The sequence below is a fragment of the Solea solea genome, chromosome 17, assembly GCF_958295425.1.
Source record: "Solea solea chromosome 17, fSolSol10.1, whole genome shotgun sequence".
In the NCBI taxonomy this organism is placed as follows: domain Eukaryota; kingdom Metazoa; phylum Chordata; class Actinopteri; order Pleuronectiformes; family Soleidae; genus Solea; species Solea solea.
In genome coordinates, this window is record NC_081150.1 from 24,555,168 (window position 1) to 24,627,256 (window position 72,089).

The 72,089-nt window shown below is 41.1% G+C and overlaps 5 protein-coding genes across 5 annotated transcripts in view; 4 read left to right on the forward strand and 1 right to left on the reverse strand.

Annotated features, from left to right (window-relative positions):
* The window catches only part of lrfn2b (leucine rich repeat and fibronectin type III domain containing 2b), a 15,854-nt gene extending 8,663 nt beyond the window's left edge, over positions 1-7,191 (forward strand). The window contains exons 3-4 of the mRNA XM_058612641.1: positions 485-1,881; positions 6,233-7,191. Of these exons, the coding sequence (XP_058468624.1) occupies positions 506-1,881; positions 6,233-7,148 (2,292 nt within the window). The 5' untranslated portion in view covers positions 485-505 and the 3' untranslated portion in view covers positions 7,149-7,191. The remainder of the gene's footprint in view (positions 1-484; positions 1,882-6,232) is intronic.
* Positions 7,192-17,871: 10,680 nt separating this feature from the next.
* On the forward strand, positions 17,872-19,609 carry zgc:112001 (uncharacterized protein LOC550384 homolog). The gene has a single exon (XM_058614034.1). It carries the CDS (start codon positions 17,960-17,962, stop codon positions 18,977-18,979), a length of 1,020 nt encoding a protein of 339 aa, XP_058470017.1. The 5' UTR covers positions 17,872-17,959; the 3' UTR covers positions 18,980-19,609.
* A 281-nt stretch (positions 19,610-19,890) lies between these two features.
* Positions 19,891-28,589, reverse strand: gstt2 (glutathione S-transferase theta 2). Its single transcript, XM_058614035.1, has 6 exons — positions 28,350-28,589; positions 25,441-25,528; positions 23,879-24,029; positions 21,988-22,164; positions 21,728-21,903; positions 19,891-20,102 (listed from the first exon to the last, which is right to left on the reverse strand). The coding sequence occupies exons 1-5, from the start codon at positions 28,480-28,482 to the stop codon at positions 21,757-21,759; spliced, it is 696 nt and encodes a 231-aa protein (XP_058470018.1). The 5' UTR covers positions 28,483-28,589; the 3' UTR covers positions 19,891-20,102; positions 21,728-21,756.
* Positions 28,590-29,991: 1,402 nt separating this feature from the next.
* On the forward strand, positions 29,992-44,286 carry LOC131444173 (G-protein coupled receptor family C group 6 member A). Its single transcript, XM_058614366.1, has 6 exons — positions 29,992-30,251; positions 30,472-30,763; positions 39,329-40,171; positions 40,246-40,461; positions 42,115-42,232; positions 42,307-44,286. The coding sequence occupies exons 1-6, from the start codon at positions 30,049-30,051 to the stop codon at positions 43,218-43,220; spliced, it is 2,586 nt and encodes an 861-aa protein (XP_058470349.1). The 5' UTR covers positions 29,992-30,048; the 3' UTR covers positions 43,221-44,286.
* A 10,854-nt stretch (positions 44,287-55,140) lies between these two features.
* znf292b (zinc finger protein 292b) lies at positions 55,141-70,562 on the forward strand. The gene is made up of 8 exons (XM_058613326.1): positions 55,141-55,339; positions 57,107-57,261; positions 58,198-58,273; positions 58,486-58,621; positions 59,415-59,617; positions 60,277-60,413; positions 61,762-61,903; positions 63,632-70,562. Exons 1-8 carry the CDS (start codon positions 55,175-55,177, stop codon positions 70,220-70,222), a joined length of 7,605 nt encoding a protein of 2,534 aa, XP_058469309.1. The 5' UTR covers positions 55,141-55,174; the 3' UTR covers positions 70,223-70,562.
* The last annotated feature ends 1,527 nt before the right edge of the window (positions 70,563-72,089 follow it).

Below are 72,089 nucleotides of genomic sequence, written 5' to 3' on the forward strand. Positions count from 1 at the left end.
ATGGTAACACTGTTGAACGATTTGTTATCATATTCAGCACGCATCATCTACCATGTGTTTTGAGTGTTTTCACTAATTTTGAGTTTGATACGATGAACTTTGTAAAAGTTATAAGGGAAATTGTGAATTTGTTTTATTTTCTGTTACCACCAGGAGGCGCTGTTTTCAAAATGTACAGTTTTTGCATAGGCATCTTCAGCAAGGGCCCCCACTTTCATTTTTTAACGCACATTCCCCGAAACACTAATAAACTCAATTTTACACCAGGTCTGATGCCGTTGCGAAAATTGGTGAGTTTTGGGGCATGTTCAGGGCCTCAAAAACGTGATTTACTTTGTGGAAGAAGAATAATAATCTATCTGATTACAATAGGGTTCTTGCAACAGAGTTGCTTGAACCCTAATAATAATAATAATAATAATAAAACCTATAATTATGATGCTAATTTGACCTGTTTTGTGTTTTTTGTTTGTTTCTAAAACAGGTTCTACTGTGTGACTCTACCATGGAACACATAGTATACTGCCTGCTGGTCCTAGGAGCCACAATAATGATCACCCACGCCTGCCCCAAGTACTGTGTTTGCCAGAATCTGTCCGAGTCCTTGGGGACACTGTGTCCCTCCAAAGGCCTCCTTTTTGTGCCTCCAGATATTGACCGCAGCACGGTGGAGCTCCGGCTCGGAGGCAACTACCTCTTCCGCATTACACAGCAGGACTTTGCCAATATGACTGACCTGGTGGACCTGACGCTCTCCAGGAATACTATTAGCTACATTCAGCCATTCTCATTTGGTGACCTGGAAACTCTGCGTTCACTTCATTTGGACAATAACCGCTTAATAGAACTGGGCCCCGATGATTTGCGAGGCTTGGTCAACTTACAGCACCTCATCATGAACAACAACCAGTTGGTTCGCATCCGTGACAAAGCCTTTGAGGACCTAGCCCCTGTTGTGGAGGATCTCGATCTCTCCTACAATAACCTTATGTCGCTGCCATGGGACTCAGTTAATCAGATGATTAATCTGCACCAGCTCAGTCTAGACCATAACCTATTGGACTTTATTCCAGAGGGCACATTCACGCACTTGGAAAGGCTGGTGAGACTTGACTTGACGTCAAACTGCTTACAGAAGATACCCCCAGACCCCATCTTCATCCGCGCCCAAGAATCCATGCTAATGGTTGAACCCTATGATCCTGAAATCTCCTTAAATCTGGGCGGGAATCCTCTTCACTGCAACTGTGAGATGCTGTGGTTGCGGAGGCTTGAGCGAGACGATGACCTGGAGACCTGTGCCTCCCCTCCTTCTCTAAAGGGTCGTTATTTTTGGAATGTGAAGGAGGAGGAGTTTGTTTGTCAGCCACCTCTCATTACCAAGCACACCCACAGGATGTTGGTACTGGAGGGCCAGGCGGCCAGCCTAGAGTGTGAGGCTGCTGGAGACCCTTCTCCTACCATCCACTGGATCTCTCCTGGTGGTCTGCTACTTGGCAACTCGTCCCGAACTGCAGTGTTCAGCAACGGAACTCTGAAGATCACCATCACCACCTCGAAGGATTATGGCACCTTCACCTGTGTTGCTGCCAATGTAGCAGGGGAGTCCACTGCATCTGTCGAGGTGTCCATCGTCCAGCTTCCCCACCATAACAATGGAACTGAGCACCCAGCACTAGCCAAGTCACGGCTCTCTGACATCACAGGAAACAGCAGGATCAGCCAGGGGGCCCCTCAGAGCCCAGCAGAGAGTGCCGTGTTAGTCTCAGAGGTGACTTCTGTTTCAGTACTGGTCAAGTGGATGGTGAGCCAATCAGCTCCTAAGGTTAAGATGTACCAGCTCCAGTACAACTGCTCTGATGATGAAGTTCTCTTTTACAGGTAAACACTCCAATATGATGATACTAGTGAATGCACAGTTAATGCTATTTATATTATTTTTTAACCTTTAAATGATCATTTGATGCAACAACACAGATTACAGTAGCTACAGATTAACTGTGTTGTTGCACTCTGACTCTGTTTCTGACTCTGATTCTGACTCTGATTCTGATTCTGTTTCTGACTTTGACTTTGACTCTGACTCTGACTCTGACTCTGACTCTGACTCTGTTTCTGACTCTGATTCTGACTCTGACTCTGACTCTGTTTCTGATTCTGATTCTGATTCTGATTCTGGTTCTGACTCTGGCTCTGACTCTGACTCTGTTTCTGACTCTGACTCTGACTCTGTTTCTGACTCTGACTCTGACTCTGACTCTGACTCTGACTCTGTTTCTGACTCTGACTCTGACTCTGACTCTGACTCTGTTTCTGACTCTGACTCTGTTTCTAACTCTGTTTCTGACTGACTCTGACTTTGACTCTGTTTCTGACTGTGACTGTGACTGTGACTCTGACTCTGACTCTGTTTCTGACTCTGACTCTGACTGTGACTGTGACTATGACTCTGACTCTGACTCTGACTCTGATTCTGACTCTGTTTCTGACTCTGTCTCTGACTCTGACTCTGACTCTGACTCTGACTCTGACTCTGATTCTGATTCTGAAAGCCAATGGCCTAACCTTGCCCAATGGTAGGTCGCAGAATAAAAGGCGGAGGTGACGTAAAGGCGGAGTGACCAGAAAGCGATGGGATCTTGATGTGGACACCAGAGACTCATGTTGATAGCAGCTGTAAATGCATGTGGTGAAGCACTATCTGATCACTATCTAATCTAATTCTAATAATGCCAGGTGTAAAGGGGCTCAGATTCAGTGCTTGACATTGATGTTGTGATAATGATTTGAAGAAGGGTCACAGTTTCAGACAAAACCTCTTCAGGTTGTAATGACTCAGTCCATAGGGAAGTGTGGTCTTACCTTTGCTGGCAGAGGTAAACCCTTCCACCCGACCTATCACAGTGTCTCAGGCCTCGTCCTCCTCTTGTTTTTTGAGACAAATACCACAATCAAAGTACCATGCATTGCTTGCAGTGCATATCATAATAACACAAAAACACCACTGACGAAGAACAACGCAGCAGTTGCTGTGGTCAACCTCCAGGACCCTTGCTCTCTTAATATTAAATATAAGCTATTGAAATAATATTCATATTAAAGTGTAAGAGAGCAGTGTCAGGGATGTGCTGTGACAATGAGCCTGATTTATAAATGTGTGTGGTGTGTGGACTGTTGCAGTCGTGTGTTTGTGCTGTACTCACATCTTCTCATAAACCCTGCACACAAAACATATATCCTATAATATTCTTGAAATTCTTTGATATTCAGAGCCAGGAGTGTAGAACCTGATAATGTAATAATTCCCCAATATTGTAATAATTTAACAGCAGACCACCCGTTACTTGGGTTCAAGTGGTGATACTGTGTAAGCAACGCAAGCTCGAGACCAACAGGAAAAAGTTGGACATGCATGTATGTACAATAACTTTTGACTTGTTCATCTGTTCTTCACAAACAATGTATCACAGGAATCCTTGGGCCAAGCCGAGTTCAACGCATCCTTAATGTTTTTTTCGGCCATATTTGATTTGATCCATAACCTTTCAAAGGCTTCTCTTGTCACACATTTTGTATAATCTTCTCAAAACATCGTTCAGATGATCTTCAGACCATGGCACACAAATGCATTCAACATCTTGAAATTCAAAGGCACTTGGCCGTGGCAGCCAATCAAACATGACGTTGAGGTCACCAAACAGGAAGTAAGCCAATTTCTCTGCAACCCTTTAACATATTTTAACCACACTTGGTACATAGATCCATGACATCATCATTTGGTGACCTTTGACCTCTGGGGGGACGTTAAACAGGAAGTTAGCTCATAGCTCTGCAAGGTTTTTATTTATCCAAACCAAACTTGGCACATCGTCTTATGACCCCCATCCTGATGATGCATGAATAACTTGGTGACCTTTGACCTCTATAAGAGCATTATAATCACAGTGAGTGTGATCATATCACAGTCGATCTATTACTTATTAATTATGAAACTGATGTTAGCATGTTCCATCCAGTTCAAATGCTTGTTCTTGGAGACCACAAGGAGTGGTGGAGGCCTGGATGTCGAAAGAAAGTTCAAATCCATGTTAAAAATAGTCATGATGAAGACATCAACCATAGAGTTCTAAGTTCTAAAATGATGGCTTTAAAATGAGGTTGCTATTCTGGATATAAGTTACTTGTGTGTTGTGTGTGTACTGTTGTGTGTTGAAATTAAAGGGGACATATTATACAAAATCAACTTTTTAATCATTTTAATACTTATATTTGGGACTCTGGAGGCCCTACCAGTCGCCAAAGTGTGGAAAAAGAATACTCAGTCATGTTTTCGTGGTCCCCCTTAGTGTAAGTATAGGCGATAAAACACTCGATGTTGAATTCCCTGGGCTTATGACGGCAGCAATCGCATTTCACCGCCAATGTTACCGCCCCACCAGTAAGTTTACTTGGAGTGCTCCACCTTAGCTCCACCTTAGCTCCACCTTAGCTCCACCTTAGCTCCACCTTAGCTCCACCTTGTCCCTATAAAATGCGAGAGTGCAGGCGAGGGAGGAAGAGCGGTATTATGTCAACGTGGAGGGACAAGTGTGCTGTTGGTGGCTGCACAGTGGAGCACAGTGTTTTACACAAACTTCCAGCCTCAGAGGATTTTATATATGAAGCTAATGTGCCGGATAAAGTCAGCAAACGTGTGTTCGTGTGTTCGCACCACTTCACATCAGACTGCGGCCAGCGGTCGCCGTATTTAGTCAGCGAACGTATTTCACCGACGTACAAACACACACATTTTTAAGAGAAGGTCAAATAGAGGTCATAACTGACCATTCTGACACGTCCTAATTAAAGATATTTGTTCCGTACGTCCTCCATGACCGGAGCACAGACTCAGTCTGATACAGTCACATACAGCGGCAGTTTATGCAGCGATCAGCGGTGCTGTCCCTAAGTGTTTTTAACTGATTTACAGTTGGTCAGTGTTTGGCTTGATCCTTGTCTCGTGCGTCTCTTCCTGTGACGACACTCTCGCTGTTTTCCGCTCACGCTGCCATGATGATATTGTCAGAGAACTAGTGGAGGGAGGGGGAGAGGAATGGAGCGTAGGGAACAGGAGCTGAGCAAGTGAGCGCTGTAACGAGGACAAATCAGAAACCCCCTGGAAGAAGTGGGCGTGTGTTTGCCTGTGTCTCATTTGCATGTAAAGGGACCATGCACAAAACGGAGCGTTCTGAAAGGGGCGGGTTTAGCAGAGTTATTGAACTGCTATGGTGCTTCATCCTTATGGTATTTTGACCAAAGCATGTCACAGACATGTTCATTAGGACACCAGGGAACTATTTTAACTTGGAGAAATAGGGTATAATATGTCTTCTTTAAGTAAACAGTTTAAACACAGCGCCCCCAGAGGTCAAAGGTCAACATTTTTTGTGGTATCCCCAGGATGATGTCATGAATCTATGGTTAAAATATGTTAAAGGCTTGCAGAGAAATTGGCTTACTTCCTGTTTGGTGACCTCAGCGTCATGTTTGATTGGCTGCCACGGCCAAGTGCCTTTGAATTTCAAGATGTTGAATGCATTTGTGTGGCATGGTCTGAAGATCATCTGAATGATGTTTTGAGAAGATTACACAAAATGTGTGACAAGAGAAGCCTTTAAAAGGTTATGGATCAAATCAAAGATGGCAGAAAATCCAATATGGCCGAAAAAAACATTAAGGATGCGTTGAACTCGGCTTGGCCCAAGGGTTCCACTGATACATCGTTTGTGAAAAACGGATGAACAAGTCAAAAGTTAATGTACATACTTGCATGTCCAACTTTGTCCTGTTGGTGGCGCTAGAGCTCTGGAGCTTGCGTTGCTTACACAGTATCACCACTTGAACCCAAGTAACGGGTGGTCTGCTGTTAAATTATTACAATATTGGGGAATTATTATATTATCAGGACCTGCGAAATGAAGGCTTACCTGATAATGTAATAACCTCCTGTTAATGTAATACTTTATTACATTATTGGTCAAAAGTGTATTGCATTATTGGGAAATGCACTTTATTACATTATCGGGAAGTTATTAGATTATCAGGTTTTATTACATTTTCAATGGACTCAAGTGCAAATTTTTATTACATTATCAGGTTCTACAAGGAGGTTTGTGGCAAAGGTACATTTAACCTTTATAACATGAAAACTGTGCGACGTATTGATCTGAATAATGCTTCTCTCTGTGTTCAGGATGATCCCTGCCTCCAGTCAGGCTTTTGTGGTGACTAATCTGGTGTCGAGGACTCGCTATGATGTGTGTGTGCTTGCTGCCTGGGACGACACGGCCACCACGCTCACAGCCACCAGTGTTGTTGGCTGCACACACTTCTTCACGCAGGACGACTACGCTCAGTGTCAGTCTCTGCCCAGGTCGCTGCTCGGAGGCACCATGATCCTGGTGGTCGGTGGCATCATCGTGGCCACCTTACTGGTGTTCATTATCATTCTGATGGTGCACTACAGAGCTGCAGATACTGCACTCCCCAAAATGCGGCTGACCAGTGTCACTGAGCCATATTCTCAGACCAATGGGGGACGACTTGGGCAAAATGGACTCCTCATGTCTCAGTCTGAGCCAATAGTCAAGCCCAAAGTGACTCTGCAAGAGAAGGTGGTGGAGTTCAAGTGTGGTTCCCTCCAGAGCAGCCTTACCTCATCATCCTCTTCCTCCACGTCATACAGCCCCAAACACACACTGACCAATGTTTGGAGGTCAGCTCCCTCTAAGCAGCAGCCCAGCCTGGACAACCCTCTCAGGGCCTTCACTTCCCTGGAGCTGCAGGTAGCACAGGAACATAAGCCAGAATCCTCCAGTAGCACATCAATGATAACAGACAAAGAGCCTCTGCTGGGCTGGAAACTAGACTCAAGCCTCAGTCAACTACTGCTGCTCCCTCTGGACTCACAGTTTAAAAGGAGCCAGTCCTTTGACAGTGGAGATGTGTCAGGTAGCAGCACCACTCAGTTATACAGCATCAGCAGTGTCTGGACACGGCGGAGTCTCTCTGTGAACAGTATGCTGCTGCAGAGTGAGGACGACACACAGGGAGACACACAAGGAAGCAAGGAGACGACAGACAGTGCTGTGATGGAAAGTACTGTGTAGTCAGACTGTCAGTCAACAACGATGCCAAACAGACACTAAAGTTAGCCACTGAAGTTAGCCACTAAAGTTAGCCACTACCTCTGGATTGATCTGCTTCACTCTTTGTACAGAGACGGATCTAAGGCTGATCACACATGACAGAGCAACACTGTCACACTGTGTATATATTCTATGTTTCCTTTTTTATACATATAAATGAGCCACGTGTGTGTGTGTGTGTGCGTGTGTGTGTGTGTGTGTGTGTGTGTGTGTGTACAGGTCTGGAAAATAATTAAAGACAATTAAAAGATTTTGTCTCATATCAGTTACTCTCTTTATTCTCTCTCTCTCCCTCTCTCTCTGACTCTTGAGCTGACTCTGGAGCTGACTCTGGGGCTGACTCTGGACCTGACTCTGGAGCTGACTCTGGAGCTTACTCTTGAGCTGACTCTGGACCTGACTCTGGAGCTGACTCTGGAGCTGACTCTGGAGCTTACTCTTGAGCTGACTCTGGACCTGACTCTGGAGCTGACTCTGGAGCTGACTCTGTACCTGACTCTGGAGCTGACTCTGGACCTGACTCTGGAGCTGACTCTGGACCTGACTCTGGAGCTTACTCTTGAGCTGACTCTGTACCTGACTCTGGACTTGACTCTTGAGCTGACTCTGGACCTGACTCTGGAGCTGACTCTGGAGCTGACTCTGGAGCTTACTCTTGAGCTGACTCTGGAGCTTACTCTTGAGCTGACTCTGGACCTGACTCTGGACGTGACTCTGGAGCTTACTCTCTAGCTGACTCTGGACCTGACTCTGGAGCTTACTCTTGAGCTGACTCTGGACCTGACTCTGGAGCTTACTCTTCAGCTGACTCTGGACCTGACTCTGGAGCTGACTCTGGGGCTGACTCTGGACCTGACTCTGGAGCTTACTCTTCAGCTGACTCTGGACCTGACTCTGGAGCTGACTCTGGGGCTGACTCTGGACCTGACTCTGGAGCTTACTCTTCAGCTGACTCTGGACCTGACTCTGGAGCTGACTCTGGAGCTTACTCTTGAGCTGACTCTGGACCTGACTCTGGAGCTTACTCTTCAGCTGACTCTGGACCTGACTCTGGAGCTGACTCTGGAGCTGACTCTGGGGCTGACTCTGGAGCTGACTCTGGACCTGACTCTGGAGCTTACTCTTGAGCTGACTCTGGACCTGACTCTGGAGCTAACTCTGGGGCTGACTCTGGACCTGACTCTGGAGCTTACTCTTGAGCTGACTCTGGACCTGACTCTGGAGCTGACTCTGGACCTGTCTCTTGACCTGACTCTGGACCTGACTCGGGAGGATGATCTCCTTGCGGCCTCCCATTTCTTGTGGAGAAGGATGAAGAAGAGGTGGGAACCAACACCTTTGGAGAAGAAGGAGAGGAGGAGGAGAAGGGGAAGGCTTCTTGCCTTCATACTCTGTCCCAAATGTAACTGTTTTCTAAATGTGTGGACTGTACTTTCACTGTATTTTCAACTGTTCTCATTATTTGAAAACAGGGTTATTGCACCACGCAGAGTTAACTTTATTAAAGTTAATTAAGAACAGGGTGTCATCCTTTATCCTGTTGTTGACTTGAGAGAGGAACTGATGGGGAACATCAACATCAACATCTTTAAGGATGTACTTTGCACTGATCTCAATTATCTTTTGCTCAAAATCGTTATCATTTGTAATGATTTGTAATTTAGATCTATACTTATATTATGTATAATTCTAAGAGAATGTGGTTGTTTAGTCATCACTGATGCTCATTTCAGCTTTTGTTTACTGGGAAAACTCAAGAGCCTTTTTCAGACACATTAAGTAAAACCCAGGTGAGCAAACTTTAATAAATAATGCCAGGGTCCGCTTAGCTTCTTGAGTTTTTATGGTGTTTGCTGACTCAGATTTTATTAAAGACAGTTCAGATTCAAGGAGAACTGAAACAATGAGATCTGAACAGTAAGACAGCATCGCAGCATGCCAGCTCTGGTTATAAGAATATATGAGTGTCACGCTGTCTCACTGTTCTCATGTACATCACCTGTGACTTTACCTGCTGGAACGTGTCAAAATGAAAAAAATCTATCTCAAACTCGCCACGCCGTGGAGCAGTGGCTTGCACTGTTGCCTCATAGCAAGAATGTCACTGGATCAAACACAGTTGGACAGAAAGCCCTTCTGTTTACTGTGGCTACTCTGGCTTCCAAGTGTCAAGTTAGTGAGTGAAGAGCCCGTTTATGGTGCTTTCACATTATACAGTTGTAGCTCAGCTCGACCTCCTCAGACTGCAGGCCACAGAGTGTCGTCACTGTTGAATTAACATGGAACGACCCCAGTGGTTCTGAAACATGTGACAGCTTGACTTTGTAGAATATGTGGCTCTAACATGCTTTATGAGGTTAACATGAAACTTTGTGAACTGAGTGTAACTGATGCATATCACCTACAGACAAATGGTCTCCATGAAAAGACCAGGATTTCATGTTTTCTGTTGTTTGATAAGACAGAGAGTTTGTGTCCTGAAATACACTCATCTCCAGTGAAAGCAGAACTCTGTGCTTTCCTGAATTCTGAGAATGAATGTATTGTTTACCATAGTTGTTTATGTAATGTTATTCATTTAGTAATAATATTCTATCTAGAGCACTTGGAAAGTTTGTGAATCAGCAGCAGGATGATTGGGACCTTAATGCGACGCTATTTTAACTCACAACAGAAAATGACAAAGAAAAGAATTTTAAAGTTTAAAGAAGGAGATGACACTTTTGCTTAATGTGTGAAAGAGAAGTAGGAAAGGAGGAAGAATGGAAGCTGATTATAGTGGTACTCAGCTGTTTAGCTGCCATCTTTGGCAATATTGTATTGCAGTGTAAGTGAGGTGTCAACAGGAGAAAGCAAATAGCCCATATTATGGTACTGAACGCTGATGCATTTGCTTTGGGCATAAAATGACTTGTGCTGCCAAACTGTTTAAATTGTAGAATTTTAAAGCTGTAAAATAAACATGCATAAATGAACTGGATGATCTAATGCGGGGGTCATTTGAACACAAAATAGTAAGTCATAGGGCCACACGGTGGTCTAGCGGTTAGCGCTCTTTGCAGCTAGAAGACTTGGGTTCGAGCCACGGATAGAACAAGGGTCTTCCTGCTGGAGGTCACATGATCGCCCCGGGTTCTCCGGCTTCCTCCCACAGTCCAAGAACATGCAATATGGAATGTTATGGAAATTGTGTGAGAGTGAATGGTTGTTTGTCTCTATGTGTCCCTGTGATGGACTGTGACTCTGCCTATCACCCTATGTCCATTCATCGATAGAGGGATGGATGGATGGGTAGAGTGATGGATGGATGGATGGATGGACAGAGTGATGGAGGGATAGAGTGATGGATGGATGGATAGAGTGAGTGATGGAATGGATGGATAGAGTGATGGATAGATAGAATGATGGATGGATGGATAGATAGAGTGATGGATGGATGGATAGAGTGATGGATGATGGATGGATAGAGTGATGGAGGGATAGAGTGATGGATGGATGGATAGAGTGAGTGATGGTGAAATGGATGATAGAGTGATGGATGGATAGAATGATGGATGGATGGATGGATGGAAAGAGTGATGGATGGATAGAGTGATGGATGAATGGATGGATAGAGTGATGGATGGATGGATAAAGTGATGGATGAATGGATGATAGAGTGAGTGATGGATGGATGGATAGAGTGATGGATGATGGATAGACTGATGATGGATGGATAGAGTGATGGATGGATGGAGTAAGTGAGTGATGGATGGATGGATAGAGTGATGGATGGATGGAGTGATGGATGGATGGATAGAGTGAGTGATGGATGGATAGAGTGAGTGATGGATGAATGGATGAATGATGGATGGATGAATGGATAGGTAGATGAATGGATAGATGGATAGAGTGTTGGATGAATGGATGGATGGATAGTGATGGATGGATAGAGTGATGATGAATGGATGGATAGAGTGATGGATGGATGGATAGAGTGATGGATGGATAGTGATGGATGGATGGATGAATGAATGGATAAAGCAGCCATACCCCCCGCCCACATTGAGGAGTAATGTGTATGTAATGTGTATGTTATGTGTAATGTGTGTGTTATGTGTAATGTGTGTGTAATGTGTATGTTATGTGTAATGTGTATGTTATGTGTAATGTGTGTGTAATGTGTATGTTATGTGTAATGTGTATGTAATGTGTAATGTGTAATGTGTATGTTATGTGTATGTTATGTGTAATGTGTATGTTATGTGTAATGTGTATGTTATGTGTAATGTGTATGTTATGTGTAATGTGTGTGTAATGTGTATGTTATGTGTAATGTGTATGTTATGTGTAATGTGTATGTAATGTGCATGTTATGTGTAATGTGTATGTTATGTGTAATGTGTGTGTAATGTGTATGTTATGTGTAATGTGTATGTTATGTGTATGTTATGTGTAATGTGTGTGTAATGTGTATGTTATGTGTAATGTGTATGTAATGTGTAATGTGTATGTTATGTGTACGTAATGTTTAATGTGTATGTTATGTGTAATGTGTATGTTATGTGTAATGTGTGTGTAATGTGTATGTTATGTGTATGTAATGTTTAATGTGTATGTTATGTGTAATGTGTATGTTATGTGTAATGTGTGTTTAATGTGTATGTTATGTGTAATGTGTGTTTAATGTGTAATGTGTATGTTATGTGTAATGTGTGTGTAATGTGTAATGTGTAATGTGTATGTTATGTGTAATGTGTATGTAATGTGTAATGTGTGTGTAATGTGTAATGTGTGTGTAATGTGTAATGTGTGTGTAATGTGTATGTTATGTGTAATGTGTGTGTAATGTGTATGTTATGTGTAATGTGTATGTTATGTGTAATGTGTGTGTAATGTGTATGTTATGTGTAATGTGTATGTAATGTGTGTGTAATGTGTAATGTGTATGTTATGTGTAATGTGTGTGTAATGTGTATGTTATGTGTAATGTGTGTGTAATGTGTAATGTGTATGTTATGTGTATGTTATGTGTAATGTGTGTGTAATGTGTATGTTATGTGTAATGTGTGTGTAATGTGTATGTTATGTGTAATGTGTGTGTAATGTGTATGTTATGTGTATGTTATGTGTAATGTGTGTGTAATGTGTATGTTATGTGTAATGTGTATGTTATGTGTAATGTGTGTGTAATGTGTATGTTATGTGTATGTAATGTTTAATGTGTATGTTATGTGTAATGTGTATGTTATGTGTAATGTGTGTGTAATGTGTATGTTATGTGTATGTAATGTTTAATGTGTATGTTATGTGTAATGTGTATGTTATGTGTAATGTGTATGTTATGTGTAATGTGTGTGTAATGTGTATGTTATGTGTATGTAATGTTTAATGTGTATGTTATGTGTAATGTGTATGTTATGTGTAATGTGTGTGTAATGTGTATGTTATGTGTAATGTGTGTGTAATGTGTAATGTGTAATGTGTAATGTGTATGTTATGTGTAATGTGTAATGTGTAATGTGTAATGTGTATGTTATGTGTAATGTGTATGTAATGTGTAATGTGTGTGTAATGTGTAATGTGTGTGTAATGTGTAATGTGTATGTTATGTGTAATGTGTATGTAATGTGTAATGTGTAATGTGTATGTTATGTGTAATGTGTAATGTGTATGTTATGTGTAATGTGTATGTTATGTGTAATGTGTGTGTAATGTGTATGTTATGTGTAATGTGTATGTAATGTGTAATGTGTATGTTATGTGTAATGTGTATGTTATGTGTAATGTGTAATGTGTGTGTAATGTGTAATGTGTGTGTAATGTGTAATGTGTATGGTATGTGTAATGTGTATGTAATGTGTAATGTGTATGTTATGTGTAATGTGTATGTAATGTGTAATGTGTATGTTATGTGTAATGTGTATGTAATGTGTAATGTGTATGTTATGTGTAATGTGTATGTTATGTGTAATGTGTGTGTAATGTGTAATGTGTATGTTATGTGTAATGTGTATGTAATGTGTAATGTGTGTGTAATGTGTAATGTGTGTGTAATGTGTATGTTATGTGTAATGTGTGTGTAATGTGTAATGTGTATGTAATGTGTATGTTATGTGTAATGTGTATGTTATGTGTAATGTGTGTGTAATGTGTAATGTGTATGTTATGTGTAATGTGTATGCAATGTGTAATGTGTGTGTAATGTGTAATGTGTGTGTAATGTGTATGTTATGTGTAATGTGTGTGTAATGTGTAATGTGTATGTTATGTGTAATGTGTATGTAATGTGTAATGTGTGTGTAATGTGTAATGTGTGTGTAATGTGTATGTAATGTGTATGTTATGTGTAATGTGTATGTTATGTGTAATGTGTGTGTAATGTGTAACGTGTATGTTATGTGTAATGTGTATGTAATGTGTAATGTGTGTGTAATGTGTGTGTAATGTGTAATGTGTGTGTAATGTGTATGTTATGTGTAATGTGTGTGTAATGTGTAATGTGTATGTAATGTGTATGTTATGTGTAATGTGTATGCAGGGCCGGCTCTACCTAATTTGGTGCCCTAGGCGAGATTGCTCTCCGGTGCCCCCCCCCGTGTGTGTTGGGGCGCTCCCGAGGGCTTGGACGGCCTTTTCATGTCGTTAATAACAAAAGCTTCACCTGTCTGTGACCTGACCTCTGATCCCTGCTCTGACCCTGAGGTCACCCGTCATGTGATTCAGCAGCACCACATTTTAGGAACATTATTGTTTATTCATTTGTTAATATTTATTATTTTCAAGAGAGAACACACAAATGAGGGCGACTGGGAATAGAAAATCATTTTTATTTTCATTGTTTAAAAAATTTAAAACAATGAAAATTTGTTTTCATTGAAAAAAAAAAAATTTTTTTTTTTTTTTTTTTTTTTGCTGGAGGGGCGCCCCTCCAGCAGATGGCGCTCTAGGCGACCGCCTATATCGCCTATGCCAAGAGCCGGCCCTGTGTGTATGTTATGTGTAATGTGTGTGTAATGTGTAATGTGTATGTTATGTGTAATGTGTATGCAATGTGTAATGTGTGTGTAATGTGTAATGTGTGTGTAATGTGTATGTTATGTGTAATGTGTGTGTAATGTGTAATGTGTATGTAATGTGTATGTAATGTGTAATGTGTGTGTAATGTGTAATGTGTGTGTAATGTGTATGTAATGTGTATGTTATGTGTAATGTGTATGTTATGTGTAATGTGTGTGTAATGTGTAACGTGTATGTTATGTGTAATGTGTATGTAATGTGTAATGTGTGTGTAATGTGTAACGTGTGTGTAATGTGTAATGTGTATGTTATGTGTAATGTGTGTGTAATGTGTATGTAATGTGTAATGTGTATGTTATGTGTAATGTGTATGTAATGTGTAATGTGTATGTTATGTGTAATGTGTATGTAATGTGTAATGTGTATGTTATGTGTAATGTGTATGTAATGTGTAATGTGTATGTTATGTGTAATGTGTATGTAATGTGTAATGTGTATGTTATGTGTAATGTGTATGTTATGTGTAATGTGTATGTAATGTTTAATGTGTATGTTATGTGTAATGTGTATGTAATGTGTAATGTGTATGTTATGTGTAATGTGTATGTAATGTGTAATGTGTATGTTATGTGTAATGTGTATGTAATGTGTAATGTGTATGTTATGTGTAATGTGTATGTAATGTGTAATGTGTATGTTATGTGTAATGTGTATGTAATGTGTAATGTGTATGTTATGTGTAATGTGTATGTAATGTGTAATGTGTATGTTATGTGTAATGTGTATGTAATGTGTAATGTGTATGTAATGTGTAATGTGTGTGTAATGTGTAATGTGTATGTTATGTGTAATGTGTATGTAATGTGTAATGTGTATGTTATGTGTAATGTGTATGTTATGTGTAATGTGTATGTAATGTGTAATGTGTATGTTATGTGTAATGTGTATGTTATGTGTAATGTGTATGTAATGTGTAATGTGTATGTTATGTGTAATGTGTATGTAATGTGTAATGTGTATGTAATGTGTAATGTGTATGTTATGTGTAATGTGTATGTAATGTGTAATGTGTATGTTATGTGTAATGTGTATGTAATGTGTAATGTGTATGTTATGTGTAATGTGTATGTAATGTGTAATGTGTATGTTATGTGTAATGTGTATGTTATGTGTAATGTGTATGTTATGTGTAATGTGTATGTTATGTGTAATGTGTATGTAATGTGTAATGTGTATGTTATGTGTAATGTGTATGTAATGTGTAATGTGTATGTTATGTGTAATGTGTATGTAATGTGTAATGTGTATGTTATGTGTAATGTGTATGTAATGTGTAATGTGTATGTTATGTGTAATGTGTATGTAATGTGTAATGTGTATGTTATGTGTAATGTGTATGTAATGTGTAATGTGTATGTTATGTGTAATGTGTATGTAATGTGTAATGTGTATGTAATGTGTAATGTGTGTGTAATGTGTAATGTGTATGTTATGTGTAATGTGTATATTATGTGTAATGTGTATGTAATGTGTAATGTGTATGTAATGTGTAATGTGTATGTTATGTGTAATGTGTATGTTATGTGTAATGTGTATGTAATGTTTAATGTGTATGTTATGTGTAATGTGTATGTAATGTGTAATGTGTATGTTATGTGTAATGTGTATGTAATGTGTAATGTGTATGTTATGTGTAATGTGTATGTAATGTGTAATGTGTATGTTATGTGTAATGTGTATGTAATGTGTAATGTGTATGTTATGTGTAATGTGTATGTAATGTGTAATGTGTATGTTATGTGTAATGTGTATGTAATGTGTAATGTGTATGTTATGTGTAATGTGTATGTAATGTGTAATGTGTATGTAATGTGTAATGTGTGTGTAATGTGTAATGTGTATGTTATGTGTAATGTGTATGTAATGTGTAATGTGTATGTTATGTGTAATGTGTATGTTATGTGTAATGTGTATGTAATGTGTAATGTGTATGTTATGTGTAATGTGTATGTTATGTGTAATGTGTATGTAATGTGTAATGTGTATGTTATGTGTAATGTGTATGTAATGTGTAATGTGTATGTAATGTGTAATGTGTATGTTATGTGTAATGTGTATGTAATGTGTAATGTGTATGTTATGTGTAATGTGTATGTAATGTGTAATGTGTATGTTATGTGTAATGTGTATGTAATGTGTAATGTGTATGTTATGTGTAATGTGTATGTTATGTGTAATGTGTATGTTATGTGTAATGTGTATGTTATGTGTAATGTGTATGTTATGTGTAATGTGTATGTAATGTGTAATGTGTATGTTATGTGTAATGTGTATGTAATGTGTAATGTGTATGTTATGTGTAATGTGTATGTAATGTGTAATGTGTATGTTATGTGTAATGTGTATGTAATGTGTAATGTGTATGTTATGTGTAATGTGTATGTAATGTGTAATGTGTATGTTATGTGTAATGTGTATGTAATGTGTAATGTGTATGTTATGTGTAATGTGTGTGTAATGTGTAATGTGTATGTAATGTGTAATGTGTGTGTAATGTGTAATGTATGTTATGTGTAATGTGTATATTATGTGTAATGTGTATGTAATGTGTAATGTGTATGTAATGTGTAATGTGTATGTTATGTGTAATGTGTATGTAATGTGTAATGTGTATGTTATGTGTAATGTGTATGTAATGTGTAATGTGTATGTTATGTGTAATGTGTATGTAATGTGTAATGTGTATGTTATGTGTAATGTGTATGTTATGTGTAATGTGTATGTTATGTGTAATGTGTATGTAATGTGTAATGTGTATGTTATGTGTAATGTGTATGTAATGTGTAATGTGTATGTTATGTGTAATGTGTATGTAATGTGTAATGTGTATGTTATGTGTAATGTGTATGTAATGTGTAATGTGTATGTTATGTGTAATGTGTATGTAATGTGTAATGTGTATGTTATGTGTAATGTGTATGTTATGTGTAATGTGTATGTAATGTGTAATGTGTATGTTATGTGTAATGTGTATGTAATGTGTAATGTGTATGTTATGTGTAATGTGTATGTTATGTGTAATGTGTATGTAGCAATAGAAAACGCCTGAGCAGAGTCAAGGTGAGGTGTGCTAGAACTGGATAATGGAAAAGTCCCATAAAGTGACCGTGTGACAGTGAATGGTTTTGGCCCTGCTTTTCGCCCTATGTGAGCTGGGATTAGCTCCAGTCCACCAAGACCCACATGTGGAGGATACAGTGGTAGAAAATGAATAACTTAACTTAACAGACATAAAAAGGCATGCAGTGTGTGAGCAAGACAGTCTCAAAACAACATCATTCAAAGACTTCCTGTCTTGTTTGGAGACGTGTATATCTTAGACACTAAATACCAGACTTAAAAGGAGAGACATTCTGTTTATTATTTATACAAATTCACCATTTTTGTCCTGGGAGAGGAAAATGTGATATATTGGAAAAAGTGCTGACTTGTGTTGGATGGTCTGACTTCTTCAGACATATTTTAATGTAGAGGTCCATGTGCTGCCATCATACAGCACACAGGGTTACATTCTGTTCAATTCAATTCTAGTCCATTCAAACTTTATACTTTATCTCAAGGCACTTTCGACACTGAGCCAGCAGTGAGAGGTGAAATGCTGCCCTCTATTGTTCAACACTGTGACACACAGCTCTTCCTGCTCCTCTGATCAGCCAAAACATCCCTAAAATGGGATCTATTTCAAGATCGACCTTCTGTGTGTTACTGCGATCATGTTGTGCGCATGCGCGCTGGCTCAGTACTGCAGAGGGTGTCCCTCACCGCGGCAGCTGTCAGGAGCTCGGGGATGTTGGACAGAGGACAGCTGTCCTGTCCTCGACTGTCCTCCGGGGCTCCAGCGCGATGAGAGGCGCAGTCTTGACCCGCTGACGGCTCACGTTGCTCGGGTCGTCATGGCCTCTCTTACCGTCTCCTCGACCGCCAGGAACATCGAGAAACATCGCAAGTCCTTGTCGCTGCTCTTCTACCGGGCAGTGCGGGACCTGAAGCCGGTGTGGATGCTGGAGGACATGCGGACGATGGAGACGTTCTACCTAGAAGAGGACGAACGACAGAGGAGTTACAGCCCGTCCGAGGCTCTTCTTTACGCCATAGTCCACGACCACCAGGCGTACGCCCAGTACCTGCTCAGCCGCTTCACCGAAGAAGCGCTCGCAAAGCCCGGGGAGCGTTTCTGCTGCTGCCCGTCCTCAGCGCCTCACCTGAGCCTGGCTGTGCGCTACGACAGGCGCTGCATCCTGGGCCACATATTACAGCGCACCCACAAAACAAGTCACACGGACCACGCCGGGTCCTGGCACACAGAGGGCGGCAGGACTGCTTTACATCTGGCCTGTGAGCTCTTGCGGCCCGAGGCGGTCATGATGATGCTGGGCAGCGGAGCTTCACCACACGCCCGGGACCAGAGCGGCCTGACCCCGCTGGACGTGGTTCTGGAGAAACTCAGGGACTCGAAGGAGGCGAAGAGCCGGGACAGTCGGCAGTGCCTGGACCACCTGCTCATGTTCATGCACACGGTTCAGTTCCAACTGAGAGGATGTTTAAAGAGCGAGCCGGAGCTCTGGAGGACGCTGCTCGGCGAGGACACGTACCGGTATCTGTCGGGACGGAGCCCAGCGCCGCTGCTGCTCAGCGCCATGCGGACCGTGGTGAAGCAGCTGCGTCCGGACACTTTCCCCGACTGCCTGCACGAGCTGCCCCTCCCCCCGGCCCTCTTAGCGCGGCTGCTGTAGCCTCACTGTGACGTCAGGGCCACCAGGGCGCGTGCTCCAGTGTGTGATATGACTGCTGTTTTAGCTGTGTGCGCGTGTGTGTGCGCGCGCGCGACAGTATGGATTTATTGAAATGATATTGAATGATTGAGATCATTGTGTTTAAACTCATCATTGTCTAAAACACACTGAATCATCTGCAGATCATGAACCTTTTGTATGAACTTGAAACGAGAATGTTGATGATTATAAAGTATAAAGTATGTTGTTGAACAAGTGAAATATTAATGACTTTCATCTTCCACGATTACAACAATAATGGAAAGTGGTTGTAAGTGTTTTTGGTGTGAAACGTGATCATAATTGTAGTAAAGTGTTAATAGAGAAGCGGATCAATGACCTGGATTGAATTAGATGTAAAGCAATAACATTTGAAGGAACCTCATGTGATAATGTGACTCATGTTCTGCAGCATGTTGTCATGAACACAGCTTTATTCTTCCACTGTAGTCATCTGTTGATGGGTCACCCACAGCTGCCGACACTTGACTGATGCGGTCCAGTTTGTTTGTAATGTTACAGCTGATCTTTATTCATTTGGGTTATTTAAAACCTCTGACCTTTTTAAATAAACAGGAATCTAAGTGGTGATCTCATCTTACCTTTCTTTGCCATTTCTAATCATCTAACAGTCAGTCTAATAAATGACTGAAGAAACTAATCAACGTCAGTTAAGTGTGTAGAATGTTTAATTTAAAAAAACAGTCCATAATATTCAGATTATTTCATCAGAATGTGATGACGAACACTGATCATTTACACTAGCAACTGATGCAGTATGAAGTCTTTTTAATTTAGATATGAAGGTTTTAATATTGAGGCTGAAGTGTGGTTGTAGTTCAGCTCAGCACTAAATGGTGAAATTGCCCATGTTTAAGATGTCATTAAATTACTTTTATTCATAATAGCAATGAATCACAACATATAGTATCTCAAGGTACTTTACACAAGGCACATACAAGTCTGAGATCTTACAGTATCACCTGTCAGTTCACAGTAAGAAAGCACTTGGTGTCAGTGGAGGGAAGCAAACAGGAAGTCATATCCAACAGAAGCAGACACAGATGTGCAGCATCTGCCTCGACTGGAATGAAAGGAGAAAACAACTATAGTTAGAGCTGAACATTGTTATCACAAAAGTGTTTCAAACCATTCACAATTATATCAGTCTATATTAAACTTCTGTCACATTGATATTGTAAAAACATAAACCATGGTTCCATAGATATTCTTATTGCCCAGCCCGAGATTAAGAGTCCAATTGGAAGACGGTGTGATTCTCTCCTCTGCTTCACCTCTCTAATCATCACACAACACAGCAACAATAGCAGCTCATTCACTGGTGTGTTCAGCTGCTGTGGAACTGCACAGCGTCCCTCACCAAAACTAAAATGGTCTCAAGTGTTTTTCTTTTTCCTCTTTGTAAATGTGAGTTTTTCCTCACGCGATGTGAGGGTCTAAGGACAGAGGGTCTCAGGACAGAGAGTCTCAGGACAGTGGGTCTAAGGACAGAGGGTCTAAGGACAGAGGGTCTGAGGACAGTTGGTCTAAGGACAGAGGGTCTGAAGACAGAGGGTCTGAGGACAGAGGGTCTCAGGACAGTGGGTCTAAGGACAGGGGGTCTAAGGACAGAGGGTCTAAGGACAGAGGGTCTCAGGACAGTGGGTCTAAGGACAGGGGGTCTCAGGACAGAGAGTCTCAGGACAGTGGGTCTAAGGACAGAGGGTCTAAGGACAGAAGGTCTCAGGACAGAGGGTCTCAGGACAGTGGGTCTAAGGACAGAGGGTCTAAGGACAGAAGGTCTAAGAACAGTGGGTCTAAGGACAGAAGGTCTAAGAACAGTGGGTCTCAGGACAGTGGGTCTAAGGACAGAGGGTCTGAGGACAGAGGGTCTGAGGACAGTGGGTCTAAGGACAGGGGGTCTAAGGACAGAGGGTCTAAGGACAGAGGGTCTAAGGACAGGGGGTCAGAGGACAGGGGGTCTCAGGACAGAGGGTCTGAGGACAGAAGGTCTAAGAACAGAGGGTCTCAGGACAGAGGGTCTAAGGACAGAAGGTCTAAGAACAGTGGGTCTAAGGACAGAGGGTCTCAGGACGGTGGGTCTAAGGACAGAGGGTCTAAGGACAGAGGGTCTCAGGACAGTGGGTCTAAGGACAGAGGGTCTCAGGACAGTGGGTCTAAGGACAGAGGGTCTAAGGACAGAGGTTGTCACTTGCTGTACAGACTGTAAAGCCCTTGAGGTAAATAATGAAATTGAATGGTCATGATCCACAGAAAGCACAGATCAAACTTCTTTCAAACTGTAGTTGTGTAGTGTGTGTTGCTATGATGTTAATAATGTGAGAGCAGACCAAACACATGTGATCTGATAGTCACCATCCTCATCTCTATCTCAGCACTACAACCTGCTCCAGTCACACAGAATGATGGACAATAGGATACTGTCGCTCACTGGGATAAAAAACACTGGAGTTAATCATGGTGAATTTCTATTACCGTGATAATTGTGCATGGAAAAAATTCATATATCATGTGAGTGACTTGAAAATCGTGTCGACCTCACCAACATCGTCTTTAATTATTATTATTTTTTATGTGGCACAATGGGGAGCTGCATCTCTCCTCATGACTTACCCTGATCTCAATAAATGAATACTTTTTTAAATCACAAAAATATGTATCCTATCTGTAATCTTATCCGTTTCTCACTCTTAGGTTGGGAAAGCCCCGTCATGGTGTCATAACTTGGCTTTGCGGCGATCTCTGAGGGCGTAGAGGACAGCATGAGCTTGATTGAAGGAATCGCCAACAGCTGACTGGACTCTTGTCCTCCACCTCTGCAGCGGAGGGTGATTCTGCAGGACATCCCTGTCCCCCCCCAGAGGCTGCAGTGACACAGTTCACCATAGCTTAGCACATGTTACTGGGGGGTTGATCAGTAAACTAATCAATGCCACAAACAATCTGACCTGCATGAGCTCACAGACAGCAAGCAGATCAGCCACAGTGATGTCATCTCCACAGAGGAAAGGCTGCCTGCGGAGGAACATGGTTTCCAGTTTATCCAGAGTGTCATCAAGCTCAGACAGAGCACGAGTCAGACGCATGCTGTCCACCGGAGATCCAGACTGGGTGGGGAACAGCACCTGAGGGAGGCAAGGACAAGTGGTGATCAGTCACTTAACACCATTGCTTCAGTACTAATCAATGTACGAAACACAAAGTGATCTGGACACAGATCTAGAAGACTTTTAACAAAGGAAACTGAACCGAGTGGCCTTGATTCAGGTTTGTACTCTCAATGCTTCTGTAGTTTTACAGCGCGTCTACCTCCAGTATAAAGACTGTGTTACAGCGCGTCTACCTCCAGTATAAAGACTGTTACAGCGCGCCTACCTCCAGTATAAAGACTGTGTTACAGCGTGTCTAGCTCCAGTATAAAGACTGTGTTACAGCGCGTCTACCTCCAGTATAAAGACTGTGTTACAGCGCGTCTACCTCCAGTATAAAGACTGTGTTACAGCGTGTCTACCTCCAGTATAAAGACTGTGTTACAGCGTGTCTACCTCCAGTATAAAGACTGTGTTACAGCGCGTCTACCTCCAGTATAAAGACTGTGTTACAGCGCGTCTACCTCCAGTATAAAGACTGTGTTACAGCGTGTCTACCTCCAGTATAAAGACTGTGTTACAGCGCGTCTACCTCCAGTATAAAGACTGTGTTACAGCGCGTCTACCTCCAGTATAAAGACTGTGTTACAGTGCGTCTACCTCCAGTATAAAGACTGTGTTACAGCGTGTCTAGCTCCAGTATAAAGACTGTGTTACAGCGTATCTACCTCCAGTATAAAGACTGTGTTACAGTGTATCTACCTCCAGTATAAAGACTGTGTTACAGTGCGTCTACCTCCAGTATAAAGACTGTGTTACAGCGCGTCTACCTCCAGTATAAAGACTGTGTTACAGCGCGTCTACCTCCAGTATAAAGACTCTGTGTTACAGCGCGTCTACCTCCAGTATAAAGACTGTGTTACAGCGCGTCTACCTCCAGTATAAAGACTGTGTTACAGCGCGTCTACCTCCAGTATAAAGACTGTGTTACAGTGCGTCTACCTCCAGTATAAAGACTGTGTTACAGCGTGTCTAGCTCCAGTATAAAGACTGTGTTACAGCGTATCTACCTCCAGTATAAAGACTGTGTTACAGTGTATCTACCTCCAGTATAAAGACTGTGTTACAGCGCGTCTACCTCCAGTATAAAGACTGTGTTACAGAGCGTCTACCTCCAGTATAAAGACTGTGTTACAGCGCGTCTACCTCCAGTATAAAGACTGTGTTACAGCGTGTCTAGCTCCAGTATAAAGACTGTGTTACAGCGTATCTACCTCCAGTATAAAGACTGTGTTACAGCGTGTCTACCTCCAGTATAAAGACTGTGTTACAGCGCGTCTACCTCCAGTATAAAGACTGTGTTACAGCGCGTCTACCTCCAGTATAAAGACTGTGTTACAGCGCGTCTACCTCCAGTATAAAGACTGTGTTACAGCGTGTCTAGCTCCAGTATAAAGACTGTGTTACAGTGTATCTACCTCCAGTATAAAGACTGTGTTACAGCGCGTCTACCTCCAGTATAAAGACTGTGTTACAGTGTATCTACCTCCAGTATAAAGACTGTGTTACAGCGTGTCTACCTCCAGTATAAAGACTGTGTTACAGCGTGTCTACCTCCAGTATAAAGACTGTGTTACAGTGTATCTACCTCCAGTATAAAGACTGTGTTACAGCGTGTCTACCTCCAGTATAAAGACTGTGTTACAGCGTGTCTACCTCCAGTATAAAGACTGTGTTACAGTGTATCTACCTCCAGTATAAAGACTTTGGTAGAGTGTGGTCGTGTGTTGCTGTGATGCCAGGCTGTGTATTCATCAACCCTGGCTCGCTTCTCTGGTTGTCGTGGATACCAGTGCTCTGGGACATCATACTTGGTGGCCAGGTACTTAAGGATGGCAACACTGCAGCATACAGACACAGAGATTGTGGAGAAGACTTTAAAGACACCTCACTCTGAAAATAAGACAAAACTGCAACAAATGTCAATTATGAAGTAGAAATGATGAATTTGATCAGACCACAGAGCAACATCCATTTGTTAGAGAGATGTAATTTTAGACTTCAAAATGTGAAAGTGTGGAGGGCAGCATTGCACCTCTGAGTGTACAGAAGACTGAGAAGATTAGAGAGTTCCCTCTAGCTGTGTTTCAATCCATGGTCTGGATCCTCCAAAGCATGGATTTGTCTTTCGGATGTCTTCAAAATACGTCACCCCACCATGACCTATGCTGTCCCAATGACACATGAATGGTCAGCAGACGTTTGTCTGTTTCTGAAGGATACACTGGTGCATCCTTCACAGGTGAGGCTATCGCAGAAGTCTTTGTGCAGCGGCAGAGCTTTTGACAACAGGCTTAGTGGAGCCTGGATAATTCTAACCCAAACACACATGCAAATGCAAAAAAATAAATAAACTCAAACTACAAAAATAACATAATTATGAAAGATTAGATGTAATTTTGAAGCTTTATCATTTAATATCAACAGAGCCTTACTAAGTCATTTCAGATCATTATTCATATTATTTAAACTTTTAGAATTTACATTTGTGGATTAAAGAGAAGCTTAACCAGGTTTGACCTCTGACCTCCGTCAAACCTGTGTTTGTTCTATTACTTCATGTCCAAAATGATCTGCTATGAATAATTAATAATAATAATTCTAGAGTTGACTGCGTTGGTTGAATAATTGACTTCCATATATTATGTTGTTGTGGAAATAGTGTTATTTTTGTTCAAATCATGAATCTGTTTGGAGATAAGTTCTATTAGTAAATCATATTCCAGGTGAGTCACATTTGAGGGAAATGACTGAACATCCGATGGAGTCACCTCGTCCCTCGGCTGCACACTCAGGAGGATCCAGACCGTGGACTGAGACACAGCTTCTTCTGTCTAGGCATAAAAGATTGGAAGAAGGAGGAGGCATTTGGAGTGTGGAGTGCAGCGTTGCACCACTCGCTGCACATCCTGTTGGAGATGATTAGAAGAAGACTCATGGGAGGATGAAAGGGTTAATAACTGTGACAAAGAGGTTTGAACTGTGGAGGGCAGCATCACAGAAGCAGAAGAAGATATTCACATTACAAACATCACAGACATGGTGTCAGTGTATGTTAAAGCCAGCTGGACACAACTGAACGTGTGTGACATCGTCTGCCATTAAACTGGGTTGTGTTACGGATGAGAGGACGTTCTGTCTAACTTTCAGAGTACAGGCCAGAATACAGGTGAGATTAGGAGTAGGGATTACAGTGGAACTAGGAACGTGTAGCAGTACGAAATGTGTGTGTGAGAGAGAGAGAGAGATAACCTTTCTGTTAGGATGAAGCCATTGTCCACCATGACAGGAATCTTCTGCATTGGGTTCAACTTGGTGAAGTGTGGACTCTTGTTCTCCCCTGCACAAGGACAAAGGAGGCTCAATGTAAATGACCGTGGTTTTCCTGCTCCTGACAGGACGTTAACGGTTCATTTATTCAATTCAATTCAATTCAATTTTATTTGTATAGTGCCAAATCATAACATACATTATCTCAGGGCACTGTACATAGACAACATCAAAGAGAGCAGAGAACCCCAACAGTTCACACAATGAGCAAGCACTAGGCATCAGTGGAGAGAAAAAACTCCCTCTTAACAGGAAGAAATCTCTGGCAGAACCAGGCTCAGAAATGTGCAATCATCTGCCTCGACCGGTTGGGGTGAAAGGAAAATCGGGGACAGAGGATGGTGGGGGACAGAAAGGGGAGGGGGGAGAGAAAGGACAAGAGGGAAAAGTCCAAAAGTACACAGTAAAAGTACTTCATATTGTTCATACGTGTAGTCTAGGAAGTACTTAGTGCAGTAGTGTATGACTCTTGGACTACTTATTTAAAATAAGGTTTTTATACCATGTTGAAGTAGGTCGAAATTGACTTAATCATGTCCTCTGTTTGACAGAGGATTACTCCAAAAGTACACAGTAAAAGTACTTCATAATATTCATACAGGTAGTCTAGGAAGTACTTAGTGCAGTAATTTATGACTCTTGGACTACTTATTTAAAATAAGGCTTTTATTCCATGTTGAAGTAGGTCAAAATTGACTTAATCATGTCCTCTGTTATGTATTTTGACAGAGGATTACTCCAAAAGTACACAGTAAAAGTACTTCATAATATTCATACAGGTAGACTAGGAAGTACTCAGTGCAGTAGTGTATGAGTTGTGGACTACTTATTTAAAATAAGGTTTTTATTCCATGTTGAAGTAGGTCGAAATTGACTTAATCATGTCCTCTGTTGGGTATTTTGACAGAGTATTACTCCAAAAGTACACAGTAAAAGTACTTCATAATATTCATACAGGTAGACTAGGAAGTACTCAGTGCAGTAGTGTATGAGTTGTGGACTACTTATTTAAAATAAGGTTTTTATTCCATGTTGAAGTAGGTCGAAATTGACTTAATCATGTCCTCTGGTATGTATTTTGACAGAGGATTACTCCAAAAGTACACAGTAAAAGTACTTCATAATATTCATACAGGTAGACTAGGAAGTACTCAGTGCAGTAGTGTATGAGTTGTGGACTACTTATTTAAAATAAGGTTTTTATTCCATGTTGAAGTAGGTCGAAATTGACTTAATCATGTCCTCGGTTGGGTATTTTGACAGAGTATTACTCCAAAAGTAAACAGTAAAAGTACTTCATAATATTCATACGTGTAGTCTAGGAAGTACTTAGTGCAGTAGTTTATGACTCTTGGACTACTTATTTAAAATAAGGCTTTTATTCCATGTTGAAGTAGGTCGAAATTGACTTTATCATGTCCTCTGTTATGTATTTTGACAGAGGATTACTCCAAAAGTACACAGTAAAAGTACTTCATAATATTCATACATGTAGACTAGGAAGTACTCAGTGCAGTAGTGTATGAGTTGTGGACTACTTATTTAAAATAAGGTTTTTATTCCATGTTGAAGTAGGTCGAAATTGACTTAATCATGTCCTCTGTTAGGTATTTTGACAGAGGATTACTCCAAAAGTACACAGTAAAAGTACTTCATATTGTTCATACAGGTAGTCTAGGAAGTACTTAGTGCAGTAATTTATGACTCTTGGACTACTTATTTAAAATAAGGCTTTTATTCCATGTTGAAGTAGGTCGAAATTGACTTAATCATGTCCTCTGTTATGTATTTTGACAGAGGATTACTCCAAAAATACTTCAAATTACGCTTGCAGGTAGTCTGGGACGTATTTAGTTCACTACTTTCAAGTTTTCACTTCGTTTCTTCTTCTTTTTTGTGAGTTTTCTGACGGAATCGTCTGTTTCGGTGTGTGTAAACAGAGTTTAAGTAAATAACTAAATAAATAACTTCCATAACGCCGGAGTGTTGTTATTGCTCTCCGGGGATGCAGCTGGACGATACTCAGTCCCAGCAGCATGAATCTTGAACTCCTCACAGTCCCTCCCAGCTTCTCAATGCCGTTTCATTACGATTACCGTAAACGTTTGTAAATTCGCGCACTAGAAAACAACGTGCGGCTGATGTGACCAGGCACTCGCGAACCACGGCTGGCGTGACTGCAGTCCCAATATGAGGGAGGAGATTATCCATTTTTTCTCTAATTGATGTTATTTTATTCACAAAAAAGTTGATAAAGTCATCACTGCTCAGTGTTAAAGGAATAGATGGTTCAGTGGAGCTGTGGCTCTGTGTCAGCCTGGCTACAGTGCTGAAAACAAACCTATGATTATTCTTATTTTCTTCAATTAGAGAAGAATAATAGGCAGCTCTAGCTTTGTGTAGGGCTTTTTTGTAAGCTACAAAACCATCTTTCCAGGCTATATAAAATTCCTCTAGGTTATTGGAACGCCATTTTCTTTCTAATCTACGTAACGTCTGTTTAAGAGCACGAGTATTGGAGTTAAACCATGGTGCTCGTCTCATCTGATTCACCACCTTCTTTTTCAGAGGGGCAACACAATCTAATGTAGTACGCAGTGAGGCTGCTGTACTATCAACAAGGTTATCTATGAGGGCGGGACTTCAGATGTACTGACATATGGCACAGAGTTACATAAAGGTTGCTCTGTCTCTTTGAATGTATTCATATTATTATCAGACAGTATTTCTTATTTATCTTATTGTAGCACCAACGTTCACGACACGGAGTTAACAGTCGGTGTTTAATCATTTTAATGAAGTTCCACCACTTTTAGCCTTTAGCTCCTCACCTTTCCTCAGAGCCACAGTGCGGACTTTGTGCGGGATTTTAGCGCAGTTGAGCAGAATGTGTAGCGCCCGACAGGGCTGCGACAGAAGGTCCAGATACACCTCCACAGGGCCACGTACTTCTGCCGTGGACATGACGACCTTTGTTTTAGCGTCAGAAAAACACGTAGGAAACTTAGCGAACTTGTGTTATTGTGTTTGCTAATGTGGGCGTGTAGCTCTTCTTCTTCTTCTTCTTCTTCTTCTTCTTCTTCTTTGGTGTCTGCCGCACGTTTGCCGCTGATGTGCGCTTTACTCCCTCTGCAGGCCGCACGTAGCACTGCATCTGTTTTTGAACAGGATCACACTATCCCGAGAAACGGGAAACAGAAGCGCAAAGAAAGCTGCAAAAGTAACTTGTCACAAATCATAAATGAAACCAATGATTATCAGTTAATAATTAGTTCATAATTGATTCATCTGTAGATCACTTGGTCCATAACATAATGTCTTGGTTTCCCCAAAAACCAAAGTGATTCTGTTGGAAAAAGTGATTGTTTCAACCCTAAACAGAGCAAAATTAAAATAGAGTAAGACAGAAGAAAAATAACAATATGAGGGATCTTAGTTGAATATCATTAATGTTTCCATGTAAAGTTCAATGAGTTATGAATTGGCAACATTCTGATACATTCTAAAATGCAATCAAAACTAAAATTGTTAATTGTTAAATCATATAAACCTTTATTTTCACCACATGTAGAGTCACTTCCTGGTTTTTAATAAACCAGTGAGTCAAAGATGCAGAGATGTTCTGCTTTGGTGTCTGCTGAGGATATATATACATATATATATATATATATATATATATGTATATATATATATATATATATATACATATATGTGTGTGTGTGTGTGTGTGTGATCACATTTGTGTTTTGTTTTACTATTATTGATCACAATTGATGGCAGATGGCAGTTTGATTGATGCATCATCATCAGCGTGTGTGTGTGCGTGTTTGTGTGTGTGCGTGCGTGTGTGTGTGTGTGTGTGTGTAAAACAAAGTCATGCTGTGATGACCCCGCCCAGCAGATACTACAGTATAGTAATGGAAAACCAACCATGCTATGTAGAGGAAAAGCACCATCAGATGTCAAAGGAGACACAGGAAACAGCAACCCCACAGTGCCTCCTGCTGGCAGAGATGTGGAAACGTTAAACACTGTAAACAAACAAACAAACAAAATAATGTGTGAGGCCCACTAATGGGCGTGAGTGATATAAATAGATAAATAAATATTATATATTGTGTTTTGAGAAATAAAGAGACAAATGATCTAAAATATGATGACTTTATTTCTCAGCTCACAGTTCCTGTCACTGTTATTGACTAAGAATACATAACTGAGGGGAGATGACAGAAACTGACAACCGGTCCTTCCACACAATCTGTCACGCAGAGCACACAAACTAGAAAAACAAGTCATGTTCATGGCAAAGGTGTCACACGGTGTCACGAATGAACATGAACATGAACCAGAATGACATGTATCCACATCACAACCATTTCAGCAGGGTTGTCACACACGGACCGTGCGTGACAACAGTCCTGTCAGGCCCCTCCCACATACCACATGACAGATGAAATGTGATAATAAAAAAAAAAGAAAGGTTCATTCTCGTCTTTTGCAGAAGAGCTTAAAACATTGTCTCCCTTCAAGATGTGCGTGTGCGGTCTGTGCCACGTCTTGAGCCTGATGATTGTCAGCATTGTCCTGGCTTGTGTGGACGGATGTGACATTGCTCCGGCCACCTGTGGGGCCCAGGCACCAGGGGACGTCATCATAGGGATAGTGTTGCCATGTCATCGTAAAGTCAATGCAATTCAGGAGCGGATTAGACCGGACAGCTTCCACTGCTCAGAGTCAGTATATGAACTTTTAATACAGTTTACATCATGTCCAGTGAACAGTTTTTGTTTTAATGACTCGATTTGGTCAAACATTCATGCATTTGTCTCCTAAACTGTTATTTTCTAGGTATTTAGATCAGGGTGTTTTTTCTTGTGCTGACAATTCAAAGAGAATATCTGTTTTTCCATGTCCTCTAATGTTCCTTTGGTTTTTCACACTTTCTATTTTCAGTTTTGATCAACGATCATTCATTAAATCCTTGGCTATAATTCATGAAATCGAGCAGATAAATGCAGCTGGTTTCCTCCCAGGAGTGAAGCTTGGATATTTGATGTGTGACACGTGCGCACATGCAAGCAAAGCATTGCACATTGTAGGGCAGATACTTGCAGTCAACGCGTCTGTGGATGGAATGTGCAACTACACTAACTTCAGGCCCAGAGTCAAGATTATTTTAGGAGCACACTACTCTGAGACGACCGTTGCTGTGGCCAGACTGCTCAGTATCTACATGGTTCCTCTCGTAAGTCGCATGGTCATAGGTACTGTTCGTCATATTATATATATGTATATGTACTGTATGTAAACGTGTGTGTGTGTCCTGTTTAAATGAGTGTGTGGGGTGCACACAGACCATAATCTCAGCACAGAGTGAGGTGGTCTGTTTTGGAGTCAGTCAGAGTTGTGCTTGTCATTCCCTTCAGAAGCCAGGTGCGCCTCTATCTGATGCATTGCTATTGAAATGGTTGAAGTGGACGATTCTCTACTGAGGAGTCAGATTTGCTCGTTGATGATGATGAGACAGGAGAACACAGCAATATTTGTACACATCATGTGACACTGAGTTAAATTCAAGACAATATGGAGGGAGATATGTGATATATGTGGGAGAGACTTTGCTGGTTATTTGGATTCTCAGCTGCAGCAACAGTAGAACAGTCCACTAATGGAGCTTTCCATCATACAGTTCTAGCATGGCTCACTATAGTACCTGGTACCTGGAGGGTTTTTAGTACCTACTCTGGCGCGAGCTGAGCTCATACTGAACCGTGACATCAACAGACTGCCGGGCACTGATTGGCCAGAGAGTGTCGTCACTAGAAGAGTCGCAAGCTCAGAACCAAACAATGCTGAACTGTAGATGTGATGAGTTTGTGTGTTTGTGAGTTTGTGTGTTTGTGTGTTTGTGAGTTTGTGTGTTTGTGAGTTTGTGAGTTTGTGTGTTTGTGTGTTTGTGAGTTTGTGTGTTTGTGTGTTTGTGAGTTTGTGTGTTTGTGTGTTTATGTGTTTGTGTTTGTGTTTGTGAGTTTGTGTGTTTGTGTGTTTGTGTGTTTGTGTGTTTGTGTGTTTGTGAGTTTGTGTGTTTGTTTGTTTGGGAGTTTGTGTGTTTGTGTGTTTGTGTGTTTGTGAGTTTGTGTGTTTGTGAGTTTGTGTGTTTGTGAGTTTGTGTGTTTGTGTGTTTGTGAGTTTGTGTGTTTGTGAGTTTGTGTGTTTGTGTGTTTGTGTGTTTGTGTGTTTGTGAGTTTGTTTGTTTGTGTGTTTGTGAGTTTGTGTGTGTGTGTGTTTGTGAGTTTGTGTGTTTGTGTGTTTGTGAGTTTGTGAGTTTGTGTGTTTGTGTGTTTGTGTGTTTGTGAGTTTGTGTGTTTGTGAGTTTGTGTGTTTGTGAGTTTGTGAGTTTGTGTGTTTGTGTGTTTGTGAGTTTGTGTGTTTGTGTGTTTGTGAGTTTGTGTGTTTGTGTGTTTGTGTGTTTATGTGTTTGTGTTTGTGTTTGTGTTTGTGTTTGTGTTTGTGTTTGTGTTTGTGAGTTTGTGTGTTTGTGAGTTTGTGTGTTTGTGTGTTTGTGAGTTTGTGAGTTTGTGTGTTTGTTTGTTTGGGAGTTTGTGTGTTTGTGTGTTTGTGAGTTTGGGTGTTTGTGAGTTTGTGTGTTTGTGAGTTTGTGTGTTTGTGTGTTTGTGAGTTTGTGAGTTTGTGTGTTTGTGTGTTTGTGTGTTTGTGAGTTTGTGTGTTTGTGAGTTTGTGTGTTTGTGAGTTTGTGTGTTTGTGTGTTTGTGAGTTTGTGTGTTTGTGTGTTTGTGAGTTTGTGTGTTTGTGTGTTTGTGTGTTTATGTGTTTGTGTTTGTGTTTGTGTTTGTGTTTGTGTTTGTGTTTGTGAGTTTGTGTGTTTGTGAGTTTGTGTGTTTGTGTGTTTGTGAGTTTGTGAGTTTGTGTGTTTGTTTGTTTGGGAGTTTGTGTGTTTGTGTGTTTGTGAGTTTGGGTGTTTGTGAGTTTGTGTGTTTGTGAGTTTGTGTGTTTGTGTGTTTGTGAGTTTGTGAGTTTGTGTGTTTGTGAGTTTGTTTGTTTGTTTGTGTGTTTGTGTGTTTGTGAGTTTGTGAGTTTGTGTGTGTGTGTGTTTGTGAGTTTGTGTGTTTGTGTGTTTGTGAGTTTGTGTGTTTGTGTGTTTGTGTGTTTGTGAGTTTGTGTGTTTGTGAGTTTGTGTGTTTGTGAGTTTGTGAGTTTGTGTGTTTGTGTGTTTGTGAGTTTGTGTGTTTGTGTGTTTGTGAGTTTGTGTGTTTGTGTGTTTGTGTGTTTATGTGTTTGTGTTTGTGTTTGTGTTTGTGTTTGTGAGTTTGTGTGTTTGTGAGTTTGTGTGTTTGTGTGTTTGTGTGTTTGTGAGTTTGTGAGTTTGTGTGTTTGTTTGTTTGGGAGTTTGTGTGTTTGTGTGTTTGTGAGTTTGGGTGTTTGTGAGTTTGTGTGTTTGTGAGTTTGTGTGTTTGTGTGTTTGTGAGTTTGTGAGTTTGTGTGTTTGTGTGTTTGTGTGTTTGTGAGTTTGTGTGTTTGTGAGTTTGTGTGTTTGTGAGTTTGTGTGTTTGTGTGTTTGTGAGTTTGTGTGTTTGTGAGTTTGTGTGTTTGTGTGTTTGTGTGTTTATGTGTTTGTGTTTGTGTTTGTGTTTGTGAGTTTGTGTGTTTGTGAGTTTGTGTGTTTGTGTGTTTGTGAGTTTGTGAGTTTGTGTGTTTGTTTGTTTGGGAGTTTGTGTGTTTGTGTGTTTGTGAGTTTGGGTGTTTGTGAGTTTGTGTGTTTGTGAGTTTGTGTGTTTGTGTGTTTGTGAGTTTGTGAGTTTGTGTGTTTGTGAGTTTGTTTGTTTGTTTGTGTGTTTGTGTGTTTGTGAGTTTGTGTGTTTGTGAGTTTGTGTGTTTGTGTGTTTGTGAGTTTGTGAGTTTGTGTGTTTGTGAGTTTGTGTCACATAAAACAACATCTAGCTATGATGACCCCGCCCATGTTGAGGAGGGAGGGGCCTGACACCAAACCCAGCAGAGTAGAGCCGAGTGCTGAACTTGAACTGTATGATGAAAAACTCCCACCAGACCACGGCAGCAGATATGAGTCCTGTCACCTCTGTCACCTCTGTCGCCTCTGTCACCTCTGTCACCTGTTGCTAAGGAGATCTGAAGATGCACACACAGTGTGTTTTACACAGTCTCTGGAAAGAGGGAGAGAAGGTCGAGGGTCTGATCAGCTGAGGTGGTTGATTAATACACAGCTAGTACAGCTCCCATACAAATATGCTGATTGAGCAAAACACAAAAGAAACATCACGGTGCAACATCTCATGTGTTCGGGAATAGGACTGTTAATCGCTACGATTAATACAGCTGAGATTATTCTGGTGTGTGTGGACCTCTGACATGAATTATCCACGCAGTCAGTCAGATACTGTAGGAGAGACAGAGAGAGAGTAGCTGAAGATGGAGAGAGGTGAGGAGTGTTGGGCAGAAGCTGAGCGATAAAACAAACGTTACCTGGTGTCACGGCACAATGACATCGCCAACGAGTGGAAAGTACTCACTCTATAATGTTTAGAGTTTCTAAGGACATTGTCCGGGGGATTTTTTTTGTTGTAATGTTAACAGTCGGATGACAGTCGTCCATGTTGGCCTTTATTTAAGTCTCTTTGAAACCACATAGTTCTATGTGTAGTTCTGCGTTTAAAAAGAAAGATGCCATGAAACAATGGTGTCTGAAATGAACTCCTTAATTTAGTCATTAGAAGAAATCTTTCAATCGTGATTAATCTAGATTAATGAATTTCAAAATGTGAGATTAATGAGCTACATTTTCAATATAATCTATTGAGAGCCCTAGTTAGGAAATAGTCACATCCAGGGTGAAGTTCTCCCTCACCTAGAGTGTACAGAGGTGACAAAAGGGTCAGACTGGTTCAGCTCCCCGAGCCCTGGTGAAGCAGTTGCTTGGTCCTGGGTCCATCACTGCATGTCGACAGTGGGTCGTCTTTATATACAAGGTTTTCTTTATGAGGTTGAACACGAGAGATCAGTGAAGCTGGTGTCAAAATAAAAGTGCAGACAGGCGAGGGAATCGAGGCAGGAGTCTGCTCCCCTTTTCTTTAGAGCATGACGTCATCACGGTGCTGCCAGCTTAGATGATGCGTTTATGATGGTCTGTCCACACAGAGACATGTATAGGTGTATAGCTCATAGTTTTCATCCACACAGAGGCATGTATAGGTGTATAGCTCATAGTTTTCATCCACACAGAGACATGTATAGGTGAATAGCTCATAGTTTTCATCCACACAGAGACATGTATAGGTGTATAGCTCACAGTTTTCATCCACACAGAGACATGTATAGGTGAATAGCTCATAGTTTTCATCCACACAGAGACATGTATAGGTGTATAGCTCACAGTTTTCATCCACACAGAGACATGTATAGGTGTATAGCTCACAGTTTTCATCCACACAGAGACATGTATAGGTGTATAGCTCACAGTTTTCATCCACACAGAGACATGTATAGGTGTATAGCTCATAGTTTTCATCCACACAGAGGCATGTATAGGTGAATAGCTCATAGTTTTCATCCACACAGAGACATGTATAGGTGTAGAACTCACAGTTTTCATCCACACAGAGACATGTATAGGTGTATAGCTCATAGTTTTCATCCACACAGAGACATGTATAGGTGTATAGCTCACAGTTTTCATCCACACAGAGACATGTATAGGTGAATAGCTCATAGTTTTCATCCACACAGAGACATGTATAGGTGTAGAACTCACAGTTTTCATCCACACAGAGACATGTATAGGTGTATAGCTCATAGTTTTCATCCACACAGAGACATGTATAGGTGTATAGCTCACAGTTTTCATCCACACAGAGACATGTATAGGTGAATAGCTCATAGTTTTCATCCACACAGAGACATGTATAGGTGTATAGCTCACAGTTTTCATCCACACAGAGACATGTATAGGTGTATAGCTCACAGTTTTCATCCACACAGAGGCATGTATAGGTGTATAGCTCATAGTTTTCATCCACACAGAGGCATGTATAGGTGAATAGCTCATAGTTTTCATCCACACAGAGACATGTATAGGTGTAGAACTCACAGTTTTCATCCACACAGAGACATGTATAGGTGTATAGCTCATATTTTCATCCACACAGAGGCATGTATAGGTGTCAAGCTCATAGTTTTCATCCACACAGAGACATGTATAGGTGTATAGCTCACAGTTTTCATCCACACAGAGGCATGTATAGGTGTATGCTCATAGTTTTCATCCACACAGAGACGTGTATAGGTGTATAGCTCATAGTTTTCATCCACACAGAGACATGTATAGGTGTATAGCTCACAGTTGTCATCCACACAGAGACATGTATATGTGTATAGCTCACAGTTTTCATCCACACAGAGACATGTATAGGTGTATAGCTCACAGTTTTCATCCACACAGAGACATGTATAGGTGTATAGCTCATAGTTTTCATCCACACAGAGACATGTATAGGTGTATAGCTCATAGTTTTCATCCACACAGAGACATGTATAGGTGTATAGCTCACAGTTTTCATCCACACAGAGACATGTATAGGTGTATAGCTCATAGTTTTCATCCACACAGAGACATGTATTGGTGTATAGCTCATAGTTTTCATCCACACAGAGACATGTATAGGTGTATAGCTCACAGTTTTCATCCACACAGAGGCATGTATAGGTGTATAGGTCATAGTTTTCATCCACACAGAGACATGTATAGGTGTATAGCTCATAGTTTTCATCCACACAGAGACAGGTATAGGTGTATAGCTCATAGTTTTCATCCACACAGAGACACGTATAGGTGTATAGCTCATAGTTTTCATCCACACAGAGACATGTATAGGTGTATAGCTCATAGTTTTCATCCACACAGAGACATGTATAGGTGTATAGCTCATAGTTTTCATCCACACAGAGGCATGTATAGGTGTATAGCTCACAGTTTTCATCCACACAGAGGCATGTATAGGTGTATAGCTCATAGTTTTCATCCACACAGAGACATGTATAGGTGTATAGCTCACAGTTTTCATCCACACAGAGACATGTATTGGTGTATAGCTCATAGTTTTCATCCACACAGAGGCATGTATAGGTGTATAGCTCATAGTTTTCATCCACACAGAGACATGTATAGGTGTATAGCTCACAGTTTTCATCCACACAGAGACATGTATTGGTGTATAGCTCATAGTTTTCATCCATACAGAGACATGTATAGGTGTATAGCTCATAGTTTTCATCCACACAGAGACAGGTATAGGTGTATAGCTCATAGTTTTCATCCACACAGAGACACGTATAGGTGTATAGCTCATAGTTTTCATCCACACAGAGGCATGTATAGGTGTATAGCTCACAGTTTTCATCCACACAGAGGCATGTATAGGTGTATAGCTCATAGTTTTCATCCACACAGAGACATGTATAGGTGTATAGCTCACAGTTTTCATCCACACAGAGACATGTATAGGTGTATAGCTCATAGTTTTCATCCACACAGAGACATGTATAGGTGTATAGCTCATAGTTTTCATCCACACAGAGACATGTATAGGTGTATAGCTCATAGTTTTCATCCACACAGAGACATGTATAGGTGTATAGCTCATAGTTTTCATCCACACAGAGGCATGTGTAGGTGTATAGCTCATGTCATCGTCCCACCTTCCTCTTGCTCTGACTTCACTGTCCCTATCTTCGTCTTCGTGTTTGGAGATTGTTTGACAGTGTTGCTAACTACTGAAAAGACGCTAATGTAGCGTTAGACATTTCTGCAGCAGTCTATCATTGTCACAGTCACTGAAGTGGTTAGCTAGCGCCTGGACAGACACAGCTAGGACAGACACTCATCGTCTCTTTGGTCTGGGAACTCACCGACGGTTTATTCTGTGCATGCTCACACGCGTGACTTGTATGACATCACTGCTGTGTAACATGGCTTTGCTACTCAAATGATTAAATACAGCGCGATATCACGAGAACACGTCCTGTCCTCAGTAACTGCAGAAATGGTTGTGAAGAGGAAAAGAAGTGTTGAATGAAACTGAAGAAGAAAAAAACACAGACACTATTTTCACTTGAATGAACAGATTAGCGATTGTTCCACACACGGTCAGCTGCACTGCACATCCACAGCTGTGTGCTCTCTGTGTGTGTGTGTGTGTGTGTGTCTACAGTCAGACTGTGATCAGTTTCCTTCTCAGAAAATGATTTATGTTCCGTGTCTTTCCCCTGGCTTGGTTCATTCTGTCTTTGTGTCTTACTAGTACACAGAACCCATTCAATATGTGCCTGTCTGTACTGTGTGTTTGTGCGTGAGAGGCATACAACATCACATGCATGTGAGATCAGGTGAATATGTCAAAGACGGGCTGCATGAGTGGCTTCTAAAATGTCTTTGATGTCAATGTCAATTAGAGAGAAGACGCTCTTCTGTCTGTCACGTGTTGTCTGTAGCTGGTTGTGCTTTGTGGTGGATTCTGAAACGTCCTTAAATTCTGGACCTTTATCGCTCATTTAAATTTGGGACCTTGCAGTCGGAATTGTCATTTGTTTATTCAAAGTCTAAAGACTGTCCAAAGTAGGCTGGGCTATTCCAAGTGTCAGTTTATTGCACATCATGTTTCATATAGTTTTGAATAGCCACTGCATATCTGTGTTTGTTGGCATGTTGTTGCAAAATCTGCTGACTCATTGTGATGCAAGCAAACGGCATTTATCTTAACTTCATCTTCTGCATTACTTATCCAAACAATGTCAAACTTGGCACTGCACTTAGCGAGACACCTGTCAAGCTTGACAGGACCATCAGTTTGAGAGATATGCGAATAACAGACACACAGACAGACAGACGGACAGACAGACAGACAGACAGACAGAGAGACAGATGTTCCTGCAATTTATATATATAGATAAACATTGTAATGTGTTACAGTGCCACTTACAGGCCTAACATGTGTACTACAGCGTGTTAAGTCATGGGGGTTTTATGTGAATGGAGACATTTCCTGAACCAATGCAGTGTTTATGGGAAACTTTTTCAAAACACCAAAGAATAGGATAATTTACATAACATTTGGTTTCGCCCAGGCCCCATCCATGCACACATGTAACATGAACATTAAAACTATTTCATTTTTTCACTCTTTTTCACTGTCTCCATAAACACGGACATGTCTTCAGCCACAAAAGACCCAAAAACGACTCTATTGCGCTGTAGTACATATGCCAGCTCTGTAAGTGGTGTTGTAACAAACACAGATGTTGAGCATGCACATGAAGCATGCTCACTGTGTGCAAACTTCTTTTTTTAAATAAGGCTTTAATATACATTACAATGCATCAAATCACAGAAACAGAGACAGCATGAACAAAGCCAGAGGAAAGGAAGGAAATAAAAGAAAAGTTATCAAAAACAGACCAATCTCCAAACACCAAGGGGTGGGACTATGACAGCATCGTTTTACGAAAGTGACTTATCGGTTGTATACACAAGATTTTTTCATTATAGAAAATTCAGTTTCAGTGCTCCCAAAATTTTGTTTCCATGTGGATGAAAGACTGATATACACTATATATATATATATATATATATATATATATATATATATTACATGACATACTGTGTATATATACACATACAGTACATATATATATATATATACAATATTAAACTTGAGTGTGTGTGTGTGTGTGTGTGTGTATACGTACAGTATGCATAATTCTGTCTTATCTTACACCTCATCAGCTAAGCAGCACATCATCGTCACCAGAACTGAGTGATAAGCTGAAATACCCACCTTTCCTCCGAACTATTCCCAGTGATATTCATCAGACCAAAGCAGTGGCCAGTATGATGCGTCACTACAGATGGAACTGGGTCGGGATTGTGTATGGCGATGATGAATATGGCAAAGCAGCCTTTGAGAGCTTCGTCAGGGACGCTGAGGCTAATTCTGTGTGCTTGGCATATCAAGGAGTGTTGCCTCATTACCTTGATCATCCACAAATCCAGCAACGTGTCAAGCAGGTCGCTGAGCAGATCCGTTCCTCAAAGGCCCAGGTGGTCGTGGTAATCCTCAGAGAAGAGTTGGTGGAGATCCTCTTTCAGGAAATGATCAGGACCAACACGTCCAGGACTTGGATTGCCAGTGATGCTTGGTCCAGAAGCTGGTCTCTTGCCCAGATGGATGGCATTGACAGGGTTGGGGACATCTTGGGCTTCACCTTTATTGCACAGAAGAGTAAATCATTTGATAATTACTTGAGGAATCTTACAGTGACTCCAGGAGGATACAACCACTTCATTGAAGAATACAAGAACCTGAGATTTAATTGTTCCTCTGACTGTTTCTCAACTGAATCCCAATCCTTTTGTCCCTCACCTGACCCAATGAAAATTAAATCTAGCAGCGCATGCAATCTCAGCAGTGTCCAAGATCAGAACGATGACTATCTTGTGACGTCCCTTGACACGAGTGAAGCTTTCCTTCATAGGGTGTCAGTGTGGGCCACAGCACATGCTCTCAAAAAGCTGCTGAGGTGCAACAGCTCTTCATGCTCGGGAGAAATGGACTTTGCTCCATGGGAGGTAAGATTCATGTTTACTTTGTAAAATGCATTTCTTGCTTTTTTGTAATCGTAATTCTGAGATTTGCTTTCCAGCTTCTTAGAGAATTGAAGAAGGTTCAATTTCAACTTGACGACCAAACTTTTTACTTTGACGACAATGGTGATTTTGTAACTGGGTATGATCTGATCATATGGGAAAAATACGGACACCGCAGAAGATTTCGCAGAATTGGGAAATACCATGTCCTTAGTGAACAAATACAACTGGACGTGGACAGTTTCACCTGGCATTTAACTGGCAATATCACGGTAAGACAACACCACACTTACACATTCAGTTACAGTTTGATTACTGCTTTAGTTGCTGTAGTCCTTTGGGATTTGTCTTTATCCAACTTTATTTGTAAAGCACTTTAAAACAACCACAGTGGAACAAAGTGCTGTTAATAAATAATGACGATCGCAAACACATCACGAGTCTGAGCTCCGGTCACGCAGAAAGTTCTGAAATAATCAATCTTTTAAATTAACTGAGTTTCTCCCCCACCTCTCCTCTGTCCCCCATTTTTCCTTTCACCCCGACCGGTCGAGGCAGATGCTGTACATCTTTGGGTCTGGTTCTGTCAATGTAAAGAGTGTTTGGCGGCAGTGAAGGTGTCGGACCTGAGGACACGTCTAAAGCTACGTAGCTACTAGCCTAAAGCTGCAACTGCATCAATCACATACACAACATGGGGAAGAAATGCCAACCTTCCGTGTGTCTTTTCATGATGAAGACAAAGTCAGCTTTAGTTTCTGCTCATTTCTGATGCAACAACAGTGAAGTCAGATGTAGCTTATCCATTAGTCTGAAACATGATATAGTTTTTCCAAATCGGCCTTAGATTCTAGAGTGGATGCAGGAGAAATGAATGAACCTGAAGATGAGCATGTGCACTGCAGCAGGTCTTGCTGCCACTGTGAGTCCTGTGACACTTAAATGGTCCAGGTCCATGTTGTGTGTCAAACGCTTCCTCACCACCTCCAGCAAACTACAGGGAGACAGCATGATTACTGCTGTCATCGCCACACACACACACAGTGAGGAAAAGCAATCATCTCTGTCAATTAGACTGAGAGTTATCAAAGATAAAAGATTACTCAAAGCACTTCAAACCTTTACAAACAAACTATAGAGATCATCACAAATGTTAGAATCTGTTGTAGAACACCAGGAACATGTGTAGACACAAAATAAATTCAGTTTATGGTTTTTAATCTTTTTCCAATGACAACTAAACCGACAAGAAGAGAGTAAAGAGTTTTAAACAAATATAACAGATAGAATGATGAAGAGTTTATCATTGACCACATTTGCAACAAATCACAGCAGACACATTAGTGTTTTTGGAAGTGAAGCCAAACACATGTTTTACTGTAACATTCATTATAATTATGGGAATAATTCTATTGTATGGTCACAATAGCATTGATAAAACAACACATTGAGTGGTGGCCTAAGACTTGCAGTACTTTGTGTATACTGTGTACATATATACATATATGTATATACAGTATATATACTTATATACATATATGTGTATATATATATATATATATGCATAAATTGAGTGGTGGCCTAAGACTTGCAGTACTGTGTGTATACTGTTTACATATATGTATATATATACATATATGTATATGTATACTGTATATATACATATATACAGTATACATATATGTATATATGTATACTGTATATTTACATATATGTATATATACTGTATATATACATATATGTATACATATATGTATATATGTATACATATATGTATATAAATACTGTATATATACATATATATGTATGTATATATACAGTATACATATATGTATATATATATATACAGTATATATACATATATATGTATGTATAGCTCATTTCTCTACATACTGTATATCTACTACTGCTCATGTTTTCTTCAGGCCCCTGAGTCGAGATGCTCAGAGAGCTGTCCCTGTGGTTTGGTGAAGAAGATCTTAAATGTATCCTGCTGTTACAGCTGCACACACTGTGTGGAGGGGACCTACTCAGATGATTCAGGTAGGCCTGAATTGCCTCCTGATGTTTTTCTAGTGTTTTTCATGTAATATCTATGTTGTGTTGTTCTTGAACAGATCTCGATGAGTGCAAAGTGTGTCCCACTGGAACCTGGTCTCTGAAGGGTTGGGATCAGTGTAAGCCAAGACTGGAGTCCTACCTGAAATGGAGTGATCCCCATTCCATTGCAGTGACTGCAGCAGCAGTCTTTGGCCTTTTAATTTTACTGGTTACCTTAATTCTCTTTGTTGTTTACAAAGATTCACCACCGATGAAAGAAGCTGAGGTGAGACTGTCCTGTGTGATGGTGTCTGGTCTGGCAGTGAGCTTTGCCAGTGTACCATGCTTCATAGGAAAACCTAGTGTCCACCTCTGCCGGGCCCGCCAACTCATGTATGCCATGGGCTTTACCTTGTCTGTCTCCTGCATCCTGGTCAAGGCCATTCGTACTTTCCGGGATTTCGTTCCCTTTGGACCGTTAAGCAGACGACTACACAAACTTTACAACCCACCTGTTATTATTACTGTGACCACTGCTGTCCAGGGAGTTATTTGTCTTCTTTGGCTCATCTTTGATTCTCCTGATATTGATGAGAAACCTCCTGCTGAGCAAAGCATGGAAAAGAAAGTCCAGTGTACGGAGGGGGACACATACATTGGTTTTGGTATAATGCTGAGCTACATCGGTCTATTGGCGCTGGTTTGCTTCTTCTTGGCCTTCAAAGGCCGGAGGGTTCCTCAGCAGTTCAGTGAAACAGGGTATATCATTTTTAGCATGCTGATGTACTTGTTTGTATGGGTGTGTTTTATTCCACTCTATATCACCAGAAATGAAGAAGGCACTCTGGTGCAGGTTTCAGCCATTCTAGTGTCCAACTATGGCATCATCTTATGCCATTTTTTACCCAAATGTTTTCAAGCACTTCACAGGAAAAGGAATGCCCCTCAAACAGCAATCAGGCTAACAAGAAGTAGAAGTACATCCCTTTAAAACTTCTCTTTTCTGAACATGGACATAAACTAAGATATCCACATTCAATTCAATTCTTCATACTGTTGAAAACTTGCTATTTCAGGTTTTTTAAATTGTGGTTGTATAGATACCGGAACATAATCAGCACTGCGTCCACTGTGCATGTCCCCCGGGTCTCCCTGGTAACGCTAACCCGTGTCTGAAAGCAGGTATACAAGGGAGAAGAGATTTGAATAATAGTCTATATCCTCTGCTGTTGTGACAGCACACCAGGTGACGCTAACAGCCTCACAAGTTAAACACCTGCTTCTTCACTCAGTGAACATGTGATGCTTGATGTTTGAATGACACTGCTGGCTCTAAACCAAAGGAACCCTTCATGATGACGAACGTACCTTGAACCTTTGGTGCAGGAGAGTGAGCAGTTGACAAGTTTCAGTTTGTTTTTTTCAGTTCGCTCTCTATGAAAACATGGTGGCTTCTTCTGGATAGAGCACCACCCCCTCTGGCTTACAGCTTTTTGTTCCAGTGGCCACTCATGGTACTGCAACAGAAACACACTCATGTTGCCTAAAAAGCAATTCTATAGAGCACAATAATAAAAGGGAAGTCTGTAAAACTGTTCAATTTGAGACATGGACATATGCATATTTAGATGTTTATATTCTATTTTTTATACTTTGTTTTTGTACAACCTTGTTAAAGGCCAAAGCCCAGAAGAATCTCTGGCTCAGCAGTTTCCTCAGCAGTCTCACGTCTGTTGTCTCCATGTTGTCTTGTTCTTCTGTGAGCTTGCTTTTTATCTTATTTCCAGATCAAAACTTGGTACCATTCTAAAAAAAATGGTAATAATTAATAAACATACAACATAAATGCAAGATCATTTAATAAAATGTGTATTAGAGCTATTGCTGTAAGTGGAATTAGCATTTTGTCTGGCTGTCTGTTCTGGACATGATTGTTGTAGGTGATAATGGTCCCTGTAATAAAACTATGGTTGTAATAAACATGGTGTAGGTTGCACCGTAGTGAACTCCTGCGGAGCTCATGCAGATGCACCTGCGGCCTGTTACCAGTGATGCCACCCCGCTTCACCATTGCAGGCTGTTCATGTCGCCACGCTTTGTGTTATCTGTGAAGATGTCACTGACATATTCCTCAATTAAGTCTGATCTGTTCACTTTGAAAATTGAATTATTATCATCAGCATTGCATGGTGGAGCCATGAAGTTTTGCTGGGCTAACTAAAATGGAGCACTCCCTATTTTCACCTGTAAAATACTTTCTCGTTCAAACAAAAGTGGATCATTTGAATAAGTTGATGGTCAAAACTGTGAGTAGATACACCTGAAAAGTTGGTGTACGTACGAAACATAGCAGAAAAATATCCCACGCCAGTTTCTCTTTATGAATCACTATCAACTTGCTGTCAATGCTGCTGCCTCAGAAGTTCATCGCAGAGGTCAAGAGGAAGTGGTCCAACATCAAAGTGCATGGCCTCATATCGTCACAGTCAGTATGTTTACATGCAGGTTAATCAAGCTAAGACAGAAGTACACGCGTGGAGGAGAAAATCCAGTTATTGGCTGTTCACTCCTCCATAGGTGGCGCTGTATAGCTCTATAAGCAGACCAGAACAGACCATATTATTCACTGGCCTATCCAGCCACCTTAAGTCTATAAATGATCAAAATAATTATAAAAATAAACATGATTTATAAACCTGTTCAGGGGATTGTAATTGGTTCTCAGTGTTAACAGTGCCACAATGATGCCTAAACAAAGTTCTTTAACTCGTTACTTCAAAAGAGGTGAGGAAGAAGATACACGCCCCCATCAACCGAACCGACCCAGCCCAATTCTTACACATTAGCTCAGTGAGGTTCAGCATGCACACGGGACAGACGTATGTAGGTGTGCTTTCCTTGCTGGAGGTGAAAGGAGGAGACAAAGGAGGAGGAAAGGCGGGGCATGACACAACAGAGCTCAAGCAGCTTAACCTCCTTCTGCTGTTGGCTAACAGTTTCACCAATTTCCTATTACTTTTCAGAACCTGGGCATGGATGGCAAGGATTATACAGATGCTTTGAGACGGAGATATGGTTCAGACTTTCTGGGATTATGCAGCTTTTCATATACTTAATTATATGAAATGCTCAGGAGAGCTGATTTTTCAGCAACCTACACGTAGTCTTAGGACCACATTTATGTCCATATATATATATATATATATATATATATATATATATATATATATATATACATATATACATATATATATGTATATATGTGTATATATACATATATACTGTATATATGTATATATATATATAGGCATTTGTGAGATATACTATGACACCCGTCTCCAAAATTCCTGAATTTCCTCACATCCCCATAAAGTACCTTGATATTCCCTGCACTAAGAACATTAATTATTAAATTATTCATGATTTATTGACTCTCACTCTCACACCTATGCTCAATCTAGTGACCAATTTACCCCCCAAATCTGGATGTTTTTGGACTGTGGGACGAAACCACAGAACCCGCAGAAAACCCCCCCCACACACACACAGGGAGAACATGCAAAATGGTATTATTTATTTTCATTAGCGATTATTGTAATTGTTTGTCCTTGTCACCTGTTCTTAACACATGTGTTAGTCCTTTGGTTCTCTTTTATAAAATGAAACAACCAGAGGTGACTTTGAGTGTGTTAGTTTGTTCTTCCTGCATCTGTGACCTTGTGAGTTGTTTGAGATCCTGATTCCTGACTGTTGCATGAGGTTCAACAGGTTTTATTTCTCCATAGTGATGTCATGCATTCTCAAGTTACACACCTGCAGTAGTTCATATCCTAGTTTCTTACTCAGGTTCAATATGGCATTTATATTCCCATTTTATGACTTTGTGGATAGTTTGTGGACAAAATGTATAGTTAGTACAGTGTGTGTGTGTGTGTGTGTGCGGGGTTATTTCATTATTCATTATATATTGTGTAATTTCAATATAAGATAAGAAGCATATGTTGTTTATCTCAGAAGCAAATGAACACTTGTTGTAAACTCGAGCAGCAGCATGATGGATGAGGCTAAAAACATCACCTGACACACGCAGCTCTGATTAACCTGATGAGCTTAAAGTCTTACATGTACGTGCCTGTGTGTGTGTGTGTGTGGATACACCTTACGTGACCATCTGTGTGCACTAAAGGAGAGCGAGCGGAACAAATCTCCAGTCCATATTATCCTCTCATCACCATGTTGTCTGTTTGACCACACAAGTCAGAGGACTGCCACAGAACACTCATCATTCTCAAGGACCTGGTCGTACAAGACACAGAGATTACGTGAGGACAACAACATTTTATTTATTTATTTATTTTTACACTTTCTTCAGTGACAGAAATCTTTGACGTTTTTCTTGAGTTACCTGTAAATGCAAAAATGGGCTGTTCACCATCCAAAGGGAAGTTGTTTTCTAGACCTGCCATGACTGTGCTGGAGAGTGTAAAATCTATACCTGAAGAAGATGTGGACAAATATATGAAGACCAGGCAGAAAAGTAATGAACTTCCACTACCTAATGTAGAAGATTCTAAAAAAGATACTGCATTGTCTGACTTGAAGACCGAGTCTGACACAGCTACCCAAAATACAGGGGACATCAAAGAAACAACGAAAGATGAAATAGATAGATGTGCGTTTGTACAATCACAAAAAGTCCAAAAGAAAGAGAAAAGAAAGAAAAAGAAAAACGAGAGGAAGAGCTCTATTCTCCAGAAAAAGGTGGATTTCCCTCTACACATGGTGAGGGCTCACCAGGCAGCCTACTCTTTTCTGAACCCAAATATCTCTAAATGTGAAACTCTGCTGGGTTTGCTGGACCAGGCTGCACAGACACAGTTGTCCCTCCAGCCCATCATCACTGCTTTGGTGCTGAGCTTTGAGGAGATCAATCAGGCCCTAGAGGAAATGGCCGAGGAGGGAGAATTGATGTTGAAGGAGCATGGGGACTTCATGGCTTTGCCTTGTGGGCTGACGGGCCCAGTTGTAAGGCCAGCTAAACCTAGCACTGACTCAGCCAACTCCCCTGGTCCTCCTCCAAATCTTTTACAACAAATGCTCCAGCATTCAACCGAGAGAATGAAGGTTGTTGGGAGCTCTGTCCAGGCGCTAAGTGATACCTCACTTGGGGAGGCAGTAGAATATTTTTCTTCCATTTCTGAAGTGCTGGTTGAGAAGCTTCAGGCAAAGAAGCTGGCAGAACAGAGGTTGTCTCATGTGTTGAAACAAGTAGAGGGAGCTGCCATGAGGAAATCCACCCTTCTGGATTCTGCCCTGCATAGTGAGGACAGTGGTATTGGGGGAGAGAATGAAAGTATGACTGGGTCTGAGAAACACCGGCACCATCGTGGGAGTGCTGGATCTGACAGTTGTGGGTCTGGAGTCAATGTTCGGAGTGCAATTGAAAGCCCACCCAAAAATGTACCCAGCCTCACAGGCCAAAATGAAGTGGATGAAGACGAGGAGGAGAACGATGATGATGATGATGATGATGAGGAGGAGGAGTTTGAAGAAGAAGAAGAAGAAGATAACAGACCTGAAAGAAAGAGGTCAAACTCTTCCCCACCAGATCCCAGTCAACCACTTTTCTACATGCAGCAGCAGCAGCTTACAGTTAGACGCCCCCTGACTGCTGTCACTGTACCCAACACTTATTACTCCTCAAACGTGATGATGGAGCTACAAGACAGCAAGAAAGACTTGGACCGGCGGATGAAAAGGATGGTGGTAATCCAAGGAAAAAAAGCATCAGCTGGGCGTCAGTACCATTTGTATAAAGCTCTATTACGACGGAATTCATTAAATGAATCAGCAGGTGCACAGAATCTCCCCCTGAGAACAAATCACTCGCCTTGTTCTTTACCAACTTTAGCACCTCGACCTCCCAAGCACCACTCTGTCAGAAGGTTAATAAACAACTTTAGCCAAGGGGTTGATGGTAGAACAGGTGAGGACTTTCCTAATAACCCACCTCATATTAGGAGGCTCAGGAAATGTGGGATTCTTCTGTCATCCGACACAGAAAATGGTCATGAGAGATGTTCAGTCATCAACGGCAACAACAACAACAACAGTTGGCCTGATGGAAAGGATGACCTGGATGTAGACAACCTACCTCCCCCACCTCTAGAGGTTCTGCAGGACAACTCTTTCCAGAGTAACCAAAACATAGCAACTAATGAAGAAGGGTTGCAGTACATTTCGCTCCAGAGTCTCCCAGTGATTTCCCATAAAGCTGGAGTCTCCCAGCGACTGAAAGTTTCTCTACAGAATGTGGAGGTGCTTCCAAACCGAGCCAGCACGAGGCCAAAATCAGACAGTACTTTCCCTGCCTGTCCGATCAAGGAAGATGTTGTTATGGAGGATAAAGATGCCGAGCAGCAACGTAAAACTGATATTTATCCAGAGAAGGTCAACTGTCTCCTCCAGCAGGCACAGAAGATCCTTCAATTGCGTAATGCAGCAGAATCCTCTGACAAAAGAGATACTGGCCAAGAACCATCACCCCTTCAAGACAGAATGGGCCCAAGGTGTGAAAACAACCAATTGTGTGCGGGTGAGATGTCTGCCTGCTACCTCCCTGTGACAGCACCACCTGTCTCAAGAGTCCGGCTACCACCATCCTGTCCCTCCGCCAGGCCCCGGGTTCTCTCCTGTAGTCCTCCTGTATTCAGACATCAGTCTGCCACGAGAGCCTCATCTCGCCCAAGTTCTCCAAGAACTATAGCATGTGTCACTAAAGAGTTCATTCCATCTGTGTCCTTCCGTGAAGCGCGTTCAGTTTTCTGTCAAGATGAGTCACAAAACTCTCAGACCCGCTTTTCAGTAGGAAGTTCTGTGCTTCCCAGACCATGGGGAGAGGTGAGCCGGGGCAGGCTCACCACAAGACTGATAGACAACTCTACACGTCGTACCAAATCAGAACAGAGGACGAGTCTAACTTCCCATTCAGAGTTTTCCAAAGACGGCAGTTCGACCTCAGGTCAGATCAATGGAAGCGAGCCTGTTTCTACAAAATGTAGGTCATAACACTAACGCTGTCTTGTGTATCTAAGTAAGCCAGTAAGTCAGTCATGGTTACACTTTTGGTCACATTCCTTAAGACTAGAGTAGTTTGAGTATTCAGCAGGAAAATGGAAAACTAAAACTTAAACTAAGACTAAACTTCACTATTTTAAATATTAATTAACAAAATGGATTTTGGAAAATAGTGACGATGGTGAATGGTGATGAATAAGATTATATGACACGTCACTGTATCACAGTGACGTGTCATAGGTTCTTTGATATGATGTTAATTAAAGTGTGATACAGAAACAAATAGGATAGAATCATAGTCAAAATAAGAATGCAATTAAATTAAGTGTGGAATGTATAATGTACAGTAAGATATGCGGATCAAATCAACTATTGGACAACAAGAAAAAGTGAGAGCAGGAAATTCCAATACTCCCGTATGTTACATTTGGGCCTTTTTTTCTACGATAGCAGATTACCACCCCCTCACCCCCCACACAAGGATTCCTCGATTCGATATATAAACAAATAACTATATCAATTCTAAGATTTATGAATCACAAACTTTACTGCTGGAAAAATATACCATTGGATTTCACTCCTCACATTTAGTCACTCCTCTAATTCAAAGCTTCAGTTACTGTGGCCCGTGTTATATAGCTGGTTCACCTCCAGTCACTTGAGACAGGAGGTGAACCAGGTCGACCTGGTCTAATCCAGATTTGATTAGATTTCCTACCCCTCTCTCCTCATATGTAAGGTTCGGTGAAATCCTCAGCCTGCTAATGTAGATAATCCAATGATCCACTAAAATCCCCTCTCCTCCTTTCTTCTCTGTCTATAGGCTGGTGACAAGAGCTCAGCTGTGATTGGCCAGAGTTTATGACCAGATGTGATGTGGAGAGAGAATCGAATTCTCAAAATCAAACACATTTTGTATTCATTCGAGCAGTCGAAAGAGCCGGAATGTTTGAGCATCCATTAAATCTCACTGGCCTCTTACCTGCCTGTCGACCATGGAATGTTGGAAGTGTATTATTTATTATTAGGAAGTGAATGTGTCACATGAATGTGTCAATGATTAGATGTGCTCCCAAGTCTTCTACATTAACTGTGATTCAATTAAAGTGACAAATCTGTGACAATTGTTCTTTCTTTGTATGTTCTGTTTCCTGTTTTATTTTGAAATAATTACCATTGCCTCTTGTTTCAGTGTCTGCTTCCTGTCAGGTTTTTCCTCCTCTGTGATTACCTGCCCCACCCTGATGTGTTTCACGTGTTGATCATTAGCCCTCCATCTGTGTATTTAGCCTGCATGTTTCCTGTGTCTATTTAAGGTCAACCTTAAATAACCTTAGCCTTTTGATCTGTTTGGTATTTCTGGGTCTTTCGTTGCCTTTTGTGCTTTTTTGGAGACCTGTTTTGTTTCAAGACCAGTAAAAGGTGTTTTTCAAACTGAGACTGTTGTCACGTTGTGCTTTTGAGTCCACAGTGTTTGTTCAGCCTGGTAAAACAAAGTCTAACAACGTAGCACCAAACCTAAGAATTTCAATTACAGCTGAAAATGTACTGATGTAAATACAGGTTTAAAATTCCCCCCGTCGTCAAGATAAAAAGAACAAAGAATTTGAGTTTGAAAATCTTCCTCTCTGGACCTTTCTTATGTCATTGTTTTCGCAAAATAATTATTTAAATTATGTAAATGTGCATAAACCAGACAATTAAAAGGTATTTATCACAAAAATATGATGTATTGTGTCACTGAAGTTAGATTTTGTATTGACTTTCTGATGAGTCATATTATGAGCTCAATGGTGGATCCGGAACTGTAGTGATTTACATGTATTTATAATAACGCTATGACATCATTAGGTTAGTTTTGTTAACCTTTATATTATTGTCTGATTTCTTTTTAACTGCGTTATTATAATATTGTTTGGGCAAATACGTATCCCTCCAGTCTTTATAAACTTTGTTTTACTAGATTGGTAAATTTAGTCTTCAGTATTTTTTTTCTTTTTGGTTTTTGTTTTTATTTTATTTTATTTTGAACACACAAATCACATGAAACCTAGAAGGAAAAAAGATATTAAAACGTGCCATGAGTGGTCCGGACGCCGCCGGCTTATACGAAGGACATTTGAGGTAATGACAGATCCATTTAATTTCAGTGAAACTTAGACCTTACCTTATTATACGGCTGCGGTTTTTCCCAAATAAAATGAAGAAAGATTTTATCTGCAGCTTTACACTTGTGATGTACGGAGCCCCGGACTTTAAAAACCCACACAATATCTTTTTAAAAATGTATTGACATGTAGAGGATTGTTGTTTTCCTTCTATTGGCTCAACTTAACCCTTCTGTTACCATTTGACATGCGTACTTCTCATTACCATAACTCCTAAAACGCTTGTGATATCTAGAGAATTGGATGGCAATCTGTCCAGGGTGTGACTATGTCAGCTGAGATTGGTACAGCAACCCGAATGACCCTGATGTAGAGGGTAAAGCAGTAGAACTGGATGGAGAAATAGAGCTTTGCTCCCATATACTTATCATTACGGTAGACTTCTGTGGAACAACCGCACTATTACAGACAGAGCCGGCCCAAGGCACAAGCCAACTAAGCAGCTGCTTAGAGCCCCGTGACCACCAGGGGGCCCCAAGAGCAGAGTTAAAGAGTTAAAGGGGACATATTATGCAAAATCAACTTTTAACCATTTTAATACTTATATTTGGGACTCTGGAGGCCCTACCAGTCGCCAAAGTGTGGAAAAAGAATACTCAGTCATTTTTTCGTGGTCCCCCTTAGTGTAAGTATAGGCCATAAAACATGCAATGTTGAATTCCCTGCGCTTATGACGGCAGCATGCGCATTTCACCGCGAATGTTACCACCCACCAGTAAGTTTACTTGGAGAGCTCCACCTTAGATCCACCTTGTCCCTGCGAGAGTGCAGGCGAGGGCGGAAGAGCGGTATTATGTCAACGTGGCGGGACAAGTGTGCTGTTGGTGGCTGCACAGTGGAGCACAGTGTTTTACACAAACTTCCAGCCTCAGAGGATTTTATATATGAAGCTAATGTGCCGGATAAAGTCAGCAAACGTGTGTTCGTGTGTTCGCACCACTTCACATCAGACTGCGGCCAGCGGTCGCCGTATTTAGTCAGCGAACGTATTTCACCGACGTACAAACACACACATTGTTAAGAGAAGGTCAAATAGAGGTCATAACTGACCATTCTGACACGTCCTGCTGCAGTCCACATTCCTGCTTCCTCTTGTTCAGGGTCGGACTCTGGTTCTAACGTATATGGTTGAACCGCAATGTTTCCTCGTTCAACCGTTGTCATAGTAGCGTGGGCTTGCCGGCGTCGACACCCCCCCTGGAAGAAGTGGGTGTGTGTTTGCCTGTGTCTCATTTGCATATTAAGGGACCAGGCACAAAAGCGAGTGTTCTGAAAGGGGCGGGTTTAGCAGGGTTATTGAACTGCTATGATGCCTTATCCTTTTGAACAAAGCATGTCACTGACATGTTCATTAGGACACCAGGGAACTATTTTAACTTGGAGAAATAGGGTATAATATGTCTCCTTTAAGAGTGAGAGTGATGAGACATATCTACTTACATATTCTACTTCTTCTTCTTCTTCTTCTTCTCCTACTTCTTTTCCGTCACTTACGGTAAAAAAAAGATCGCTCTTTCATTGTCTCCGTTACTGCATAAGTTTCCCTTTTGAAATCGCACCATGCCCCGCCCCTCCAAAAATCCCACCACACCATGATGACTACCAGGGCCGGCCCGAGGCATTAGTGAACCAAAGGCCTCCTGGCCACAAGGGGGCCCCCAATCAAGTGTTTGTTGTTGTTGCTTTGTTTGTTTTTAAATATATTAAATAACAAGTGACATGATTGAATGAATGAATGAATTTTTCACCGCAATGCATCCTGGGTACAGAAGGCATCTTCGCACGGACATATATCTTCAGTGGGAGCGGTGCGGTAAGTAATTGTTGTCTGTGCTATACTAAGAGATGGCGAGGAGCTGCTCACGACCGCCACGAAGGAAAAGAACAAAGTAACGAGCTTCTATCGTTTTCCAGCTTGGAAGAGAAACGGCACGAGCCACGTCTCAGAGGCACATCGAGGTTTCACCGGTTAAGAGCCAGGACCACAAGATTGATTGATAGCTTTATTTTGAACGATTAAAATAGATGAACATGAATAAACAAATGAAGACAAAAATAAACTGATAAACACTGATCAATGCATCTGTATGATCAATATTACAGCACCTTGTAATTTTTTTTGGGATTTCACTCAAGGATCCACGTGGAAAGAGTTATTGGTTGTATGCACCAAGTTAACATTAAATGAGACCATGCGCCTGGTGTCGTGGTCAAATATGAAGGCTGGGAAAAGACTTTACTTGATAAGATTATTGTTATATGCTCTGACCAATATGTGCCCAAGTGTTGTTCTGAAGCTGTCATTTTACAATGTAAACCTTGACTGACTTGTAAATATGGATTTTAATTACCATATTATATTAATATGTCATGCTTTTCACCTTCATGTACATGTCATGATTTTTACCCACTATATGCAAATAAATACTTTTTTGGCTTTTTGTAAAAATAAGGTGCAAAGAAAAATTGCACAATATAGCACTCAAGCGTTTAGGAACGGTTGAATAACTGCCAGATATCGAAAGTGAAAGTTATCTTGGAAAAAGACGCAGAAGAAGTCACTCAGTGAACATTTTTTGAAATGATCAAAATAAATCCAGACGGCCTGATTATCATGATGGTGATAAGAGGGTAAGATGTTTAATTTTAGAGGTCATGAGAGTTCATCATGGCAGTAGCCTGTTCAATCATCTAAAGGGTTAGGAATTTCTCAATCATGGTTTGGCAAACGAGGGGCCCACAAACAGCGTCACACATTTGACCCCCACAAAGCTGGAAACAGCCCTGCTCCATAAGACTGAGCAGCATATGTTAACCTGGAGAGACCGTCAGCTTTAGAGAGTTTTTAAACTCCTTTCTTCTTTTTTTTAAACTGTACATCTCTGAGCTTTGTCTATAATGCCGCCAAGGTAAGTAACAGTAACAGAAGAGTTGTTAACGGGGATATCAGAAACTGAATCCACGTCACATTCTCTGAGGTGAGGGGGCAATAAACATAATATAGTATATAAAACAAGGTAGTATTGTCTGCCAGTTGACTGACAATGATGGTTTGGTTTTCCAAAGAAAATAGTGTGATGTTATATTTTTTTGAATACATTTTATTTGAAACAGTCAAAGATTACAAACAATTGTAAACAGAATATTTACAATAAAGGGGTTAAAGAAATACAAAAAAATAACAACAAAAATATGGGACAGTAGACGTAAGATTACTAAGTGAATGCTTAACATATTAAAGGTTTTTGGTTGCTTTTTAGTTCTTTACAGGAGCAAAGGTTCATGGTTCTGAGAACCAGGAAATGTGCTTTTAATTTGCATTTAGGAAATAGAAAATGTTAGGAATTCTATTACTGCAATAAATAAATACACACACACGTATATATACATATATATATATATGTATGGTATAAATGTGTATATATTTGTATACGTATATATTTTATACATGTATACAAATACTTACATCCCAACCTACAGTCTATCCTCTCAATCAACGTTGTGAATCTTGAGGAATTGACATAATCTTCTGTAACTGTCACTCCGGTTCTTTTAAATCTCTTCACTTCTGTTATAAACGGATGTTGTGTTGTTGTTGTTGTTGTTGATGGACGACACCGTCCGTGTCGTTACGTACGCACGCACTTTACGCCGTTACGTAGCGACGCTTTAGTGGTACGCGCTGGAGCAGGGTGTGAAGATGGCGGACGAGGAGGCCGAACAGGACCGTAGTCCTGAGAAAGATACCAGTAAAACGATTTGGGAACTCCGGCAACGTTTGCAGGATCTACAAGAAGTTGTAGTCCAAGAGAGCAGCACCTCCCGGGTCCAATCGTCTTCTGAGTATTGTCAAGGGTTTTGTAGGGTAAGTGTATCATCTGCTCTGTAGCTAACAGACTGTCAGACGCTAACAATAACGCTTCGTCCTCGGTTCTGGAGAACCCAGTGACTGGACTTATACCGAGTCGAACGACGCTTGCGTTGCTCGGGTATTCACCTTAAACACCAGTATACACGCACGTGCAGTGACTGCGGATATTAATGTTTTGTAGAACAAGGCACAAACTGAAACTGCTCACTGGTTTGGCTAGCGCAGCTACCTAGCTCTTAGCACACGGCTAACCTGCTAGGTTAGCTGTGTTTGCAGGACGTAGGCAACGCAACGTTACTGCTTTGTAACGTTAAAATGTGTATTGAGTTGTCACACGTTTATTTGTCCCCAAATATTGTCAATACGCGCGTTGACACTTGTACCTGGATGGCATTAATTCACTCAGCTGCACCAGTAGTTAGCCTAATGTTGGCTTTTAGCTTAGTGTGTCCAGCTACGTGCGCGTTCTCGTGAGACTCATTTCGCAGATCGTATGTGATGGTAACGGAGCGAGCTGTCGATACGCACCGTCTTGCTTTGTCAAATTCTCCACATCTTCAAACGTCAACAACAGTCTGATCATCTAAGTTGGTCTCTATCGTACAACAATAGTTACATTGAAGCGACTCAACGTGAAGATTAGTGCATTTTCGCGCGATGAATTTTGTGTGTACGTGCCGAATGGAACGCACGCTCTTGCAGAAGAGGTGTGCCGTATCGCAGCCCATATGCGCATTATAACAAAGCGTATTGGTGGGATGAATAACAAGGTGGAAAACTGTCCATAACAACAGCCTTGTCTTGGGTTTGATTGTGCAAAAACTCCTCTGGACGAAATGGAACATCACTCTTCTTAAAGATATGTGTTCATTCGCTTTCTTTGTTGATGGTGGTGGAGCACACTGTCTTCCGCGTTCGTCCAAAGTCTTTCTCAAGCATTTCATTAGGGATATCATGTGGATCCATATTGTCTTTGTGTCATGTATCAAATGTGATATAGCTGATCATTAGGGGGAAATCGCAACACTTAAAAAGAGTATTGCACATAAGACAAAATGATTCATTAGGAAAATAAATTGCGTTAATTTTGTCTTAAAACCCCTCAACCCAGGGCTCTTTTTTCAGATGCCTATAATGACCATAATGTTTCTGCAATAATGTTGAAACTGCATGCACATAACAACACCTGACATGCATCCTTCTGCTCTCACACTATCATTTAATATGCATTAGATACAGTTGTTGAAGTTCACAGTTAACATCTGAAGGGTGTCTGTGGGTTCTGCCTGAAATGTGTTTCCCAAAGTCAGACCAACACATCAAATCCGACTAATACATCGAGATAATATGATTGGGTATAATTACTGCACATATACGTTAAGTCGGGACTCCAAGAGTTAAGACTCCAGCTGGTCTGGGGCATTGCACATGCACCACAGCTCCCATCCTTCGGCCCACACCTGGAACATATATATATATACATATATATACACATATCTCATTTTAAAAGTTACACACTGCAGCTTTAATATTGTTGATATTTGTGTTGTGCTTATAAACAAAGTACCACTTCAGTCACTGTTTATGAAAAGACACAGATACACAACCCTCAGTTACCATACAGTTTGAGCCCTCAGTCTTTCTGAGGCATCCTTTGTCACATATGTCATGCTTGGCTGTTGGTTTATTTCTGCAGGTTACATTAGATTAATCAAACAGCATTCATTCAAAGTAAATGACGTTGATGTTCTCTCTCTGTAGACACTTCTGGAGTATGCAGGCCGTTGGAAGATTGAAGATGAACCTTTACCATTGGTGGAAGTTTATATAGTGGCCTTGCTGAGTTATGCTCAGGCTTCTCCATTCCTCTCCCTGCAGTGTGAAAATGTTCCTCTTGTGATTGAGAGGCTGTCATTGTAAGTACTTTTCAGGGGAAAAATGTAATTACATAGTGCATGTAATTATTTGTACTTTTCATGAAATCTTGTTAAATTACGGCATTTCTGTCGTAAGTGTAAAAAAAGTCTATGTCAAAGGTCCCCAACTTTTTTGCGCCTTGGACCAGTTTAATGTCGGACAATATTTTCACGGACCGGCCTTTAATGTGTGGTGAATAAATCCAACAAAATGAAATGATAAGACCGGCCTAAAAACTGGTATTTTCTAAATATAATAATAGATGTGAATCTACTGCGTATGTAACTTTATTAGCAGCACTCTTAACATCGCGCCAACGATACAGAGCGCAGCCGTGCGTCAACGGCATGCACACCGGTTGGGGGGAAAATGGCCAAGTCCACCAACCAATTGTGGATGCTGCCCACTGACTAAAGGACAAATGTACAACATGTGAAATCCCGCCTGTTAATTGCGCAGCAGCTGGTAACGGAGGACCCAGATGACGCGAGCCAGGAGACGGGTGCTTCGTCAGCAGCAGCAGCAGCAGCAGCAGCAGCACCCGCTCACTCTGCTTCAGTGAGATAGGATGTTGCTGTTGTGGTGATCTCAGGGTATTCTGCCATGACTTTAATCCACAACACCGACAGAGTTATTGTCTCAAACATACCTTTAAGGCCGCTGTCATTTGCGATCTCCAGCAGTTGAGCTTCTTCGACCGTGAAGTGACCGAGGCAAGCATCTTGACATGCGTCAAGAGTGAGTCATAGACAGATCCGGTCATTTTTCAAATTAAAACATCGTTCAGAATCAGATAACAAATAAAACGCAAATAATGTAAGTTATGTAGTCTTTCTGTGCGTCCCGGTACCAATTGACCACTGGTGTATGTGATCTTATTTAAAGGGCAAGCCCAAACCAATGTCATGCTCATTTGACGTCCTGTTGTTCTGTAGGAGTTTTGTGGAGCTCTTGCTCTCATTGAAGGACATTCCAGAGGGCCTGTGGGACAGTTTTAAGTCGTCTTTGCAGGTAAAGCTAAAGCCTCAAAACACACACACACACACACACACAGCCTCCCCATAAATGCCTTTGTTGTTAAGTTATTATAAAGTTTCTCTGAAGCCTTTGAGTTAAAATGTCTCATTTTAAAGTGTAAACAGTTTCAGAAAACACTTCAAACTACACAATAATTGGCTTTGATTACAGTGCCATAAATATCTTTTTTTGATGTTGGGTTATAGTTTGCTCACAGTAAGCTGCAGGAGAATGGACTCACTCAGCTGTCCCCACTGTCTGCTCTGGGTCAGTATGATGGCGTTTGGACCAACAAGATCTTGCAAGGCCTTTTGTCCAATGACAATATCCAGCCTGAACTTGGTGAGTTACTGTCTGTGTGGTGTTTACTAAAAATAAAAGGAGGCGGCGTGGTATGGATGATTACAATAACGGTCAATAGGGCTGCAATTAACAATTGTTTTGGTAGTCAACTAATCAGCTGATTATTTTTGTCATGATTATCTCTTAATTGGTAACTTTATTAATTGATTGTATTTAGTTATTTCTCTATAACAGTCATTGTTAAGTATAATGGGCTGTTGTTAAAGACTAATCACAGAGAGAGCTTTGTTTGTATTAACGTACAGTAGTCTAGGGCTGAAAGTAATGACTATTTCACTAGTCATCGACTACTGTGTCGACTCGTCAGATTATAGACTGCACAAAAAACATTAGCTAATTATCTTAGTGATCGAGGTGCATCTGAATCATACAAACCGTGTTTCCTTTATAAATGTTCATGCATTGCTGAAGTGGCACCGTGGCACGCATTAGGGCTGTCACTCTTCCCAAAATAAGTTTGTACGAATATAGAAAGACCCAGAAAATATTAGAATATTACCCCCCACACTCGCGAGTGCACGCCACCACCCCCATAATCCACAAACGTCCCAGTTTTCTTTACTTTATGAAGAGTTTTAATAATAGTTACATTACTAACAGTGCTGCTAGTGTTAAGAGTATTATGGTCACCTAATTAAGTGTAGAAGTTTGTCCTGAAATACAAGATTCTTGGAGAATAAAATGAAAGACAAATACAAAGGCTAGTTTTTCCCTGTTTATTTAATATAGATGCTCTTATATGTGCTCCATTAACATTGCCATTGGTTTTCAGTTGAGGAGTTCCTGGTGCAGGAGGGACTGGTACTGTCAGAGTTGAGAGTGAAGCAACTGATGAAAGAGAAGCAGCTGGAGAAGGCTGCACTGCTGGCAAAGATGTGCTCAGAGTGTTCTGTTTTCCAAGGGAAGGGGCCTTTCAAACAGCTGTACCTGGTCTGCCTCTGTTCTACTTCTGATCAGGATCATCTAATGGAAGAGGTAAGTTCAGTATATTGGCATGTATTTGCCAGTCAATATTCCCATGCTACTTGATAATGATGTGACCTCATCAAGTAGATAAGTGCATTATATTATTTGAACTAGATCAGGACTGCAAAACACATTTTTATGGTATCGCCAAGCAGATCTGAGAAAGATACCATTGCTAAAGTTTAGATTTTTCTTCACCAGCTGTGTAAAAGAAATGATAAATGTCTGAAGTTTTTTGCATGTAGTGTCTTTGTAGTGTCCAGTACAGTATGAGCACAGCATGCCTATATCTATGCCCTCTTTGCTCATCTGGGAAGACAACAGTGGTATTTAGTTTTGTGGAAATATTTCTGGTTCTTCATCATAGACTCAGCTGTCTGCTCTGGTGGAACTAACCTAACAGTCAGTGACATCCACTGAAGGGAAGGCCCTGATATAGGGCAGGGTGCAACATAAGATCAACTCTTTGTGACTAAGTGATGCAGATTTATTATTGAGTGTGTTATATGATGTGTATTTGGAGGGTGTTCTCTCTGTATTGTGGAAATGTGATTTAGACTTGTCTGTAGCATCTGTATGGCAGATCAAACTGTCCTCAGGATGTTCTGTATTTTAAAGAATTGAATGATGACTGAGACTTACTGTAGCCATTGTTTTAATTTGTACAGCTTTCAAAAGAGGACTGTCGTGATGCATTGGAGATGATTTGCAATCTGGAGTCGGATGGAGATGAGGTGGCAGCTTTCAGTCTATGTTCAGCTTTCTTGAGCCGACAGCTTTTTCAAGGAGATAACTACTGTGCTTGGTAAGAAAACACAAGTCCCTTCATGTGCAAAGAGTTTCCTTATGCTGTGGATAGCAGTTAGTTCCAGAATTGATACCTGTCTTACTATTAAAGGGGACATATTATACCCCATTTCTCCAAGATAAAATAGTTCCCTGGTGTCCTAATGAACGTGTCTGTGACATGCTTTGGTCAAAATACCACAAGGAACACGAACACTGCCGAACTGCAAATCAGTTAAAAAAGACTTAGGGTGCTGGTTGATCAGGGAGCTGCATAAACTGCTGCTGTATGTGACTGTATCAGACTGAGTCTGTGCCCCGGTCATGGAGGACGTACTGAACAAATATGTTTAATTAGGACGTGTCAGAATGGTCAGTTATGAGCTCTATTTGACCTTTTCTTAAAAATGTGTGTGTTTGTACGTCGGTGAAATACGTTCGCTGACTAAATACGGTGACCGCTGGCCGCAGTCTGATGTGAAGTGGTGAGAACACACGAACACACGTTTGCTGACTTTATCCGGCACATTAGCTTCATATATAAAATCCTCTGAGGCTGGAAGTTTGTGTAAAACACTGTGCTCCACTGTGCAGCCACCAACAGCACACTTGTCCCTCCACGTTGACATAATACCGCTCTTCCTCCCTCGCCTGCACTCTCGCATTTTATAGGGACAAGGTGGAGCTAAGGTGGAGCTCTCGAGGTAAACTTACTGGTGGGGTGGTAACATTCGTGGTAAAATGCGCAGGGAATTCAACATCGCGTGTTTTATCGCCTATACTTACACTAAGGGGGACCCCGAAAAAAGGACTGAGTATTCTTTTTTCCACACTTTGGCGACTGGTAGGGCCTCCAGAGTCCCAAATATAAGTATTACAATGATTAAAAAGTTGATTTTGCATAATATGTCCCCTTTAAATTAGTATGACTAACAATTGACAGAACATGTTTCTTTTATTTGTTATAAATACTTAAAAAATTGTGAAGACAATTGTGATGAAATTAGAGAAACTAATGGAGGAGCACAGTCCTCCACCAAAGCTGGTTGTTGCGAAGACGTGCAAATGGGTCGAGAGTAAAGACCGAGCAGAGAGGAACACCAACAGTGACCTGATGAGTGAATCTGCAGAACTCATAGTTGAGCTACTAATGGAGCTAAACAGAGATCCTGTTTAACTGTTGGGACAAATTTAAAGTTGAACAGACACAGTCATGCCCACTAACTGGAAATGCCCCCTCAGCGTTGGCGGATATAACTTTTCTCTAACATGTTTTAAGTAGTTAATGAATGTGTCAGTATGTGCCTGAGTAGTTAGATTAATTAATAGCTCATAAACAGACAGTTTATTTTCTTTTCTTCAACCAGGGAGCTCACTCTGTTTTGGAGCAAGCTGTTGAAGCGATTGGAGCCATCAGAGCAGACCTTTCTTGACAGATGCCGCCAGATGTCCTTACTTTCCAAAACCATATACCACATCCTGTTTCTCATCAAGGTCATCCAGTCTGAGGTAGGTAAACGGTCAGCAATCCTGGTATTATCCTACTGAAAAACACACATTTTAACCATTAACCTTTCCTCTGTACTTTTTATACACTAGCCCAGGGAATCTCTTGGTATCTCAACTTGCGATTATGATTCAGAGGGCTAAGAATCAATGGTGGAACAATTGTTGACCCATAATGAAACAAGGAGAAGCATTTACTTCCATTATTGTTTTATTGATATGGATGGAAGAGATGGTCAGGAACCTATGTCTGAGGAAACTAGAAGAAGAAACAATAGTGTGCCTCTAACCGCTGTTTCCCACAGAATGAATTTGGTCTATGGGGTAGAGGTGATGCATACGTGTGTACATGGTTCGCTCTCAGGGGCAACAGTGCCTTATTGGTGTGTTCACGAGGGCACGTGAAGGGGCGTTATGCATCTTTTCTGAAAGTATTGAGAGCAACACAGTTACTGGCTTGAAATCTGCAGTTTTACTACTGGAAACAGTTTTTCGTAGAGATGTTCTGATACCATTTTTCCCTCCCGATACTGATTCTGATACTCGTGTGTACTCCGTATCAGCCGATACCAGTGTGTATCATACTACGCCTGCATGACTGTGATATGTGATATCATTGTGGTAAGGCCTGGCTCAGGTTAAACCCTCTGTAAAACATGAATGAATACAGCAAATGGAATAGAGCTTCATGTTTCCATGACGACTGACCAGGAAAGGACGCGAGTGACATCATGTTTACTGACTCCTGAATGTTAAAATGAGTCTCTGCCAAACCGCCGACATGATGAGCTAACGTTAGCTCCTTGACTACAGGTGTCAGGTGATCAATTCTTCTTCATGCCTCTAAAACAACATCGGCAGATGGTAGCACGGCGCAACTGTTTTAAGAGTGGTGAAGAAGAACTGTCAGAGCTAATGGAGCTCTAATAAAGTACGTGGTATCGGATCGGTGCCTAGATTCCAGTACTCACTGATACCGATGCCAACATTTACGGCAGGAACTGCAGGGTCTAGACCAGGTTTTTGATGAGAGGTTGCACTACTACGTATGTATAAAATGTTTGGGGACCACACCTGAGGACAGACTGCTATTTAAAATCGGAATAATAGATGGCCCTATAGTGTGGAAAACCTCTTTCTTCTTCACCCCACGGAGTGGGAGTGAAGTATTGTTTTCAGTGGCTCTGTGCGTCTGTTTGTGTTTCCGCACTTGTTGTTCCTGATTTGTCCACTGGGTGTCACACTACTACCAGCAGAGGCCGCCAGGCTTGTTGAATGGGGTGAAGTCTGCTGTCTGTGATTGCCTCGTTAGTATTAGGTCTTCAGTGTTGATGTGGTCTTCCAGCTTGATTGCGACTGCAGCAGGGAACAGTGAGTCTGTTGACAAAGTTGTGTACTGAAATCAGTGAACAGGTTAGCTTAGCACCCCAGAGATTTCAGTGACTTCACTTTAGCTGTTTTTATTTCATGTTCTGTATCCAAACAAAATACTCAAAGTTAGGAGCGGACATATACACAACAGATTGTTTTCTGACTTTTTCTCAATCTATTTCATCATCTTTATGAGACAATATGGTGCATCTAAGTTTTAGAGTTATTTTCCTCCACCAATTAGTCTGTAAATACTAAAAATAAAGTGCTATCTTAATTTTAAACAATAGCAAATGTTAGAATCTGGTTCCAAGTGTATTGCATCTTTGAATTATGTGGCTTCTTCTTTTTTTTTTATAGATTGACAGCATCGGAGTCCCGGTGTGCATTGAAATGTGCATTAGAGCTCTTCAAATGGAATCAGATGATGGAAACACCAAGGCCACTGTCTGTAAAACAATTTCCTGTTTGCTTCCAACTGACCTAGAAGTGAAGCGAGCCTGTCAGCTGACTGTGTTCCTCCTGGAGCCTACAGTTGATTCATACTATGCTGTGGAGACTCTGTACAATGAACCAGATCAAAAACTGGAGGAGGAGGAGATGCCCATTCCCAACTCTCTACGCTGTGAGCTCCTATTGGCTTTTAAAACCCAGTGGCCTTTTGACCCAGAGTTCTGGGACTGGAAAACACTGAAGCGTCATTGTCTTGGATTAATGGGTGAAGAGGCTTCAATAGTGTCATCCATTGACCTGCTGAATGATAATGAGAGTCCTGAAGAAGAGGAAGAGTTTTTCAGTAATGAGGTGTTTAACAATATCCCTGACCACATAGTCAGTGGCACTTATGAACTAAAAGATGTAACAGACAAAAAGGAGAAGAACAGAGAAATGAAGAAACTGAGAGAACAAGGTTTCATATCTGCCAGATTCAGAAACTGGCAGGTGTATATGCAGTACTGTGTGCTGTGTGACAAAGAATTTCTTGGCCACAGGATTGTACGCCATGCACAGACTCATCTGAACAGTGGAGTATATACCTGCCCTATATGTGCTCAAACCTTTAGCTCAAAAGATACTTTAATTCCCCATGTAACGTCACATGTTAAACAGTCTTGCAAGGAAAGGCTAACTGCAATGAAAACAAACAAGACATTGGCTCATCCCAAAATGGCTGCCTCCGTTTTCACAAATTTAAAGACGGAAAACGAACCATACAAAAGTAGTGTTTCCTCAGGGCAAAAAGAAGGGCTGCTTAAAAATGTGCAGGTCAAGTTGGAGAGATGTAACACGGAGTGTAAAGAGGAAAATGTATGCCCTGTTGGAAAATGCAGGAGGAGCTTCAAATTTTTCAAAAATCTCATTGCACATGTTAAAGCCCATGGGGACAACGAGGAAGCAAAGACCTTCCTGGAAATGCAGAAGAAAAAGGTTGTTTGCCAGTATTGCCGCCGCCACTTTGTTAATGTCACCCATCTAAATGATCATTTACAGGTCCACTGTGGCACACGGCCATATATTTGTATACAGTTGAACTGCAAGGCGAGTTTTTTGTCCAACACTGGGCTCCTCCTACACAGGAAAACGCATTCGGTTTTCAAGGCTAGATGCATGTTTCCCAGTTGTGGCAAGATTTTCAGTGAAGCCTTCAAACTGTATGACCATGAGGCACATCATTATAAAACTTTCACGTGTAAAGTTGTGGACTGTGAAAAGGTGTTCCATTCACAACAACAGCTGGATTTACACCAGAAAGGTCATGACACTCAAAATGAAAGTCCAACTTGTGAACAAACTTCACAAAATATTCAAGTTGGCTCTTCACTTGAAAAGATGCTTTCAAATCATTCTCCCCAACTACAAGAGACTGTCAAAGAGGACCAGAGCACTGTAACTGCTGACAACCTAGATCATGGAAGACTGCCGGTGTTAAATGAAAGTTTGCTCAAATCTTCCCAACCACCTGTAGAAACTGCAGGACAGTACAGAGTAACACACAAGCCACAAAATATGCCTCTCTCAACCAGTGAGACCCAGAGTTTAAATAATTCTGTGATTCAGCCCGTCAATGCACTTACCTCACCTGATGCTTCTGCACACAGAGATGCTCTAGGTGGAAGTTCTTTTCATTATATGAGACCACCTCAACAGAATCATCCTGTACATCCGTTTGAAGACAATTTAGGTCATCTGTCAAATAGCTATAATACACATGTCTTACAAGACCAACCACAAAGATTCCCAAGTAATATGAACACAGGATCAATGAGTTACAGCTCTCAATGTAACTTACCATTGCCAGGACGGCAGCATCCAACGTGTAGCAGCAACCTGTTAACAGGACCACTAGAGCCAGAAATGTCACTACTTCCGCCACCAGTAATCCATCAACCACATTCTGGGAACCGACCAGAGAACTCTGTGATATCCTCAACTTCCACAGCTCCCGCTCCAGGACAAAGAGAGCGATTTCACTGCGCTTTTGAGATGTGCTCAAGGCACTACAGCTCCTATAAAAATGTGACCAAGCACATGAAAACCATTCACCCAGATTTTTATGAGCGATGGAAGGCTAGCCGTACTAAGATAAAGGTAACCTACCTTTCGGCAGCATGCATGTCACCTGCTGGTCATTTTGTGCCAGTTGCCTCACATCAGGATCGGCATGGCAATGAAGTTCCAGTTCAGAGGCAGAATGTAATTCAACCACCACGGTATACCAACATGGGTACAAATTCAAATTATACTGCTCTGCATCCCCATACTTCATCTCTCCACAACCAGACTTCTTCACTTCTGATGGAAAATACTATTGTTCCCTCTCAGTTAGGAAATGAAGGTTTGGGTAGTCAAAGCTGGAACCCGTTCTCTAGAAACGGACAGATTCAAAATTGTGGCTCTTCCCAAGTCTATCCATCTAAATTGCAAGTCATGCCTCAACTTGATTCTAGTGGTGCTACCCTGCCATTTAATGTCCCACCAAGTTCTGTGATGGGCTCAACAATGAACAGAGCAGCTGAGTCCTTGCAATCGTCGCTTATGGAAAATGGACCCCATTCTGTTTTCCCCTCATGCATGGACAGCTCAAAGGAAGCATCACCGCAAGTAGAAGACTGTCTTCCAACATATATGTCACAGATGCAAAGCAGTTTAGTTTCAGGTTCCAAAGGACCCATTAAATTCAAATGTCCCTCTTCAGACAGTGCAGGCCAAAAAATTGTTAACAACCAACCTCAAAATGTAGCCAAGAAAAACAAAAGAACCAAATGGCCAGCCATAATTAAGGATGGCAAATTTTTTTGTCGCAGGTGTTTCAGAGAATTTAGCAATCCCAAATCCCTTGGAGGCCATTTGTCCAAGGGTACATCCTGCAAACCACACGACTTGTCGCAAATGAATGCAGATCTGCCAGCATCATTTCTTGACTTGCTCAATTCAGAGCCAACTGTTGGCACAGCACAGCCACAGTTGTCTTATAACCCTGTCGCTGTGCGTCAGGAAAAGCCTCGTGAGTCAGTAACGAGTGCTTCTGCAGCCACAAAAGACTATCCCACTACCAGTTATCCACAAGATAATGTACCAGCTTTTGGTAATAGTCAGTCAAACGGTGACATTCTTAAACAAATCATGACTGAATCCAATTTGTCCGATCTTTTTGTGCACTCATCTGCTTCCCAGCTGTTGTTTCAAAACACTTGTGTTCCCTATGGAGCCAGTGAGCGTTTACCCAGTAGCTCAGTGATACAGCACACAGAAACTGCCCAGCTGGAAAGGGGTCAGCGACGAGAAGGCAGCTCGTATAGTGCAGCCCATTTTTCTCAGCAAACCATTGATGCATATACTGAAAGTGAATTCCCTGATCCACTTCTCTCTCAAATCCTCAGAGAAAGCCCTAACTGTAGTGGTCCCACAAACCACATGACTCCAGGAACAATTCACAGTCACTCTGCAACAAGTATTCTGACACCAGAAAGAGATTTAAACCCAGTAATGCGAGCCGAGTTCACCGATGGTCAGCTTAGTCCACCAAAAGAAAGTCTCAGACAGGCTCAGACACAAAGACAGTTTGCTGAGCAAGATATTAAGAGGAGGTTGCGGGAGCAAATTTTAGCAGGTGATTTTCACCGTAGAAACAGCTCATGCATTTTAGGCAGCAGTGACCCCAGTATCCTTTCAAAGAATATTATGTCTTATGGTCCAATGTTCAGCCCTTCCAACAATTCTGGCCTTGATCAGGTATCTTCAGATGCAAAGAGAGAATCAGCTTTTCAAGGACAAGACATCCAAGAAAACTATGTAATCATCCCAGGGACTCCTAACGAAATTAAACAACTACTGAACACACAAAGCTTTAGTTGTTTCAGGGAGCCCTCCACCCCCCAGCAGGAGGTGCTAAGCCCCACAGCATTCACTGTAAATGATGCAGATCCTGAACCCACTCAGCTGTCTGCCAGCCAGCAACTATGGATGGCAGATATTCAGAGTGCGTTTGAAAGGCTAAACTTGTTCAGAGAAATATCTCATCAGCTGTCACCTCCCAACACTATGAACAACCAGACCGGACCCGCAAAGGTTCATTCTCGTAGCTCACATTCTTCTGTAGTTAAGCCGTTTAGTTGTGAGAACAAGACCTGCACCTTCAACTCAATTTCAAGTGAATCGCTTTGGAAACATTTGTCCAAAATTCACAGCTATACACTTGAAATGGTGAATGCAGTTAAAAAAAGGTATGGCCTTTATGCTCCCTTCAAATGTCAACGGTGCAGTAAACCATTCACTCGTAACTCAAACCTCCGCACTCACTACCAGTCAGCCCACAAGTTATCTGTTAAAGAAATTGCAGAACTGGATATGAAGCGCAGGGAGGCCAAAGCTGCTGCATCTGCTGATATGCAAACATGGCCCGTGAATACAAACCAAGCTCCAGGGACTCAAACCTCAATGGCTACTCATCCAGCACTGGCAGACACAGCACCACAGTGTTCACTACACGATAGTGGAAAATGTGGTAACCCATCACAGGCATTTGTGCCACATACTAACATGGATATAACTACACTGAAAAATCAAGATGACATTCGTTCCACTGTCATTCATCCCTTGCAAATCACCCCCATGAACAACCAAGCCCTAACTGTGCAAATTCAAGCCCCGGCCTTCACAGGGCCTCCGTCTGTTCATAAACACAGTGCTACAAATAAGCACTTAAAGGTTCAGCCAAGCACAGACATTCGCAAGAAGACCAAGGAGAAAAAGTCCAACTCTGATGACGCCACGAGTCCCTACAGACCATATCGATGTGTTCATCAAGGATGTGTGGCAGCCTTTACCATCCAGCATAACCTGATCCTCCATTACAGGGCTGTCCATCAGTCTGCTCTGTCAGCACTGGAGGTTAACAAGGAGCAGGAGCAGAGTGACGGACTGGATGACTCATTGGAACATGATGATGATGATGATGATGATGTTGAGGAGGAGGAGCCAGAGGCAGAGATTCCCCAAATTTCTGAATTCAGATGCCAAGTGAAAGACTGCTGCAGAGTTTTCCAAGAGGTTCCCAGCCTTATGCAGCACTACCTTCAACTGCATGAGTTCAGTCTTGATAAGGTTGTCGGTCTCTTATCTAGCATCAAACTTGGCAAGTTTACTTGTGGCCTCCAAGGGTGCCTGGCTACCTTTACTACGTCTTGGAAGTACATTTGGCACGTCAAAGAACAGCATAAAGATTTAAAGCTGGCCAAACCTGAACAATTAAATGGCTCATTCAAGTGTGAAATTGAAGGCTGTGACCGTTCTTATGCAACAAAGTCCAATCTTCTCAGACATGTCATGAAAAAACATCAGGATCTTTCCCCAACTAAACTAAAAAACCAACAGATAAGTGAAGATGACATGAAACAGAACTCTAAAGCCTTGCTTTATCAAATTACCAAGACAAGCAATGGAAAAGAAAACATTGAGAGCAACAAGAAGCTCTTACAGAGGAGGAGTGACACGAAAAGACTCAGCAGGTCGAAAAGCAATCACTGGACAAAATATGGAAAACCCTCCTTGAAATCTAAAGTGGAGGCATCTGCAATGTGCACCAAGACATTTCCTCTACAGTATCCCTGTATGATCAAAGGATGTGAGTCAGTCATGAAATCAGAGCGCAGCGCATTAAAACATTACATGGGGCACGGGCTGTCAGAAAAGTACCTGGAACAGCAGCGCAGTCATTTCATATTCTGCAAAAAGTTCCCCCGGCAAAAGTATCGGTCCAACAGGAGTGACGATTCCAAATCAGACAACACATCTGACCTGTCGGACAACGAGCTGGCGACAGACACCGGCCTGGACGGAGTACAATATGGAAGTTCTAAACCTGTCCTCCGCAGAAGGACCACAGCCGACGTTCCCGCTACTTTGTTTGACAGCAAAGTGTCCAACGATGAAAGCTCCGACGGCTCTGTGGTGGTGGTCAAACGCAAACGCGGACGTCCACGGAAACTGGTTGAGAAATTAGTCAAACGGAAGAAAGTCCCTCGCACCACCAAGAGCGACGTGGTGTCCAGCAAGGATGAGGAGTCAGGCTCGTCTTGTCCTGCAGTGCTTCAGGAGGAGACGTCTGAGCAGAGTGCTCCGCTGGCCTCCTTCAAACCCATGGGATTTGAAATGTCTTTCTTACAGTTTCTGGAACAGTCTAATAAATCTGATCAGACTTTCACCAGAAAGGTTGATGCACCAGAGACCACAAGAAAAGCGTCCAGTCTAACAGCCAAAGACACTCGTGTTCGATTCAACAACCGGCAGAATTTGAAATCCCTTGCTAAGGTTAAGATAATAATAGATGCTACGTTTTCAGGTGTTTCAGAGCTCATGTTGAAACAGCTGCAAGTCCTGCAGCCCACAGTGGTGTTGGAAAAAAAAATGACTCCTTTTGTTCTGTTGTTTAAAGCACAATCTCGGGACTGAAGGGCGTCAAATCTGCTGCAGACTGCTGATCTTTTTTTCACTCATGTAGAAAGAAAATGTTCAGACTTATTCTACATGGTCTTCTTTTATATAATGTGAATAGCATGTTTTTATTTATGGGCCACTGAGTTGAAAAGTGTACTAATGTTTTGTTCTGTTTAATCACATCAGCCTTGGGTCTTTAAATTATCCCTGTGGGACTTTCAGACAAATGAACATTCATGATTATGTGTACTTTGTGATTTCAGGATGTTAATTATTATTGTGCAATGTGTATATAGTTGGAAATAGCCCACTGCCACCAGCAGTCTTACTATTAAACTGATTTTTACCAGTTTCATTTGTTTTTCATCATTTGTCACTTTGTCTTTATTTAGAATGACGTTATGGTTCTGTTGCTGCAAACATGAAGAGGTGATTATTACCAACTGTTGTAACTGTTAACATTTTCAGTTTTGGGTGATGAGACAGAATAAGAGCCAATTCAAAACAGAAAGTGACATGAGTTAAACAGGTTTCCATCATGTAGTTTAAATGTAGGTGGTGCTTGTGTGTAGTCTCTATGATGGATGTCATGTGAGCAGCTCTGTAACCACAGTTTAAAAGGGTTTCACTGTAGACTGACAACATGTTTTCTTATGGTTCAAGTCCACATAAGGCCTAAAACTCGGTGAAGACCGATCATAATTACATTGAGTACCTGGGATTTACTAGTTTAACATGTTATTGTCTTTGCATTGATACAAACATTGAACCTACTGTCTAATATGAACTAACATTATTAATATTCATTTAAAAGTACAAAATCATTTCTCTGTAGAAGTCATCAGAACGTAAATGGCAGTTGTAGTCACGTTTGTTATATTTTATTTTATTCTTCCTGAAAGGTCGTTCAATTATTATAAAAATACATGTTGACGAGCTTCAAAGCTTAAGAAAGATTTATATTAAACTGGGCCTCGTGCATTCAACACTGCGCCGTTCAAAGGTTACACAGGTTCATATGTTTCTGTTTTTATTTGAAACACGTGGAAGGTACAGTGAGTACGCAGCACCTTGTTAACTGTCTGTCAGTCACATCTAATCATGCATACAAGCTCCTCAAAGTCATGTTTATTTTAAACCTAAATTTGGAATCAAACTTGAGTGATGGCCTGTTGGTGCCCCCGTTATCTTGCATTCAATACTGAGCGAATCAATAATCGACCGTTTCATGATTTCATTTTAAATTCACTGTGTATTAAAGAAATAAAAGTGTGTGGGGAAAATCAAACAAAAGCTTTCTGCTTTTAGACTGATGAGAGAAAACATGATAACAGCAGCTCTATCATCATGGACAGACAATCACAGACAATTATTTGATACATTTTTTATTTCTTTACACATGTACAAAAATATTCAATATAATCATAAATACACAAACAACAACAGATATGATGGAGATGCAGACACTTCACAGGGGACTTGCTTTCACCAGGACAGGCCTGAATCCTTTGACTAATTACAACTTGAGAAATCAACAAATAAATAATAATACTAATAATAATAATAATAATAATTATTAAAACAGTGATAAGAACAAACTTTGATTATCAGCTACATAAACAGTACAACCATCACATTTCTTCACAAACTGCACACACTGTATAAAAGGTTAAATATCAGCTTCTAACATCTTATAAGAGATGCATAGAACATATAAATATGTTCACATGTATCACATACAGGACATTTAAAGGTATCTACAACCATAAGACACACACACACACACACACACTGTTTTAACAGTTTATGTTAAAACAAAACATTCGTTTTTAGTTTTAGTTTATGCTCAAACATGCTGTATATTTAGTCGCTCTTTTTCTCA

Coding starts and splice junctions, on each gene's coding strand:
- zgc:112001 (XM_058614034.1), top strand. CDS start 17,960: ATGTTGTGCGCATGCGCGCTGGCTCAGTACTGCAGAGGGTGTCCCTCA.
- gstt2 (XM_058614035.1), bottom strand. CDS start 28,482: ATGTCCACGGCAGAAGTACGTGGCCCTGTGGAGGTGTATCTGGACCTT. Junction 25,529..28,349: donor CACTGTGGCTCTGAGGAAAG/GTGAGGAGCTAA, acceptor GTCCTTGTGCAG/GGGAGAACAAGAGTCCACAC. Junction 24,030..25,440: donor GGCTTCATCCTAACAGAAAG/GTTATCTCTCTC, acceptor TGTATGCTGCAG/TGTTGCCATCCTTAAGTACC.
- LOC131444173 (XM_058614366.1), top strand. CDS start 30,049: ATGTGCGTGTGCGGTCTGTGCCACGTCTTGAGCCTGATGATTGTCAGC. Junction 40,172..40,245: donor TGGACTTTGCTCCATGGGAG/GTAAGATTCATG, acceptor TTTGCTTTCCAG/CTTCTTAGAGAATTGAAGAA. Junction 40,462..42,114: donor ATTTAACTGGCAATATCACG/GTAAGACAACAC, acceptor TGTTTTCTTCAG/GCCCCTGAGTCGAGATGCTC.
- znf292b (XM_058613326.1), top strand. CDS start 55,175: ATGGCGGACGAGGAGGCCGAACAGGACCGTAGTCCTGAGAAAGATACC. Junction 55,340..57,106: donor ATTGTCAAGGGTTTTGTAGG/GTAAGTGTATCA, acceptor CTCTCTCTGTAG/ACACTTCTGGAGTATGCAGG. Junction 59,618..60,276: donor AGGATCATCTAATGGAAGAG/GTAAGTTCAGTA, acceptor TAATTTGTACAG/CTTTCAAAAGAGGACTGTCG.